At 38.1% G+C, this 72,089-nt stretch overlaps 3 protein-coding genes and 1 non-coding gene across 4 annotated transcripts; 2 read left to right on the top strand and 2 right to left on the bottom strand.

The window, feature by feature from the left end:
• The first annotated feature begins 42,974 nt into the window (after positions 1-42,974).
• Positions 42,975-43,081, top strand: LOC127116576 (small nucleolar RNA R71). The gene has a single exon (XR_007801397.1). It is a non-coding gene; the product is annotated as a small nucleolar RNA R71 (small nucleolar RNA).
• A 5,427-nt stretch (positions 43,082-48,508) lies between these two features.
• On the bottom strand, positions 48,509-48,814 carry LOC127101193 (uncharacterized). Its single transcript, XM_051038540.1, has one exon. The coding sequence runs from the start codon at positions 48,812-48,814 to the stop codon at positions 48,509-48,511; it is 306 nt and encodes a 101-aa protein (XP_050894497.1).
• A 4,497-nt stretch (positions 48,815-53,311) lies between these two features.
• On the bottom strand, positions 53,312-67,341 carry LOC127128824 (uncharacterized). The gene is made up of 8 exons (XM_051058190.1): positions 66,863-67,341; positions 65,363-65,457; positions 63,078-63,157; positions 62,895-62,936; positions 62,032-62,159; positions 60,838-61,018; positions 56,396-56,574; positions 53,312-54,041 (listed from the first exon to the last, which is right to left on the bottom strand). Exons 1-8 carry the CDS (start codon positions 67,243-67,245, stop codon positions 53,603-53,605), a joined length of 1,527 nt encoding a protein of 508 aa, XP_050914147.1. The 5' UTR covers positions 67,246-67,341; the 3' UTR covers positions 53,312-53,602.
• On the top strand, positions 57,799-59,210 carry LOC127128833 (chromo domain-containing protein LHP1). Its single transcript, XM_051058200.1, has 4 exons — positions 57,799-58,200; positions 58,340-58,365; positions 58,467-58,550; positions 58,788-59,210. Exons 1-4 carry the CDS (start codon positions 57,880-57,882, stop codon positions 59,023-59,025), a joined length of 669 nt encoding a protein of 222 aa, XP_050914157.1. The 5' UTR covers positions 57,799-57,879; the 3' UTR covers positions 59,026-59,210.
• Positions 67,342-72,089: the final 4,748 nt, after the last annotated feature.

Genomic DNA, 72,089 nt, shown 5'->3' with positions numbered 1-72,089 from the left:
AAAATGGATTTCTGTTGGAATGAGAGGATGCTAGGGCTTCAATCAGAAAGAAAATGATCTTATATACTTCTGTTTATGATTGGTTAAGTGTGTTTAGCAAGGTGGTAATCCAAATTTGTAAAATGACCTCTTTTGCTAATTTTGCCAATTTCACTTAAGTGGTGAGGTGTATGATGGCTGCAGCTCGAATTGGGCCTTCCAACATGTTTCAAATGCAATTTCTGAACTATTCCAAATGGCCAAAATGATTAAAAATGGTTATTTCAAAAAGTCAAATTTCACCCTCACTTGAAATTAATTCATGTAAGTTCAAAAATGCCATTTTGATTTGTGATGTTTTGGTGAATGATGGTTACATATTTGGAAAGAGGGGATCAAATGTGACTTGTTGCAAAAAACCCCACCCAATTTGGCCAAATGGTTTGAGAGATATGGCCTTTTGAAGTTCAAAAATTTCTGAGAATGATTTGATCATAACTTGCCAACCATACATGAGAATTGAGTGTTCTTGGACTTTTTTGGAAATGGGAGAACAAGATCTTCAACTTTCATGTTGGGCAAAAATTCATTTGAAGCTTGTATCATGATGTAAGTTTAGGATCAAGAAGTTTCCATTTTTGGCAAGTTTCAATTACAGGTCAAGTTTCTATTTTTGGAAATTTCTTGTCTGGCTTCAAATTCTTCCATGATGATGTTTGACATGTTATATGAGGCCTATATGGACATGAATGATCCCTCCCAAACCAAATTCCACCTTGAAATCCATAAAATCAAGCCCAGTTGACCAACAATTGACTTTTTAGGGTTTCTGGTGAACTGAGCCATGACTGATGACTTCTGAGCAATCAAACCTTGACCAAAACACTTCAAAAGGACCCCTAGGTCATGTGAACATGTTGGACCAACCCCAGGGCCTTGGCTCAATGGAAATTGTACTTGCTTACTTGATTGACTGATCTCCTGACCAGTTTGACCTAATCTGACTGATGATCTTGCACTTGGGCAAAGGACAATGCAATGTTATGCAGTGGACTATGTTATGTTAATGAACTAATGATGAAAATGTATGTACAAAATGTAGGTGCAAATTTGAGGTGCTACACATGTGTGTGCAGTTTGTTTGAGCAGTGTTTAGCAACCTTATCCTTTCTTTTGTGCGTGGATCCCGTCGAGTACGACGGATGTGTAGGGGTGCTAATACCTTCCCTTCGCATAATTGACTCCCGATCCCATCTCTCTCTGGTCGCGAGACCATGTCTTTTCCAGGTTTACTTCGAGCGTTTCCTTTCCCTCTTTTGGGATAAATAACGCACGGTGGCGGCTCTGTTGTTTTGTTTTCCCACCGGTTTTTCGCGTAATGCGACACCGCCTCATCAGGAATGTTAGGAGGAAGAGGACCCAAAACAGGTGGAGCATCTAAAGCGTAGGTCCAATTCCTTTCATCTCGTCCATCTGTACGTCTAGTGCACGGTAAAATAACAGATGGGATGGCTACACCATGAACCATAAGCATATAGCCTCCTTCTCTTCTCGAACGGCACAGTTTCATGTCTCTCAGAAATTTTAAGTTAATTGTACGAGGAGGTAAGGGGTCTAGGGTAGCCATCTCATTGTTCAGGTTAAGCGCCTGAGCAATAGATGTAATCAATCCACCAAAAGAAATCGGTCCCGCTTTATTCAAAGTTAAAGTCATATGAGCAAGCATGAACGGGACCGAATTAATACGTCTATTTGTGAGGCTTCCTTGTAAAAATAGAAGCTCTCTAGCATTAACCTTATTTGGATTCTCCCGGCCAAAAATAGTACATGCCAACAGGTATCTAAAAACTCTGATGGTCGGGTTGTGGATAGTTTAGGCAAGAACTCCTTCAAAAGAGTTTATGGAAGTGTTTGATAATCTCTCCCAGAAGGAAAATACCTCAACTGACCACTCTGAATCCAAAGGGGCCTGACAAATAGCATCGTCCCCATGAGGGATCCCTAACAAGCTGGCGAGTTCGTCGGTACTGAATTCATATTCAACAGCAAACATTCTAAATCTGACAGTACCAACTGTGCTAGCAGTGTTAGGGTTGACAATATAAATCAAGGAACTCAAAAATTCAATTGTCAACCACTCATAGGTAGGTTCTTTGTTGGAAAATAAATTATGCAAACCTAAATTATCTAATAAATGAAATATGCTATGATAGATACCTAAAGTGTAGAGACAGTTTTCGTCAACATACCTTGTCGGGAGGATTTCCCGATTCTGTAACCGTTCGATGATTTTTCTTTGTCTATCCCCCGGTTTTCCTCCTCGAATAATGAATCCGTTAAACTCCATTTGAAAGCTCTTGAAAAGTGATGAAGAAGATGAAGTGGTTTGTGAAAAGGTTGGATTTTTACGAAATCCGACGGATGAAAATGAAAATGGAAATCAGAAAAATGATTTGTACGGTGTGGTGGTTAGAAAAGTATGAGCTTTTTGTGGGTTCAAAGATGTTTTTCCAAGGTGAAAAAATGGGTTTGGAAGGTTGTAAGGTGTGAAAATGGTGAAGAAAGGGGTTCTGCCCCGACCTTTTACAGACGCTGTGGCGGGCGCCACAGGGTCTATGGCGGGCGCCACAAGGCAAAATCTGGCTGGGCCGGATTTTGGTCCTTTGGCTTGGGCTTCTCTTGTCTTTTGGCTTTGAGGGGTCCGGATAGCATTTGTTTTGTGATTTTCCTAGCATCATTGGCTTGCATAATTTTATAAAAGTAAAAATAAAAATAAAAATGAAACAAAAATTAAATATTAGACTAATAAATAAATAAACAACTAAAATAAAAAATGCAAATAAAACAAACATAAGACATATATAGATAAAAGTAGAAATATCGATGTATAGGTGTAGTTTATATAATATTCCAAATGCGATAATATAAGATGGGTTATGTAAATACGAGAAAAATAAAATAAAAGAAAGATAAAATAAGATGGAATGGTGAGATCATATAGTAGGGATGTCATCTTCCTGAGTGGATCCATGGAGCGTGGCTACTTCCTGCCTGAGCTCTACGATCTCCTGATATAGACAGTCGGCTTCAATAGCATGGGTGAGATCAGACACTCCCATCTGTAAAGTGAGGTCAGCCACCTCCTGTCTAAGCTCTGCGATCTCTCTACGACACTCAGCAATCTGAGTGCGGATGTCGGGGGTCTGCAATGAAAGATTATTAGAGAAAACAGTGATTCTGGGAGATGGTGGTGTAGGCGTGTATTCAGCAATGGGTGGTGATCTCGGCTCCTCGACGGTCTCTCCCTGGCCCTCCAGAGCATAACTCCAATTCGCTGGATCATGCACACTGGTCATCATAGGATCTGGCAGTGTGAAATAGTGGATAGCCTCGCTGTCGACTAGCAATCGGAACTGACATGGGTGGAAAGAGGCTCTCCTCATCAACCCTCTGGTCAAACAGAAGTCGACGTCCATGGTAGTGTACCCACAGTAGGTCCGAAGATGTAACAGCTTGCGAGACAGACCTAAAGCGACAGCAATCTGCGTGATGATTCCGCCAACATGGATGACTCCTTCGGTAGATCTGGAGATACCGCTGAGACTGTATAATAAAATGTTCCCACATGCTACTTGGCGAGACTGGGATGCACAAAATAATAGGAAGATCTCGTCTTCACTCAGTAGTGTCTCTGCATCCGGTCTTCCCGGGAAGGAATGTGCTAATATCATCTGAAAGTATTTGAAGGCGGGGTTATGTATAACATGAGACAGCTGCATAGATGGATCTTGGCTTCCGCCACCCGATATATCACTCCAAAACTTTTCCACCTCCTTACCCAGAAAATATCCCATATGTGTCTCTGGGATAGCATCAGGAGTGGTATGGAAACCCAATAGGTCGCCGAACTCTTTCTGGCTGAAGGAGTACTCAACTCCAAAGAGCCTGAAAGCAGCATACCCATCTGGTCCAGAGTATGGGTCATAGTCGAATGAACTCAGGAACTCCAGTGTCAGGTTCCTGTAGGTGTTACTCAAGTCATCAGCAAACTCGTCCCAGTGAAGCTGGTGGCTCAGGAATCGGATACTCGGCTCGATACCCAGTGCCTCCATACAGTGCTGATCAGGATAATGTGTGGGTGCCATAGGGCGCTGATACAGAGCGATGTAGCGCTCTCTCTGAGCATTATCTCTATAGGCCACGTGCATGTCATCGAAATCCTGCATCCTGTAAAAGTTAAGAAACTGATCCTGAAAATACAAACCATTCAAATTTTAGTCTCAATGCAAAATATGATAAAATAAAATAAAAAAATAAAAAAATAAAAAAATAAATGCGAAAAAAGTAAAATGGAAGTAAAACCATGGGTTGCCTCCCATGCAGCTCTTGTTTAACGTCATTAGCTTGACGATTAGAATTTATACACCTGTAGTAGTAGAAATTGGCGGATCAATCAGGGTGTGGCTTGAGTAGTATGTTGGAATGTCTCCTCCTTCGTAGAGCTTCAGTCTTTGTCCATTTACAACGAATGGACTACAGGTTTCGTTCTTGATTTCCACGGCTCCGGATCTCAGAATCTTGGATACTTCGAAAGGACCAGTCCATCTTGAACGTAGCTTTCCAGGGAAGAGTCGTAACCTAGAGTTGAAAAAGAGAACAGGATCGCCTATATTGAAGTTTTTCTTTATTATTCTTTTGTCGTGATAGGCTTTTGTCCTCTCTTTATATATTTTTGCATTCTCGTAGGCCGATTGCCTAAGTTCTTCTAATTTATGAATGTCTAGGGTACGCTTTTCTCCAGCGGCTAGGTAGTCTAAATTCAAAGTCTTAATGGCCCAATAGGCCTTATGCTCTAATTCGAACGGTAAGTGACAGGATTTTCCATAAACTAGTTGATAAGGAGTAGTTCCTATAGGGGTTTTGAAAGCGGTTCTGTAGGCCCATAATGCTTCTTGAAGCTTTTGAGACCAGTCTCTCCTAGAAATAGAAACAGTTTTCTCTAGGATTTGTTTTATCTCCCTATTAGATACTTCTACTTGGCCACTAGTTTGTGGATGGTATGGTGTTGCTACTCTGTGCCTAACTCCATATTTTCTTAAAAGTTTGTCAAATATTCTAGACATAAAGTGTTATCCTCCGTCGCTTATGACTAAACGTGGTGTTCCAAATCTAGGGAATATATAGTTTTTAAATAGTTTGATTACTACCCTAGTTTCGTTTGTGGGTGCAGCTATAGCTTCAATCCACTTAGACACATAGTCTACAGCTACTAAGATATACCTGTTTCCTAAGGATGGTGGGAAAGGTCCCATGAAATCTATACCCCATTGTAGCGGTGTATTCGTCGCTATATGATTTATTGATTAAATCATAAGCAAGGTATACAATGAAATTTCGAGTCGCCACCGCACTTTTATTTATCCAAAGGACTGGCTAAAAAGCGAACAAAAGCCTAAGAAGTTTTACACGTAGAAAACTAATAAAAAGATCAGAGAGTCTGGGTAAGGGGTAAATTACGCAATGGGAAGGTGTTAGGCACCCACTACGTCCTAGGTACTCCTAGGGAGCCCTTTTCACACTTGTTGTATAAAATTGTTATTTGTTATGACATAAATATTGTGCAAACATGATTGGGATGATGAGAAAAGAATATACAATTTTTATTGGGTTTGAACGGATGAACCCGCTGCCTACGTACCTTCCATCAAAGGTAAGGATCAAAACGCCGTAGTTCGGCTAAAAGATTTCCAAAAGTTGGTGGATTCAATTTTAAACAATAGCACTGAGGCTTTTCATTATCAATGGGAGAAAACTCGACCAAGACCAACATCCACCATGCGAGGATAGCTTCGACGTACTAGAGGGGTTAGCCCTGTTTTCAGTACGGAAGTCTTACTGTCGACTCACTAAAGATAAGGTGAGGTTTACATCAACCACAATGATAATTGAAACCTATGGCTAATGCATGAAAAGATTAACAATGGACAAAGCCAAAACAAGTGAATGGGTGAAGTTAATTGATTGTGATTATGAAAATGGAGTCAAAGTATGATTAAGATTGATTCGAAAGAAGTATTATGAAATGGAGTTTGAAAAAGGTCAAGGACTTGGGGTCCAGGTTTTTAGTTTGAAAACATGAAGATGTTTGCACAACACTTATCTCAAATTTGAAAAGTAAAGTGTGAAAAGGTTTAGGACATCATGAATGATGAATGGATGAAGATGGATTGTAAAACTTCTTAGAGGATTCACCTCTTGAGATCATATAAGAGATGATTCAAGTGTGTCCTTTGGAATGAGCAATGGATAATAACAAACAAACAAGAAAATCAAAAGGGCGGATACCGGATGCCAATCACTGGGCTTATACCAATCTCCTAAAACAGAACTGGATATCAGATGCCACTCAATGGTCTTACAATAATCTCCTCAAAAGAAAACAAAGATGAAATATGGAAGTCAACTGCCAATCTATCTGGACTTAGGTTAACCCCACAGATGCTCATAGGAAAACCAATGCCACATTACAGGGACTTACAATGGATCCTCACATACAAGAACAGAAGCAACACATGATCATAGGAAAGCAAATGCCAACTTACAGGGACTTACAATTGTATCCTCACATAAACAAAGAAAAACAAAACATGGATGTCAGATGCCAATCTGTCTGGGCTTACTCTAACCTCCACAGTATGGTCCTAGGAATACAAATGCCAACTTGCAGGGACTTACAGTTGTATCCTCACATACAAACAAACAAAGCAACATGTGATCATAGGAAAGCAAATGCCAACTTACAGGGACTTACAATTGCATCCTCACATACAATCAACAAATGCATCAAGCAAAGATAAGATGAGTGGCCAAGGTGATGGTCTTATACTCACTTCCATATCATAGGAGCAATGGCCAATGGATGGTCTTACAATTGTCCTCAATGGGTAAACAGCAATGACAATATCACAAAGACAAATGAGATGATTGTGCATTAATGAGCAATTAATGATGATGATAAATGCATGAAGCATACAATCAGACATGTGCATATGAAGCAATCAATCAATCAATGAATATCAAACAGCACACTCTATAGCCAAACAAGGAGGCTCACACAAGAGGGTCAGGCATTGAAGCCAACTGGAATAGGGTCAAAGAGTTGCTCTTAACCTTGCCATTGAGGGGCTAAGGTGAAGCAGATGAAAGGATATGAGGGGTGTGCCTCATTGCTCTTATCCCTGGTCAGGGAGAGCATTTGAATATCAGAAGGTGTGGGAGTTCAGAAAGTAGGAACTCTCTCCACATATTATTGACTCGATTGATCTTGGGCTTGGATCTCAATGCTACAACCATGTAATGGGAGCAAGGAGAAGACTCACAGAATAGTAGGGGATAGGTTGCTTATCCCTTTGATCTACCAATTGCCTTATTTGAAGGACTTTTCCTGCTTGGGACAAATATAAACACACACAAGCATTGCCTCTTAAGGAGGACTTCAGACAGTTGCCTGGCCAAGTAACAGGCCAGGTCTTCCAGACTACATGAAGAATAAGGAATTATACCTCAAAGCAAATTGCTAAATAGCAAAGCAAAGCAAGTTCAAAGAACTTAAGCAACTAATGGTACCTGAAATAGTCAAACAAATCAGTACACAGTTCAACAGTTTAAATCAGAAGGAGGTAGAAACCAACAATCAAAACAGACAGGCAAATGTGCAAAGCACAAGACTCAAATCATATGAGTCAAACCACCTACAAAACAAAGGTTAGCTCATGATAAACAGATAAACCCAATCAACTTGCAAAAGTTTCTTTGAAGCACTTGTGGCTTAACCTGAAACATGAACTCAATCATAAGCCAAAAGGACCACTAGGACTAGCCTAGGGTCAAAAATAAATGAGAAAGTCAAAACAGCAAATGAAAGTCAACCAAAATCAAATTTAAACATTTAAGAAGCAAACTCAATTGTTCCCACGTTCATATCATTCATCAGCATGATTTCATAAGCAAAAGAAGTCAAAGCATGGCAAATGAAAGCTTATAGAAGTCAACAGCAAGACTTAGCTCAAAACCAATCATAATCAATTCCAAAAATCACCAAATAATTCTTGCTCAATCACAATCCACATAATGGCATGCATATAAAATTTCAGCTCATTTGGATCATGGGAAGATGGTCAATGAAAATCAGAAAGTCAAAGCAAGTTCAAGCATGCTCAAAGAAGTCAACCAAACATGTATCAATTTCAAAAATTCATAAGTCAGTGATAACAAATGAGAAATGAATGGGATCAACACCAATGCAAAGCTTAAGATGTCTAGTATGCACATGTAAAATTTCATGATCATCCAATAAGGTATGAGAATTTCACAAATGAAATGGCAAGATGTGTCACACAAAGTCAACATTTGACTAGACAGGGGAGAAAAATCTCAAACAATTAGGAAATGGCATAATTAATTCCAAGAAAATTCACACATAAACTAGACATATACAAGTAGGTTCATGCAAAATTTCACATCAATTGGAGGTCAGGAAGCATGTCAACAAAAATCATGAAATTGCATATCATTGGTGTGACACACATTGTCACACCCTAGTTCAAAAATTCATATCTTAACAACCACATATGATAAATTCAATAAGTCTACATCAAAACAAACATGAATGAGTGTAGATTAACCACAAAAAATTTCAGATCAAATGGATGCATCATCATCATTTCACAAAAGAATTGGCAAAAGGTACAAAATGTGCATACATGTTAAGAACTCTAATGCCATTAAAAATCCAGCCATCCAAAAAATCAGAAAAAATCATGATAAAAAAGTAGACATTCATGTGAATATGATGGAAAAAATTTCATGAATTTTGGATTTGAAATGCACGAGTTATGAATTTTGTAAGTTGAGTAATGAATTTGGAACAAATGAACAAGATGAACATGTTTCAATGGTCAAAGTGTTGACCGAGTGGCATTTTTGTGAATACCACCCTCATTAAACAAAACGCGGCGTACAGGGCATGGGAAATGAAATGTTCTCATTGGTTGTCACCAATGGAACAGTAATAGCAAGCAGCAAATACACGTGAAAATCAAATTTTCTGGAAATAGCTAGGGTTTGCTACAGCAACAGCATTTCATCTTCATGCTCATCAACATCAAACGAATTTCAAACAACATTACACAAACAGCATGGCAGTGGAACAAAGATATTCATGCAACATTAAACATCAGCAAACAAACACAGTTTCATGCAAATTTCTGGGCAAATCCTAGGGTTTATTTACTGTAACTTCATCTTCAACATTTAAACATGAAAAATCAATTCACCCAGAAATCATGGATATGCATACCAATAGAGTCAGCAAACAACATACAACAAGAATGTAGCATTCATTTTCACTAAATCATTTCAAGCAAAACAAATCGAGCAAAAGTATGTTTGGTCACAAAATTTGAAATCCAGATTTATCATGCATAACACAACCATTTTAAGTGAGACAAGTTGCAATGTATTCAGCATCAAAAGACCTACCAGAAACATCTCATGATTTTGGAAAAAGAGAGGGTCGAAATCTTACTTGGATTTGAAGCAAATGGCAAAACAGTGATTATTTGGATGATGCAAGCTCAAACAGGTGAAGTTGATGGTTGGAAATGATGAATACTCGAAGAAACTTAGCTCAATGATGCTTGGAAACACTCCAATCTCGATTTGCCATGGAATGTGACTTCGTGTAGCAGCAGCAAGAAATGGTATTACAGCTAGGAAACAGGGCTTCAAATTGCTTCCAAATGTTGGCCAAGTGATGAAACAAACAAGAGTTGCTCGAGTGCTTTGAGAGTTTTAGCAGAAATTGCAATTGGTGAAAAATGCAAATTGAGAGAGAATGAGAGTTTCTGATCTTTGGGAGGCTGCAGCTAGGGTTCAAAATGCAGGAAATATCCTTAAATACTTCTGTTTTAAGTTTGGTTAATGAAGTGCTAAGCTTGTTTTTCCCAAATGAACCAAATTTGCATTTTGCTAATTTTGAACATGTGCACATGGAGGTGTAAGTTCTGGCCGAGTTTGGGCCTCAAACAAGTTTTAAACAACATTATAAACAAGTCCCAAATGGCCAAATGTGCTGAAAATGTCTAAATCAAAAAATCACTTTTTGCACATACTTGAAATTAATGAAGTCAAGTCCAAAAACGCCATTTTGCATGGTGAGGTTTTGGTGAAAGATGAATGCATTTTTGGAAAGAGGGGAACAAATAGAGCTTGTAGGAAAAAACCCCACCAAATTTGGCCAAAGGGTTCATGAGATATGGCCTTTTGAAGTTCAAGAAATTGTGAAAATGAATTGATCATATCTTGCCAACCATACATGGGATTTGGGTGTTCTTGGACTTTTTGGAAATGGGAGAACAAGATCTTCAACTTTCATGTTGGGCAAAAATTCATTTGAAGCTTGTATCATGATGTAAGTTTAAGATCAAGAAGTTTCCATTTTTGGCAAATTTGAATTACAGGTCAACTTTCTATTTCTGGAAATTTCTTGTCTGACTTTATTTTCTTCACTGTGGATGCTTGACATGGTATATGAAGCTTATATAGGCATGAATGAGACCTCTCAGACCAAATCCCATCCTCAAATCCCTGATTAAATGGACAGTTGACCAAGTTTGACTTTCTAGGGTTTTGCTTGACTGAAGCACCTTCTGATGAATTCCAAACCCTAATTCCTTGAGATCTTGATTCCAAATGATGTCCCAAGTCATATGAACTCTTGATTATTGATCATGGTGCCCAAATTCTGCAAGAATGGCCACCATCCACTGCAATGCCTGACTTTGACTGATTTTGACCTAATTGGCTGATGATTGCTTCAACTGCAAGTAACAAGGTTAGATGACAATATTTTTGTACTTTTTGGTTAGTAAACATATGAAAAGCAATGATATACAAATGCAAAGACATGCTTGGTGATCAAGAACCATCTCACAAGGTATCCCACCCACTAGGAGGGAAGCTAGGGCATGCAATGATCCTTGAGGCCATGATATGATATGATATGGGCCATGAGGGATCTTAGGGCCAAAATTGGGGTCTTACAGATGCCCCTATTTAAGGTCATTCTAGCCGGAGAAGTGAAGTTTAGAAATCTTCATCTCGACGCGGTAGAATGGGCTTAAATAACAGTAATGAGACAAATTTTGATCCCTAAGAGACCTCATGATGCAAATGTATGTATGCAAAAGACATAAATTTTGTGGGGAATATGGTTCACACAGAAGAAAAGACGATCCATCGGAGTAATACACTCACCAGGAACAGAGACTCTGACAAGACTCTAGTTGGGGATAAACAAAACTGACACAGCGTGAACAATACACGATTCTGATTAGGGGAAAAGAAAACAGACTGAAAACCTCACTGGGGAGTGAAGGACTCATACTGGGAAAAAGAATTCCAAAGGAAAATAAATCCATTGGAGAGACACAAGCTGACTCCTGGGGAGAAGTAAAAAGAAGTTCCACTAGGGAATCACAAGAACGAGGTGTTACCGGTATAAGGGTAACAAACTCAGGAAGAATGAATATCTAAGACCGGTATGAGGGTGAGAGATATCAATCAACCAAACATCTGAGAAAGACCTGGAAAAGGTACATAACTCAGGAAAAATCTGACTCCACAGGGGACCGAGGTCATAATAGGGAGCAGAAAGGAGGGAACACCAAGGATACCGGTTACTGGGTATATAATAGGTGACCGACCAAAGCGTGAATTGGATTTCACTTCCAAAACACTCATCATCCTGAAGAGAGCTAGAAAAGCAGACTTGTTTATAGGATGGATATTCGATTCTACAAAGAATACGAATCTTACTCCGAGGGGAAAGCAACAAAGGATTGACCCAAGAGTGAACGAGATATAATATCCATTACCGTCAGAACGTGGATAGAATACTCTCATGAGACATATTATCTATTACCGTCAGAACGTAGATAATAAACTCGCATGGTAAGAAACACCAGAGATACCGGTTACTGGGTATATAATAGGTGATCTACCGAAAACGTGAATTGGATTTCACTTCCAAAACACTCATCATCCGAAAGGAGGGCTTGAAAAAGCAAATCGACTTACAGAATGGGCATTCGAATCCACAACGGGAAAACGAATCTTACTCAACTGGGGACACAAACCCAAAGAGTGCATGAGATACAATATCCATTACCGGCAGACCGTGGATAAGAATACTCGCATGAGATATATTATCTATTACCGTCAGAACGTAGATAATAAACTCGCATGGTAAGAAACACTAGAGATACCGGTTACTGGGTATATAATAGGTGATCTACCGAAACGTGAATTGGATTTCACTTCCAAAACACTCATCATCCTGAAGAGAGCGAAAGCAAACTTGTTTATAGGATGGACATTCGAATCCACAACGGGAAAACGAATCTTACTCAACTGGGGACACAAACCCAAAGAGTGCATGAGATATAATATCCATTACCGGCAGACCGTGGATAAGATACTCGCATGAGATATATTATCTATTACCGTCAGAACGTAGATAATAAACTCGCATGGTAAGAAACACCAGAGATACCGGTTACTGGGTATATAATAGGTGATCTACCGAAACGTGAATTGGATTTCACTTCCAAAACACTCATCATCCAAAACACAAACTAGTTAAAGGATGGATATTCGATTCTACAAAGAATACGAATCTTGCTCAGCTGGGAAAATCAACAAAGGAATTTTGGGGGTGCTCATAAAGGTTTAGGTTATTATCTTCAATGGTTTCTACTCTAGCTATCAGTCTATCATAGGCGAAATCATCATTTATGGGTACTAGTTCTGGTTTTAGATGTTCTAGCCTAGATAGGTGATCGGCTACTACATTTTCAGTGCCTTTTTTATCTCTTATATCTAAATCAAACTCTTGTAGTAATAGAATCCATCGGAGTAACCTGGGCTTGGCATCTTTTTTACTTAATAGGTAACGAATGGCAGCATGATCGGTGTAAACTATAATTTTTGCTCCTACTAGATAAGATCTAAATTTGTCTATAGCGAAAACTACAGCGAGTAATTCTTTTTAAGTTGTTGCGTAGTTAAGTTGGGCAGCATCTAGGGTTCTACTGGCATAATAAATGGCATGTAATTTTTTATCTTTCCTTTGTCCTAGAACGGCTCCAACTGCATAATCACTAGCATCGCACATTATCTCAAAAGGTTCTGACCAATCAGGTGGTTTCATAATGGGTGCAGATACTAACGCTTGCTTTAAAAGATTAAATGCGTCATTACATTTTTCATCAAAAATGAATTCAGCATCTTTCATTAAAAGTCCAGTTAAAGGTTTGGTTATTTTGGAGAAGTTCTTAATAAAATGCCGGTAGAATCCAGCGTGTCCAAGAAAGCTTCGGACTTCTCTGATGGTTTTTGGGGGTTTTAGGTTTTCTATAACTTCTATTTTAGCTTTATCTACCTCTATACCTTTTTCGGAAACTATATGTCCTAAAACTATTCCTTCGGTCACCATGAAATGACACTTCTCCCAGTTTAGTACGAGGTTCACCTCCACGCATCTCTCCAGGATTTTCTCAAGGTTAGCAAGACAATTGTGGAAGTTAAATCTGCAAACCGAGAAATCATCCATAAACACTTCCATGATACCATCTAGGTAATCTGCAAAGATTGACATCATGCAGCGTTGGAAAGTAGCTGGGGCATTACAGAGGTCGAATGGCATTCGTCTGTAGGCAAAAGTTCCATAAGGGCATATAAAGGTAGTTTTTTCTTGATCTTCGGGGTGGATAGGTATTTGGAAGAATCCAGAGTATCCATCTAGATAACAGAAGTAATAGTGTCTGGCTAGACGCTCCAACATTTGGTCTATAAATGGTAAAGGGAAATGATCCTTCCTAGTTGCTTTATTTAATTTTCTATAATCTATACACATCCGTCATCCTCCTTCTAAACGTTTTGCTACATGTTCGCCTTTATCGTTTTGCACGACTGTGATGCCTCCCTTTTTAGGTACTACATGCACAGGGCTCACCCACTTACTATCCGAGATCTGATAGATGATACCTGCCTCAAGTAACTTAAGAACTCCCTTTTTAACGACATCACTCATTATAGGGTTTATTCTTCTCTGATGTTCTCTGGAGGTTTTTGAATCTTCTTCGAGCGAAATCCGATGCATGCATACGGATGGGCTTATACCTTTCAGGTCAAAGATATTATATCCTAAGGCTGAGGGATATCTTCGTAAAACGTCTAAAAGTTGGTTCGTTTCCTCTTGGCTCAAGGTAGCACTAACTATAACTGGATGGTTCATCTTTTCATCGAGGAACTCATATCTCAGGTTCTTAGGCAGTTCCTTAAGTTCTTAGGTTGGTTTCTTAGGGCATGGCATAGGATCTGGAGTAAGGGATAAACATTCTTAAAGGTTATCATCAATGTAGGGTTTCTTAAAGTCATCATCTTCCCTTATGAGAGTTGATGGTAACTTAATTGTTTTTATAATTTCTTTTTGTTCTAATTCTCTAACACATTCATCAATGATATCTAAGGCATAACACGAGTCTCCCATCACAGGTGCCATAACAAATTTCGAAAGTATAAATTCTATTTTCTCGTCACCCACCTCAAATGTCAACTTTCCTTTCTTGACATCTATTATGGCTCCTGCAGTCGATAAGAATGATCTACCTAGAAGGATTGGTATATCGTTGTCCTATTTGATGTCCATGACAACAAAATCAATAGGTGTAAGACCCCAATTTTGTCCCTAAGATCCCTCGTAGCATCATAACATTGCATTTGCATTGCCTCAAGGATCATAAGCATCTTGGTTCCCCTTACCTTTGGGTGGGATCCCTTGTGAGTGGTTTGAGATCACCAAGCATGCTTGAATTGTATATCATTTGCTTTTCTCATTTTGTCTATTAACCAAAAGCACAAAAATATGTCACTAACATCTTTTGTTTGTAGCTTGAGCAATCACAAGGTCAAAAGCTTCAAGGAGATCCTTTGTGCAGAGATATGGCCAAGAGAAGATGATAGCAAGAATGGTAATGGTTCCCAAAACTCTCATCCATCAAATATTCCTCCCTAGCATCTCAATTCATCATTTTGATCAAAGCAAGTCAAAAGGTTTGAGGTTTGTTCCCCAAAGAAACCCTAATTCATTTGTGCACCACAATGCCTTACTCTTGAAGCAACCTCAGCCCATAGTCAAATACAATCAAGGGAAGTTCTTTAATTCATCATTTCATGCATTTTTGAACTTATTTGAGTGTCCTCAATCATCCATTCATCAAGATATGAGTTGTGGACTTGAGAAGTTGATCAGTCAATTCATCTGACTATTTTGAAATGCACTGAGACCTAACCTTTTATGTGTTGGTCAAATGGAGATGATCCCAAAATAAAAAAAATTCTTAAGGAAAATATGAACAACTTTCATGTTCATCAAAAATTTATTTGAAGCTTGGAAGGTCATCTCCCATTCCAATACATTATAGGTCATTTTGACTGAAACCCTAATTCTGGGTCAACTTCCCAAGGACATAAATCATTCATTTTTTATGATTTTGAGGTTGGATCAAATGCATTGGAAAGCTTAAGATGTCTAATTCAAATTTTATGTTTAACAAAAGTTCAAAATATCAAAGGAAATACATGTGATAATGCAAGACATTATAGTTCCTTTTGGACAAAATGCATTAAAAGGCAAAAAAGTCCAACTTCAAGTGCCCATAACTCTTTCATCAAAAATCCAAATGATGCAAAATTTAAGTCCACTTTGATTGTATTGAAGAGATCTACAACGTTTATGTTGGAGGTGTTTTCATTTGAGGCTTGCATCATCAGAACCGAAGGGCTTGAACATTGGCCAAATTTAGAAACTTTGCCTTTACATGTTTTGCACCTTGCACTTTAAACTCCAATTTCACCAATTTCCACACTTCAAATGGATTTTTTCCCAACATAACAATTGTTCCTTACTTTTTTGCATTGCTTAGGACTCTAGCCCTTCTTCTTCTTCTCTCCACTCTAACCCAAGCCAAAACTTTTGTGCAAACATCTAACACTTGTTTTCAACATTAGAAACCTAAGCCTTATGCTTTTGATTTTTCAAACCTTCTTTTCATAATACTTATTCTGAATTGAACGTTTAAGTCAACTATGACCACTTTGTATATACTTCTAATTGGTGAATATAACCCATTCAAATGTGTTCTTGTGGTTTCAATGGCCACTCTTTCTAATCAAAACTTTTTCATAACCTTTAGCTATTAGGTTTGATTTATCTTTGTGGTAGATGTAATACTCACCTATATCCTTAGTGATGGACAATGAGTCTTCCATGCTTATTATAGGGTTAACCCCTCACTAGCATGTTGAAGTTATCCTCACATGGTGGATTTGTGGTTTTAGGTTGAGTTTTCTCCCTTGGATAACAAAAGACCTTAAGGCTTTTGGACCAATCAATTCACCCACTTGTTTTGAGATTTTTACCCCGAACTACGAGGTTTTGATCCTAATCTTTTTTAAGATGGTACGTAGGCAATGGGTTCATCCATCCAAACACAAAAATGTAAATAACTCGTATATTCTCTTCTCATCTCTTCAATCATGTTTGCACAAACAAATTTTCACAAAATACCAACCTTACAACAAATATGAAAAGGGCTCCCTAGAAGTACCTAGGATGTTTTGGGTGCCTAACACCTTCCCATTGCATAACCAACCCCCTTACCTAGATCTCTGACTCTCTTTTACTAGTTTTTGATTCGATAAAACTTTTAGGTTTTTGTTCGCTTTCTAACCATTCCTTTGGATAAATAGAAGTGCGGTGGCGACTCGACTTGTATGATTTACCTTGGATTTAGTCAATATCTCTAATGGTAACGAATACCCCGCTACAGAAAAGTGGCGACTCTGCTGGGGAATCTATTTTGCCCATTGGGTTTTGCCTACTTTTCATACTTGTTGTGTTGTATTGTTTTGTGACATATTTTTGTGCAATTTGGGATTACTGTATTGTATGTAATGATTGAATTGTTTGAATATTAATTCCTTGTATGTTTGGTGATCTTTGGGAGATGAGTTCTATACCCGGACTCGAGTGCACTTAAGATAGGAGAATGGCATAGTCTTGTTGACTTGTGTGGAATTATTCCTTAGCAAGTTGACTTGCAAGTCCATTCACTTGGTGGAGGTCATGTTGGGATCAATAATGTCACACAAGTAGTGGTGGTTAGACATTACTCTTTCCAATATGGACCTTAGAAGCCAAGGACCTTAGTTTACCAAGCCCATCTTGGCCTATTCTTAGGATGTAGTGCGAAGGTCGTTCAAATGTAAGATTTGATACGATTGTTACGCGATACTACACTCATAAGAGTCTCTCTTGAGAATATTTTTGGAATACGAGTAGTCGTTTATCCGATAATATCCGAAAGATGGGATGATGACTATGGGAACCTCTTGTAGAACATGTTTGGCAGGTTTAAACCCTAGTACACTCCCTTTGGGTGGTTCTTAACTGAGACTCCATGCTCGTGGCTTGCAACAAACCCTTGATTCATGGTTGATCTGTTCATGTATCCTTAATATTAATGGAACTTGGGTGTTGATAAGGTGTAAACCGTAATCCACCAAAATGGATGATTGATATTAAGGATAATATGATCTATCCCATGACCTTTGTTTGGTGTGCTTTGCTTGATTCTTGAGTGTGATTGTTGCATTCATGCATTCATGCATCCATTTGCATCCATATCATCAATAATGAAGAAAATTTTCAAGGAACTTAAGGGGTTTATTTGCAAATTTTAAGACATGGAAAGACAAAGAAGGAATACAAACAAGTACAGTTTCAAACAACCAGATTTGAAAGAGTTAAGGAATTTGACATCCTATGTATTAGATCCTTTGGGTTTCAAGGCTCGTTTTGGGAAGCTTCTTCCTCTTCTGACTACTCAGGTGGATGAAGGATTGATGAGTGTATTGGTGCAGTTTTATGATCCCTTGTACCGTTGCTTCACGTTTCCGGACTTCCAGCTTTTGCCTACACTTGAGGAGTATGCCTACCTTGTGGGTATACCTATTCTAGACCAGTTGCCGTTCAGTGGCTGGGAGAGTATTCCTACTTCTCAAGAGATAGCAGACATGTTGCATATAGATGAATATCTGGTTGGTGCTCATATGACTACCAAAGGTGGAATTCAAGATCTCCCCTCTGAGTTCCTCATTGCTCAAGCTACTGTATATGGGAAGGCCATGAGTGAGGACGCCTTTGAAGCCATATTTGTACTTCTCATCTATGGGTTAGTCTTGTTCCCCAACATCGACAAGTTTGTGGATGTGAACGCTATTAGGATTTTCTCTACTCTTAATCCCGTTCCGACTCTGTTGGGTGACACTTATTTTTCTTTGCATATGAGGAATGCAAAGGGTGGTGGTGCTATTGTGTGTTGTTTGCCTCTGTTGTATAAGTGGTTTATTTCTCACTTACCACAGACGGTCGCCTTCAAGGAGAACAAGGGATGTCTACGGTGGTCCACGAGACTCATGTCTCTCACTAATGATGATATCTCTTGGTACAACCGTGTGTATGATGGTGTGCAGATTATCGACTCTTGTGGCGAATTCTCCAATGTACCTCTTCTTGGTACATGTGGTGGGATTAACTACAACCCTGTTTTGGCACGTCGTCAGCTTGGGTTCCCCCTAAAGGATAAACCTAATAACATTCTGTTAGAGGGTGTGTTCTTTCAGGAGGGTAAAGATCCACAAAGCTTGAAGGGCAGAATGGTCCGCGCTTGGCGCAAGATTCATAGGAAAGGAAGGAAAGAGTTGGGTCCTAAGAATTGTGTTGCTATGGAGCCTTACACTGCTTGGGTTAGGAAGAGAGCATCTAAGTATCTCATGCCTTACGAGTATCCAAGACCTACACATTTAGTTATGGCTGGGCCTTCAACCATCCCTGACCAAGGAGTAGAGGAGTTGAGAGACGAAGATCGATCACGTGCTTGGATCCGTGAAAGAGAGGAGTTGCTTCAGCAGATTAAGGAGAAGGATGCTTTGATAGAGTTCCTCGAACATCAGGTTATCGATGATCCTGACGATGCATGGACTTCTCTACTTCCTCAGTCTTCCAGGTTTTGGAAAAGGAAGTACGATCGACTCGCCAAGGAGAAGGCAGATATGGAGGCAGCTTACGAAAGGGAGGTGAAGAGACTTCGTGCATCCTATCTTCCTGTGTCCCGAGCTTTAGATGATTGTTTCTAGGGATCCATAGGATGATTATTTTCCTTTTCTCTTGTATATGGTTAGTAATGTTGTGCTTCTTTGGTGTAAAATATTTCCCAGATATTATGTTTCCATATAAAAGTGTTTAATATTTCCAAAATTTGCAAATAGAACCCTAAAACTCCTTTGAAATAAAAAAAACAAATCATGTGCACAAGCATGGCATGCATCATGTGCATAAGCAGGTTTTGTTCCCGGCTTCTTGTCCTATGGTCTAACTCTGTGTTCTTCATTTATTTTGAAGACAAGTTGACTCACCGGTACTACACCAGAGCCAACATTTCAAGACTGATGGAACAAGAGAACCGCGAGCTGAAAGAGGAAGTGGCCAGATTAAGTGCCTTGATGGAGTCATTCATGGCTTCCCAGAGTCAGTCTTCTCCGACACCTTCAACTCCTCCCTAGAGGACAGTCATCTCTGAGATTGTCTCCTCGACTGTGCCTGCAACCAGTGCACACTTTGCTCCAACGGCCATGCCAGCCGGATTCCCGTGGGGGATGCCTCCCAATTTCATGCCCGAGGGTCCTGCTCCGACCTTTGCTTCTATGTCGGCATCTAGCCCGGTCCTTGCTGTTCCTCCTCCTGTCGTGCATACTCTGCCCGGAGTAGACGACACCATCTATCATTCTGAGCCGTCTGAGGGCCCAGATGTCTATGAGAAGATGGATGCTATGAACGATCAATTTCTTGAGCTTCGCAAGGAATTGAAAACTCTCAGAGGAAAGGATCTTTTCGGCAAGTCTGTTGCCGAACTCTGCTTGGTTCCTAATGTGAAGATCCCTGTGAAACTCAAGGTCCCTAACTTTGAAAAATACAAGGGAAATACTTGCCCTCTCTGCCACCTGGTCATGTATGCTAGGAAAATGTCGACTCAGACCGACAATGACCAATTGCTCATCCACTACTTTCAGGACAGTCTGTCCGGTGCTGCTCTGCGTTGGTACATGGGTTTAAATAGTGCGAACATCCGATCCTTCAACGATCTTGGCGAGGCCTTCGTAAGCAATACAAGTACAATATGGATATGGCTCCCGATAGGGATCAATTGAGGGTTATGTCCCAGAAGGACAAGAAAACATTCAAAGAATACGCCCAGAGGTGGCGAGAAGCAGCAGCACAGATCGTGCCCCCGCTGGAAGAGAAAGAGATGACTAAGATCTTTTTGAAGACCTTGAGTTCTTTTTATTATGAGCGGATGATTGTTAGCGCTCCTTCTGACTTCACCGAGATGGTGAATATGGGGATGCGTCTAGAAGAAGGGGTTAGGGAAGGGCGTCTAACAAGAGAGGAAGGCCCTTCTGCCAAACGTTATGGGGCGTTTGCAAAAAAGAAGGATGGAGAGGCACATGTTGTGACCTCCCATGTGAAACCAAGAAGACCCTCTGTGAGGAGGAAGACCGTGCGTCCCGCCGGTAACCAGCACCAGGTGGTTCACATAGACCTGTCTTCATATATAATCAGCAGTATCAGCAACATAACAACAATCAGCAACCACATCCGCAATATCAACAACAACAACACTGTCCGCAACAGCAGGCCTACCAGCCTCAAAACAGTAATCAAACCAGCACAAGTTACGAGAGGAAAAGGGTCACCTTCGATCCTATTCTGATGACGTATGTAGAGTTATATCCCTCTTTGATAGAGAGGAAGTTGATAACTCCGCGAGACCCATCGGCTATACCTACTAACCCCTAGTGGTGGTATAAGCCCGAATTACACTGTGTTTACCATTCTGGTGCTTTCGGACATGACGTGGAGAATTGCTACCCTTTGAATACCAAAGTTCAAGACCTTGTGAGGTGTGGCATTCTGTGTTTCGAGGACGTAAGTCCTAACGTGAAGAAGAACCCATTGCCCGAGCATGGGAAGTCTGTCAACATGGTCCAGGGCTGCCCTGGCAAGTACAAAGTCAAATACGTCAGTCATATTCGACAATCTCTGGTCGAGATGCATCGTTTTCTATGTGATTATAGTCATTATGAGCATGACCACGATAGATGTCGAGTATGTTCTGTTAATCAAAGAGGTTGTCGCCAGGTGCGCAAAGATGTTCAAGAAATGTTAGATGAAGGAGTTATTGAGATCCTTCAAAACAGAAATGTTGACGAAGACGCTGATGAGGTCAACGTAATTTCTCCAGTATTCCGGATCCCCGAGCCTGTTATTATCAAGTATGATGGTAGCAAGCAGAAGGTTTCTCCCGCATTAACCATCAAGTCAACCGGACCGGTACCGTACTCTTCTGAAAAGACGGTCCCCTATCGCTACAATGCTGTCGCGGTAGAAGATGGGAAAGAGGTGTCCTTGCCATCCTCATCTATAGTTAACATTGCCGATGTTAGTGGTTTGACCCGCAGCGGTCGTGTATTTTCAGCACCTTCAAAGCCTCAAGCTAATACTGATTCTGATGAACGTCCGATTGGGAATGCTGTGAGCACTCCGAATCCGGCACTTGTTGCTAAGTCCTCCTCCACATTGAGAACTCCTGCTTCTGTTGGCCCAAGCGGCAATATGAAAGAAGACTGCGATGAGATGTTGAAGCTCATCAAAGGGAGCGAATACAATGTTGTAGACCAACTTCTACAAACGCCATCCAAGATATCTGTGTTATCATTGCTTTTGAATTCAAAACCACACCGAGAGGCTCTACAGAAGGTGTTGGATGTGGCATACGTGGATCACGATGTCACGATAGAACAATTTGATAACATTGTTGCAAACATTACTGCTTGTAACAACTTGAGCTTTTGTGACTCTGATCTCCCCGAGGAGGGAAGAGACCACAACTTGGCATTACATATATCTATGGGTTGCAAAGATGACGCCATGTCCAATGTGTTGGTGGACACTGGGTCATCATTGAATGTATTTCCAAAATCCACTCTCTCGAAGCTGTCATATCAAGGGCCTCCCATGAGGCAGAGTGGAGTAGTTGTGAAGGCTTTCGATGGGTCTCGCAAAACTGTGATTGGGGAAGTTGATCTCCCAGTCAAGATCGGACCAAGTGATTTCCAGATTACCTTCCAGGTTATGGACATTCACCCATCGTATAGCTGTCTTTTGGGCAGAACATGGATTCACGAGGCAGGCGCCGTGACATCCACCCTACACCAGAAACTGAAATTTGTAAAGAATAAGAAGTTGGTGGTGGTAGGGGGAGAAAAGGCTCTCCTGGTTAGCCATTTGTCTTCCTTCTCATATATAGATGCTGAGGATGAAGTTGGAACTCCCTTCCAAGCTTTATTTATTGTTGAACCTATTGAGAAGAGAACTTCTTCATTTGCTTCCTATAAAGATGCAAACTTGGCCATTGAGCGTGGTGCAACTGCTGGATTAGGGAAAATGATTGAGCTAGAAGACAACAAGTCCCGGGCTGGCATAGGTTATTCATCTGGGATTTCTAATACGCAAGGGTTGTTCAAGAGTGGAGGTTTCATCCACACTGGTCAAGACGAAGAGGCTGTTGCCGTTCTGGAAGAGGACGAAGAGGATTCTGGCAACTTCGTCATCCCTGGGGGGATCTGCAATAATTGGGTCGCTGTGGATATTCCAACAGTTATCCATAAGTCAAAGTAATGTTCATTGTGTTTAAAAACCCTCCTCCCATGCCAAAAGGAAGAGTGATGACATTGTTGGCGCATAAATACAATGATATTTTCATTCAATAGATTCATGTTAAATATTTGTTTTTCCCATTATTTTCCCCTTTTCGCTTTTTTGCATGAAATTGGTGATCACATAAAACCTAAAAATAGAATAAAATCAATCTTTTCATCTGCATAATAATTTGCCTTGTTTGAATTCTAAAGCTTTTCATATCCAAAATCATTATGCAGGTTGATCAAACCCATTGAACATAATGACCCAACACCATCTCCCAACTTTGAATTCCCTGTATTTGAGGCGGAAAAAGATGATGTTGAAGAGATTCCTGACGAGATTACCCGTCTACTTGAACATGAAGAGAAGATCATTCAGCCACATCTCGAGAATCTAGAAACAGACAACTTGGGGTCTGAGGATTGTGTGCGAGAAGTGAAGATTGGGGCACTCCTGGAAGGATCTGTTAAGAAGGGGTTGATTGAATTGCTACGAGAATACGTCGATGTCTTTGCCTGGTCATATGAAGACATGCCTGGTCTAGATAAAGATATTGTGCAACATTTCCTACCTTTGAAACCTGAGTGCGTGCCTGTGAAGCAGAAGCTCAGAAGAACTCATCCTGATATGGCAGTAAGGATCAAAGAGGAAGTTCAGAAGCAAATTGATGCGGGGTTTCTGGTGACTTCTACATATCCTCAATGGGTGGCCAATATTGTGCCCGTGCCTAAGAAATATGGAAAAGTTCGGATGTGTGTAGACTATAGAGACTTGAATAAAGCAAGTCCGAAAGATGATTTTCCTCTACCACATATTGATATGCTGGTAGACAATACAACTAAATTCAATGTCTTCTCATTTATGGATGGATTTTCCGGATATAATCAGATCAAGATGGCACCCGAGGATATGGAGAAGACAACATTCATCACGCCTTGGGGAACATTCTGTTATCGAGTGATGCCCTTCGGTTTGAAGAACGCCGGAGCCACGTATCAACGAGCTATGACCACCTTGTTTCATGATATGATGGACAAGGAGATCGAGGTATATGTTGACGATATGATTGCAAAGTCAAGAACGGAAGATAAACATGTAGAGCACTTGTTGAAGCTTTTTCAATGTTTGAGGAAGTATAAGCTCTGTATGAATCCCAACAAGTGTACATTTGGAGTCTGTTCCGGCAAGTTATTGGGCTTTATTGTTAGTGAAAGAGGTATTGAGGTTGATCCTGCAAAGGTCAAAGCAATACAAGAGATGCCTGCGCCCAAAACTGAGAAGTAAGTCCGAGGTTTCCTTGGCCGCTTGAATTATATTTCCAGATTCATATCCCACATGACTGCCACATGTGCGCCGATATTCAAGCTCCTCCGGAAAGATCAGTCCCATGATTGGACCGAGGATTGCCAGAAAGCTTTCGACAGTATTAAAGAGTATCTGTCTGAACCTCCGATTTTGTCTCCTCCCGTGGAAGGAAGACCATTGATTATGTATCTGACTATTCTTGAAGACTCAATGGGTTGTGTCCTTGGTCAGCAAGACGAATCAGGAAAGAAAGAATATGCTATTTACTACTTGAGCAAGAAGTTCACCGATTGTGAGTCTCGATATTTAATGCTTGAGAAAACATGTTGTGCTTTGGCTTGGGCTGCTAAGCGCCTACGCCAGTATATGTTGAATCATACGACGTGGTTGATATCCAGAATGGATCCAATCAAGTATATATTCGAGATGCCTGCTTTAACAGGGAGGATTGCCCGTTGGCAGATGTTGTTATCTGAGTATGATATTGAGTATCGAGCTCAGAAGGCTATTAAAGGTAGTATCTTGGCTGACGATTTGGCACATCAGCCGATTGAGGATTATCAGTCAGTTCAGTATGACTTCCCAGATGAGGAGATCCTGTATTTGAAAATGAAAGATTGCGATGAGCCTACACTTGATGAAGGGCCAGAGCCTGGTTCCAGATGGAGTATGGTGTTTGATGGCGCTGTAAATCAGTATGGAAATGGTATTGGGGCAATGATTATTACTCCTCAGGGCACACATATTCCTTTTACAGCAAGACTAACTTTCAAATGCACTAATAATATGGCTGAGTATGAGGCCTGTATCATGGGATTGGAAGAGTGCATTGATCTAAGGATCAAGCATCTTGATGTTTATGGTGATTCGGCCCTCGTTGTTAATCAGATTAAGGGTGAATGGGAGACGAATCAGCCCGGCCTCATCCCATATAGGGATTATGCGAGGAGGATTTCAACATTCTTTACTGAGGTTGACTTCCATCATATTCCTCGAGATGAGAATCGGATGGCAGATGCTCTTGCTACACTTGCTTCGATGATTGTGGTTAAACTTTGGAATGAAGTCCCAATATCACTGTGATGCGCTTGGACAGACCAGCTCATGTATTTGCAATAGAAGAGGTGAAAGATGATAAGCCGTGGTATTATGATATCAAATGTTTCCTTCAGAACCAGTCTTACCCGCCTGGGGCATCTGTGAAAGACAGGAAGACTCTGAGGAGATTATCAGGAAGTTTCTACCTCAATGGTGATGTGCTTTATAAGAGAAATTTTGACATGGTTCTGCTCAGATGCGTGGATAGACACGAAGCAGACCTGTTGATGACTGAGGTCCATGAAGGTTCATTTGGTACTCATTCCAATGGACATGCCATGGCTAGAAAGATATTGAGAGCAGGTTACTATTGGCTGACAATGGAGTCTGATTGCTGCAAATATGTGAAGAAATGCCATAAGTGTCAGATTTATGCAGATAAGGTTCATATTCCCCCGACACTTCTGAACGTGATTTCATCACCATGGCCTTTCTCCATGTGGGGAATTGACATGATTGGCATGATAAAGCCAAAAGCGTCTAATGGACACAGATTTATTCTCGTAGCAATTGATTACTTCACCAAGTGGGTCGAGGCGGCATCATATGCAAATGTGACCAGGCAGGTGGTCGTGAAGTTTATCAAGAATCAACTCATATGCCGATATGGTGTGCCAGATAAGATCATTACTGATAATGGGTCTAACCTGAACAACAAGATGATGAAAGAGCTGTCTAGTGAGTTCAAGATTGCACATCATAATTCTTCTCCCTATAGACCCAAGATGAATGGGGTTGTTGAAGTTGCTAATAAGAATATCAAGAAAATTATCCAAAAGATGGTTGTCACGTACAAAGATTGGCATGAGATGCTTCCATTGGCTTTGCATGGTTATCGTACATCTGTCCGCACTTCAACAGGGGCAACCCCTTTCTCTCTTGTGTATGGCATGGAGGCTGTGCTCCCCGTAGAGGTTGAGATCCCATCAATGAGAGTCTTGATGGAAGCCAAGTTGATTGAGGCTGAATGGGTTCAAAGTCGTTATGACCAGCTGAATTTGATAGAAGAAAAGAGATTGACTGCCATGTGCCATGGTCAATTATATCAGCAAAGAATGAAGAAAGCTTTTGACAAGAAGGTCAAGCCTCGTGTTTTCCGAGAGGGTGACCTTGTGCTCAAGAAAGTTTGTCTTTCGCGCCCGATTCCAGGGGCAAGTGGACTCCAAACTATGAAGGTCCATATGTTGTTAAGAGAGCCTTTTCAGGCGGTGCATTGATACTCACAACTATGGATGGGGAGGATTTCACTCGTCCTGTGAATTCAGATGCAGTCAAGAAATACTTCGCCTAAAAATAAAAACAGAATAGTTCGCTAAGTTGAAAACCCGAAAGGGCGACTTAGGCAAAAATGAGCGTCTCGGTGGATTGAAAACCCAAAAGGGCGATCCAGGCAAAAGTTAGAGACATATAAAAATGAATATATGTATCCCGCTAGATTGAGTACCTCATCCTGGGGCAATCTAGGCAAAAATTAGGGATTTGGCAAGTAACTGCATCCCGACAAGGCTTTGCTCTACAAATGTCAATCTGTCAGAGATTCTTGCTCATTCGTCATCAACCAAAGCTACAAATACATCGGATTCAGAATTGGTGGAGAAATGGTCATTATGTTCAACGTAGCCTTTTCCAATATATATCACCAATTTCAAATTTGTAAAGATCTAGGGAGTCTTGCCATTTGCAGACTACCATTCCATCAAATAAATTTGAGCCTTTTATCCAATTATTTGCACTCTTATTTGTTTCTATTCAACAAAGGTTTTGCATATTTGCATTGAAAAAAATATCATTGTTTTAAATAATCAAATTGTTCATAATTTGTTTTTAAACAAAGCAAACATTCACAATGATGAAGGGATACTTAGGAGATCTTCACTGCTCTCCCAAGGATGGTATGATCCCCAACAGGGTAAGACATTTGTTCATATTCCTGGCATGTTTGTATCCTCTTCCTGCCGGAGCCTTTTGTGGTTTTTTCTACTAAGCGGAGTGTTTGGTAAGATATTCACCACTCTTCCCTTCAGTAGAGTAGCGACCTTTCCTTCTCAGCGGTGTGATCTTTGGTAGTACGGTATTTGGTAATGACCTTGGAAGCTTCCTGTTTAGTGGTTGATCACCACAGATCCCCCATCTTCTCGGATAGATTCCCCAGTAGAGTTGCTCATGTGGCGGATTTTATCTGTGCAATAACTCCTGCCCCTAGCTAGAATGACTGATGTTTGTTCCCCTGTAGAGATATTTGCTTCCTGGTATCTCTTGCCCTCATCAGATTGGATACTCTCCGGTGAACCTGGATTTCTCTCTTGAGATGTAGTACCGGATGTTTGTGTACTTAGCCTTGGAACTGTTTGTATTAGAAATGTCTGTTTGACAGCATTCATCATACATAAACCATGCATGTGTGCACATAGTTTTCAAACATTCAGATATTCATGATTGCATTCTTTGCCATGTATCTTTGTTTGTTGTCCCAGCTAGTGGGTAATATGCTTCCCAAGCAGATGACGGTGTCTGATCCCTCAATATAGAGTTAGCCTTTTAAGCAGAAAGTGTTTATCTTTCCTTCCATATTCCCCACCGAGTTATATCCTCGTGATGATGGTTGTTTATGTTTCCTCCCAATACATATATTGGGATGGGTTTCCCTATTGAGCTATATCCTCATTAGGACGAGTTTTGATCCAGCTTGCCTCTTTAGTTTGATCCTAGATTGGCTTCTTGCGACTGTTTCCTGTGCTTCACTATGGTATAAATGAATAATTGCTCAGTAATTAGTAATCATTCATCTTATCCCCGGCGGAGTCTGTGGTTTTCTACCCTTATACCGGTAGTTGTAAACCTTATTTCATCCCCTTGCAGAGTTAATCTTTTACGGTTACTCTTCTGTGGTTTTCTACCCGATATCCGGTAGATGTAATCCCCTCATTGACGGTTATCATTATCCAATATTCGGTGTTGATATTCCCTCATTCTTTTGGATAATTGCTCTGATTAAGCAGTTTATCCCCAGCAAGTCATCTTTCATATACCGTTTGCCGGTAATGTTATTGCTCCCCTTGAATGGTCATCATTATTTACCTAGTTTCGGTATCCAGATGCCTTTTTCTCTTGGTCGATTTATCCTTTATTAACCCAGTAACCGGTTGTGGATAATCTTCCATGCGAGTATATTATTTATGTTATGACGGTAATAGATAATATATCTCATGCACTCTTTGGTCGAAGTCTTTTGTTCTTCCCCAGTTGAGTAAGATTTGTATCCCTTTTTGGAATCGAATGTCCATCCCATAATCGAGTTTGCTTTTAGCCCTCTTTTGGATGATGAGTGTTCTGGGAATATTCCCCAATTCACGTTTTGGTTGGTCACCTATTATATGCCCAGTAACCGGCATCCCTGGTGTTCCCTCCTTCTGCTCCCTATTATGACTTTTTATCCCCTGTGGAGTCAGATTTTCCTGAGTTGAAATATACCTTCTAGGTCTTCCTCAGATGATTTGGTTGATTGATATCTCTCACCCTTATATCGGTCTTAGATATTCATTCTCCCGGAGCATGTTTTTCCCTCACCCTTATACCGATGGGATCACATGATCTCTTTTGAGCTTATTACCCAGTAGCTGGTAATACCTCATTTGTTTTTTCCTCAGCTGAGTCCTTAGTGGACATCTCCACCTGAGTCTGGATTTTTATCTGAAGTATCCGTTGCGGATAATTTTGCTGTATTGGCATATTCCCCAATACGTGCATCTTCGAGTCAGCTCGAGTCCTTCCATGGATTCTCTCCGTGTCTCTCAGCAAGTTTTAAGTCGTGACCGGCTCACGCGTTTTCATCCCTTTACTCCTCGGTAGAGTCTCTGCCCCATAGAATGAATTATTCATAGGGATTGTCGATTTCCTCCTGATCTTTGCCTTTGTGGACCTATCCCCACAGAGTATTACCGTTTGCATACATACATTCACATCATGAGGTCTCTTAGGGACCAAAATCCGTCTCTTTGTTATTATTTAAGCCCATTCTACCGCGTCGAGACGAAGATTTTAACCTTCACTTCTCCGGCTAGAATGACCTTAAATAGGGGCATCTGTAAGACCCCAATTTTGTCCCTAAGATCCCTCATAGCATCATAACATTGTATTTGCATTGCCTCAAGGATCATAAGCATCTTGGTTCCCCTTACCTTTGGGTGGGATCCCTTGTGAGTGGTTTGAGATCACCAAGCATGCTTGAATTGTATATCATTTGCTTTTCTCATTTTGTCTATTAACCAAAAACACAAAAATATGTCACTAACATCTTTTGTCTGTAGCTTGAGCAATCACAAGGTCAAAAGCTTCAAGGAGATCCTTTGTGCAGAGATATGGCCAAGAGAAGATGATAGAAAGCATGGTAATGGTTCCCAAAGCTCTCATCCATCAAATATGCCTCCCTAGCATCTCAATTCATCATTTTGATCAAAGCAAGTCAAAAGGTTTGAGGTTTGTTCCCAAAAGAAACCCTAATTCATCTGTGCACCACAATGCCTTACTCTTGAAGCAACCTCAGCCCATGGTCAAATACAATCAAGGGAAGTTATTTAATTCATCATTTCATGCATTTTTGAACTTATTTAAGTGTCCTCAATCGTCCATTCATCAAGATATGAGTTGTGGACTTGAGAAGTTGATCAGTCAATTCATCTGACTATTTTGAAATGCACTGAGACCTAACCTTTTATGTGTTGGTCAAATGGAGATGATCCCAAAAGCAACACTGTTCTTAAGGACAATATGAACAACTTTCATGTTCATCAAAAATTGATTTGAAGCTTGGAAGGTCATCTCCCATTCCAATACATTATAGGTCATTTTGACTGAAACCCTAATTCTAGGTCAACTTCCCAAGGACATAACTCATTCATGTTTTATAATTTTGAGGTGGGATCAAATGCATTGGAAAGCTTAAGATGTCTACTTCAAATGTTATGTTGAACAAAAGTTAAAAATATCAAAGGAAATACATGTGATAATGCAAGACATTATAGGTCCTTTTGGACCAAATGCATTAAAAGGCAAAAAAAGTCCAACTTCAAGTGCCCATAACTCTTTCATAAAAAATCCAAATGATTCAAATTTTAAGTCCATTTTGATTGTCTTGAAGAGATATACAACTTTTATGTTGGAGGTTTTTTCATTTGAGGCTTGCATCATTAAAACAGAAGGGCTTGAACATTGGCCAAATTTAGAAACTTTGCCTTTACATGTTTTGCACCTTGCACTTTAAACTCCAATTTCACCAATTTCCACACTTCAAATGGATTTTTTCCCAACATAACAATTGTTCCTTACATCAAAACCTTTCCAACCATTACTCACATGCTCATGTTTGGATTTGGCAAATGGCATTTTCGAAGAGGGGAAGTTTTTGGTTCAATTATGCATAACACATCAAAACTCCATGCACAAGCCAATTCACGCGTCCAAATCATCTCACATTCATTTCAGATTGCATTTGGCATTGAATTTGGGCCTTTTGCATGATCATGCAAGCCCATGCAATGAATATCCAATTCCATGCACACAGATTGAATCACACTTACCTTGTCATTCCATCTATAAATAAGAGCTCCATTCCATTCAAATTTCATCCATGAATCAACCTGAAATGTTGTTGAACTGAAAACCTAACCTCTCACCAAAGGAGCAATTTCACTTTTCTTCATTTTTTTTCAGATCTAAAATTCAACTACATCTGGTTGAATCTTTGGATCTAAAGCTCCTAGACCTTCATCCTTTAGTCCATTGATCTTTTGTTTGGCCAAAGGAAGCAAGGAAGCAAGTTCAAATCTTCAGAATCCAAGGTTGCTCTTCAACTGGTTTTTTCTTCAAAACTCACCAATTATTGATCTATTTGCTTGGATTTTGTGTTGGTTGAAGTCCTCTTCATAGAGGCAATTGTTTTGTATGCTCAATTATTGAAATCTATGAAGTTCACTTGAACATCACAGAATTTCCATCTCTGATTTCTCTCAATATAGAGATCTAGAGTGGAATTGAGTGATACAGGGATGATGTACATCATCCCAGCTTTCCAATGATGTATAGATCGTGTATTTTGATTAAGTTTTGGTTGTCTGCAATTTTGGCCGGAAAACACAAGCTCACCGGAGAAGACGGTGGCGCTGGCCACCGTCTCCTTTCTAGTTTGAATCTGGACCGTTGGATTGAGTTTCCCAGATCTAATCCTGGCCTTCGCTTGTTATGACTTATTTTAAGTCCTTGTGTTACGCGTGGACTTTGGCCTATGGTTGAAGCGCGCTTCTGGAGCGTACGATCTGCAAACTCAATTAATGAGCTCAGGTCTAACGCTCCTTGTTTTTTTGAATTTCTTATTTTCTGATTTTTATTTCTTTTATTTCTATTATTTTCAGAAATTCATATCTTTTTCATTTTAAATCCAAAAATTATGGGGCCAATTGCATTCTTCTCCAAATAAATTCTAGTTTCTAATTTTGATTTTTAATATTTTTATTTGTCATTTGGTATTTTTTGTGAATTTTCTCTTTTCTGGTTATTTTTAATTCATTTTAAATAGTTTTTGATATTCAAAAAATACAAAAATATTTTCCTAACCTATTTGAATAATGATGAATCCATGAAAAATATTCTCATCAATTTTTAATTGATTTGAGATTTATTTGAGATTTTAGTTCAATTAGGTTATTTTTATTCATTTTTAATTGATTAAAAATAGTTTCTGACTTTTAAAAATGCTGAAATTTTTTGTCAAACTTTGTTTGACCTTGTTGAACTTGGGATAAATCACTTGGACCTTTCAAAGTTGATTTGAAGTGATTTTGAAGTTTGACCTTTCTTTTATTTTTAATTCAAGTTTATTTAATATTAAAAATGCCAAAAATATTTTGCTTATTGTTTGATCTCCAATCTTCATCTCATTTCTGATTTCTCATTGTTTTACTTTGACTTTAAATGTCATTTGGTCAACACATATGGATTGGTACATTTGATTTCACCTTATTGTAGCACCTCAAATTTGCACCTCCCATTTGTATATACATTTTCATGTTTAGGTCATTAACATTGCATTGTTCATTGCATTAGTCCATCAAGTCATCAGGCAAGACTGGTTAGAAGATTCAACTATGCAAGGCAACAAGAGCAATCTCCATGAGATCAAGGCCCTAGGGTTGGTACAATGAGTTCATGTGACCCAAAGGTCATTTTGAAGTGGTTTGGCCAAGTGTTGAAAGCTCAGACTCATCAGTCCATGTGCAAATCATCTGAAACCCTAAAAAGTCAACAAAAGTCAACTGTCAGTTCAACTATGGAATAGGAGGTGGGAGATGGTTAGAGATGCCTCATTCATGTGGGAATAAGTCTCATTTGACATTTCAAACATCAACATTGGAGAATTTGAAGTCAGATCAAGACTTTCCAAAAATAGCAAGTGACCTGTAATTTGAACTTTCCAAAAATGGCAAGGTTTTTGACCAACTTCAACTCAAGATTACATCAACAAGAAAGCTTCAAATGAAATTTTGTCCAACATGAAAGTTGAACATCTTTCTCTCCCATTTCCAAAAAGTCCAAGATCATGGATTTCTCATGTATGGTTAAGGAGATGTGAAGGTTTTCCCTTAGCCGATCTCCCTAGCAGAGGGATTGTGTTGATGATTTTCCCCAACAGGTTCCCCGAGTGGATCAGGTTCGGTGAAAATTATCTCCAGCAGAGTTTATCCTACCTGTGAATGGGATGGGTCGTCCCCAGTAAAGTCGCATTGGTTGCTTCCCTAGCAGAGTCCCTGAGTGGATTGGGATCCTTTCCCCAGCAGCAGTGCGTCTCCCCACAGAGTTGGAGAATCTAATCAGATTTGTGCACTCAGCAGAGCAATTCGTTGCTCCCCAGCAGGAGTTTTCATCATTTTGCATCTTGCATGTAGTAATCATTGCATCCTCAAAACGCATAGCATTTTCATTCAATATGGAGCATTACGCCATAGAAAAATTCAAACATATGCATTCATGTGTTAAACCCGATTAGACCATATCCCCGGCAGAGGTGAATCATTGTTCAACATCTGTACGGCACATTTGCTATAGTTGCTCTTGACAGATAGCATTCAAGAGTGGTAATTCCCCAGAGGTTTATTTCCTCACCCGCAGGTGAGAGGAAAGCTTGATTCTCCCCAGTGAGATCCTCAGCAAGTGTCTGGCCTTGCCTTGACAAACGTAGATTTCATCCTTGTGATACCCGTGAGTTTCGTGGTTATTCTCGTGTGGGTTTTGTTTTGGTGTCCGTAGACATCATCTTTCGATGTGCGTAACATCCTCTATCCCTTTATTCCATTCATCCGCTAATGTCTGGTCACCTCTCTGTTGGTGTCGATAAACGCCGAGCTTCTCCCGTTCGTCCGTTGACGTCTGGTCGAGTCTTCCCAGTCATTCGTTAATGTCTGGTCACCTCTCCGTTGGTGTCGATAAACGTCGAGCTTCTCCCGTTCGTCCGTTGACGTATGGTTGTATCTCTTTCCCAGTCATCCGTTGATGTCTGGTCACCTCTCCGTTGGTGTCGATAAACGTCGAGCTTCTCCCGTTCGTCCGTTGACGTCTGGTTGAGTCTTCCCATTCATCCGTTGATGTCTGGTCACCTCTCTGTTGGTGTCGATAAACGTTGAGTTTTTCCTATTCGTCCGTTGACGTCTAGTTGTATTCACTTTTCCCATTCATCCGTTGATGTCTGGTCACCTCTCCGTTGGTTTCGATAAATGTTGAGTTTTTTCCATTCGTCCATTGACGTATGGTTGTATCCCTTTCTCCAGTTCATCCGTTGATGTCTGGTCACCTCTCCGTTGGTGTCGATAAACGTCGAGCTTCTCCCGTTCGTCCGTTGACGTCTGGTCGAGTCTTCCCAGTCATTCGTTAATGTCTGGTCACCTCTCCGTTGGTGTCGATAAACGTCGAGCTTCTCCCGTTCGTCTGTTGATGTCTGGTCGAGTCTTCCCAGTCATTCGTTAATGTTTGGTCACCTCTCCATTGGTGTCGATAAACGTCGAGCTTCTCCCGTTCGTCCGTTGACGTCTAGTCGAGTCTTTCCCAGTCATCCGTTGATGTCTGGTCACCTCTCCGTTGGTGTCAATAAACATTGAGTTTTTTCCCATTCGTCCGTTGACGTCTGGTTGTACCTTTCCTTTGATAAAGATCAAAATCCCCAGTAGAGTCGTCGGTAAACGTCTTGTCTGGTTGCTGTTGCAGATATCCTGTATCATATCCCGCAGAGTGCAAATTTCTACGGTTCTTCGGTATTCAATCCCTGTTTACCCTAAAGGTCTGACAGTCGTTGCTCTCATCCGTTCGGGTTCCCAGCTGATTGAATAGGGGCAGCTGTAGCACCTCAAATTTGCACCTCCCATTTGTATATACATTTTCATGTTTAGGTCATTAACATTGCATTGTTCATTGCATTAGTCCATCAAGTCATCAGGCAAGACTGGTTAGAAGATTCAACTATGCAAGACAACAAGAGCAATCTCCATGAGATCAAGGCCCTAGGGTTGGTACAATGAGTTCATGTGACCCAAGGGTCATTTTGAAGTGGTTTGGCCAAGTGTTGAAAGCTCAGACTCATCAGTCCATGTGCAAATCATCTGAAACCCTAAAAAGTCAACAAAAGTCAATTGTCAGTTCAACTATGGAATTGGAGGTGGGAGATGGTTAGAGATGCCTCATTCATGTGGGAATAAGTCTCATTTGACATTTCAAACATCAACATTGGAGAATTTGAAGTCAGATCAAGACTTTCCAAAAATAGCAAGTGACCTGTAATTTGAACTTTCCAAAAATGGCAAGGTTTTTGACCAACTTCAACTCAAGATTACATCAAGAAGAAAGCTTCAAATGAAATTTTGTCCAACATGAGAGTTGAAGATCTTTCTCTCCCATTTCCAAAAAGTCCAAGATCATGGATTTCTCATGTATGGTTAAGGAGATGTGATCAAAACTTGGCAAAGTGTAGTTTAAACTTCAAATGAGCATAGCTTTCAAACCAAAAGTCCAATTTGAGTGGTTCTTTTTGCATATTTCTCCTTATAACATGTATTTTCCAAGCATACCATCATTTGGCATGAAATCTTATTTGCATGGCATTGGTTCATTCATGAAGATTTTTGGGAAAATTTCATAAATTCATTTTGGTTGAACATATGCATACCAAGCCAATTCTAACATGTGCATGGAATATTTTTAAGTCATTTTAAGCCTTGAACATGCACTGTTCACGTGCATGGGGTGTATGGAGCATGAAAACTCATTTTTTTCACTCACACCACAAAGTCCCTAATCTCATTTGCATTGTGCCTAATCCTTCCCTAAACATGATTAGCATGGACTATAAAGCCTTAACCCTAACTGTTTCATCACAATTACCAATTCTAGATCTAGATTTTCACAAATTCTCAAAATTCTCTCTCACTTTTTTCTCCAAAATTCTGCAAACACAAGCACTTTCTCTTGCTTAATTCATCATCATGAGGTGTTGTTGAACACATTTGGATCAAAATCCAGAAGAAATCGTGGTTGTTTTGTTCATGAGCAAAGATTGAAGCATTCATGGCAAGTGAAGTTTGAGCTAGATTCGTGTGCATTCAAGCTTCCATTTCATCATCATTTACTTCCATAAGCATATTGGAGAGGAACTGGAGCATCAAGAACCTTGGAAACACATGATTTCATTTGCTGCTCATCAAGAGGTATGATTTTCGACCTCTTTAATTTTGCAATTCATTAGGCCTATCGTGTAGAGCATGGAATGGTTATGAAACTGAGCTTTGAATGGAGTGATTTCATGCTGATTTGAGTTAGATTCGTGCATTTAAAGTTTGGATGATAATTTTTGTTTCCTTCGATCCATGCGCTTGATGTTGTTTTTTTGATGAATGATTCATGGATTCTTGTTATATGATGCATGATAAGTTGAATGATATGTTTGATTTGCATTTCTGGAACGTTTTGAGAAATTCTGGAAAATAGGATGAAGATCTTCATCGTGTTCTTCATGTTCATGCATTTTCCAGTTTTGCTGGGGATTTACTTATGGAATTACCTGCGAAACGCATAGCGTTTACCTGCGGAACGCATAGCATTTCCTGCGGATTTTTTAAATCATACATGCGTGTGCTTAGGGTTTGTGTGCTGATACGACGCCGTTTTGGCTTTGGCGCATTTGTGAGTTTAAATGTGCACTTGGTTCGATCCTTGGCCAGAACAATTGCCTTACCTTGCATTTTCTCATTTCTTCATCATTATTTGCCTTGTCTTCACATTTCCATTTTAATTTTCTTTCAACTTCCAAAATTCACAACAAATTGAAAATTGATCTAAAAATTATGAGATTTTTTGCATTGTGATCCTGATTTTGTCTATTATTTTTTGATCATTTTTCCATAAATTGTGCATGGCTAAATATTTTTTGGTGCTAGGATACTTGAACATGTATGCATTCTTGACCTTGCTTTTCCATATCATTTGTGAAATACTGGTCTTTGATCCAATGCTCATGAAATTTTGCATGCTATAACTAGACTCATTGCTTGACATTTTGGTGTTGATTTGGTATTTTTATCATTTACCATTGCTGTTTTATGATCATGCTAAGATAGGTGTGACAATTTGTGTCACACCTTGTAATGTTCAACTTGATTGATGAGTTTTCCATGCCAAATGATATCCAATTGCCTTGATTTTTTGTATGATGCATGCTATGGATGTTGTGATTGCTCATGATTTTTGTTGGAATTTGTGAGATCATTTCTGATTTAATTGAGATTTTTCATTCTGGTTGGTCACATTTGAGCTTCCAAATTGCCTTGAACTTTATTTGATTGTGAAATGCTTGTTCCTTATCCAATGCTTGTGAAATTTTGCACACTATTTCTAGACATGTTGAGTGTTGTTTTGGCTTTGGTTTGAGGTTTTTACCATAATCCATCTCTGTTTTATACCTATGCTAATTTGGTGTGACAATTGGTGTCACACATGTGCTTGTCTTGTGCTTGTCTTGACTTATGCTATGTAATTGCCATGCCTAATGATGTCTAATGCTTCTAATTTTTTGTGTGATGATCATGTTGTATGTCCTGTTTACTCATGAATTTTGCCAAGATTATTTGAACCATTTTTGATTTAATGTGCATTTATTCCTTCTGATGTCACAATGTGGTCACAATTTGCATACCTTGCCATGTTTGGTTCATGAAATGCTTTTGGTTAATGATATTGATGTGAGACATTTTAGAATGTGTTCTTGATTGAATGAAGTTGATTCATGTTAAATTTCATGTTCTGTTTTGAATGTTTGACCCTCTTTTGACCCTAGGCTTTGACCTAGTGGTTTGGACTCACTGTTTGGATTGTGGATTTCAGGTTAAGAAGCACATTGCCATGATTGGAGTTGCTCACTCATTTGAGTTGATTAGTTGATTGATGTTGGCTAACCTTATGTTGTTTTGTAGGTTGATGCCAAGTTATTTGTGTTATGCCTATTGGCTTGTGGCTTGCACATTGTTGCCTAATGCCTTATCTGTCTGATTATGTGATTGACTGTTGTCTGTCTGATTGTTTGACTTGTAAACTGATTGGTTTAGATTTTTTTCAGGTACTTAAGTTGCTTTGAGTTCTTTGGAACTTGCTTTTGCTTTGCTTGGTTGCTTAACCACTGAGGTATAACTCTCTGACTTCATGTAGTCTGGAAGACTTGTCCTGTTATGTGGGCAGGCACCTGTCTGAAGCCCTTCTTAAGAGGCAATGCTTGTGTTTGTTTATCTTTGTGCCAAGCAGGAAAAGTCCTCTTATGAGGCAATTGGCAGATAAAAGAGATGTGTAATCCATCTCCTGCTATTCAGTGTGTCATCCACTTTGCTCACACCATGTGTTGATGCATTGTGGATATTAACCCAAGATCTTTGTTGTGTCAGTCATATGTGGAGAAGAGTTCCTACTTTCTGAACTCCCACACCTTCTATTTTGAGTCAAGCTCTCCCAGGCCAGGGATAAGAGTTGTGAGGTCTTAACCTCACTTCCCATTTCATCTGCTTCACCCTAACTCTCAATGTTAGGGTTAAGAGCTAACTACACCCAATTCCAGTTGGCTTGTGTTTCACAGCCTAACCTTGTATGAGCCCAATTGTGTGCATATAGTGTGTATGCTTGCTTTGTGTGCTTGTATGTATTCGCTTGTGCTGTTTAGGATAGCTTGCTCCCTGTGCAAGTTAGATAGAAACCTTAACTTAGGACCATGGTGGATTTGCATGATAACTATTAGGCTCGAGTCAGTCTCCCTTCTAGTTTGTCATTTCCCAGTCTCTGGTTAGGTTAGAAGTTCTTTCCCTGTTAAGGGGAACTACGTCGCCCTGATCCTCATACCAGATGAGGTACGTAGGCAGGAGATGAGCTGATCTCTCCGGGCGCCCTTTTTCTTTTTCACCCTTTGTGTGTGTTTGGAGTCTGACGTAAGTCCAGCGATTGGCAGTTGGTTTCTTGTGTCTTGTTTGCTTGTTGGAGTCTGACGTAAGTCCAGCGGTTGGCAGTCGGTTTCCTGTGTGTGTTTGTTGGTTCGGAGTCTGATGTAAGTCCAGCGATTGGCATTCGGTTTCCATGTTTGCCTGTTTGTGTGGAGTCTGACTTAAGTCCAGCGATTGGCAGTCCGTTTCCTGTGTGAGTTTTGTTTGGCGTGCGTTAGCCGAGCTACGAGTGCTCTGATTCTTCTCCGGTCAGAGAAGATACGTATGCATAGGATGCGACGTCCTAGCGAGCACGTTTCCCCCTGTCTCGAACTACGTCGACTCTGATGTCTGTGCCTGACAGACTACGTAGGCCCAGGATGCGATATCCTACCGAGTTAGTTTCTTTTGTCTTTCTGTGTCTCCTTTCAGCCTGTGTGTGCAGTTTGTTTGAGCAGTGTTTAGCAACCTTATCCTTTCTTTTGTGCGTGGATCCCGTCGAGTACGACGGATGTGTAGGGGTGCTAATACCTTTCCTTCGCATAACCGACTCCCGATCCCATCTCTCTCTGGTCGCGAGACCATGTCTTTTCCAGGTTTACTTCGAGCGTTTCCTTTCCCTCTTTTGGGATAAATAACGCACGGTGGCGGCTCTGTTGTTTTGTTTTCCCACCGGTTTTTCGCGTAATGCGACACTTATGCACTTTATTCTTTCCATTTCCTTTTCCATTATTCATCTCTTTCTTCTTCTTCTTCTTTTTCTTTTTTTGATCAATGAGTTGAAGGTTGATAAGTTAGCATTAATTAGGGAGGCTTAATCTTCCTTGATTCAAATCTAATTCATCTTGATCAATTGATCAAATGAATGACTTTGCATTAAGGATAGGTTGTTTCCTAAATTATGCAAAGGACTTAAACCAATACAAGATCAATTCTCTTCTTCTTTTTGGCATGGCAAGTTGTTGGAACTTGGTTCACTAATCAAGACTTCTAACTTGTGTTGTTGCCTACATTATTATTGACCGGCCTCAGATAGTTATGACTTCTACATAAGTCCAATTACGATTGCTTAACATAGCGCTAAATTTGCCTTATGGCACACTAACTACTAACACTAACCATTAACAATTAACATTTACTTTTTGCACTTTACTTTTATGCAATTTACTATTCTTGTACATATTATTCATTTGCTTTTTCCTTTGCTCACTTGAGCACATGTTTATGTTAATGCCATTTGCCTTTTGCACACTTGAGCACATAATTGTGTATATACTATTGTGCTTGTGTCTTGTTTTGATTGTTGTGAACCAAATGCAAAGAATTGGACAAAATGGACTTAGACTTTAGGATCTTCCCTATGCAAATTTGGAGTCAAAGAGCAACTAGGAATTGGGCCTTTAGAGTGCTATAAAAAGTCAAAGAGCAACTAGGCATTGAGCCTTTAGAATGCTTAAGCTTGAAGATGAACATTGAAAGGACCATATTCTAAACTCCCTCTTGTCCATTCTTTGATTGTGTTATAGAACTTTTTGATGTGTGTTTTCTTTGTGCTAGGAGTTCCAACTTGAGCTTAATTGAGGAACCATTACCATGAGCTTCTAAGAGATAGAGATCCAAGATACATTGAGGAGTCTTTCCAAGAGTTCATTTGATTGTTGATTGCTTGAGTTTATGCTTACTTGCTTGCTTATTCCAAAGGATGGGAGCTACTTGGATCATCACTATGATCTCAAGAGAGGAACTCCATTGTGGTTTTGTTTCTTTTCCCTCACCTTTTTGCATTGCTTAAGACTCTAGCCCTTCTTCTTCTTCTCTCCACTCTAACCCAAGCCAAAACTTTTGTGCAAACATCTAACACTTGTTTTCAACATTAGAAACCTAAGCCTTATGCTTTTGATTTTCAAACCTTCTTTTCATAATACTTATTCTGAATTGAACCTTTAAGTCAACTATGACCACTTTGTATATACTTCTAATTGGTGAATATAACCCATTCAAATGTGTTCTTGTGGTTTCAATGGCCACTCTTTCTAATCAAAACTTTTTCATAACCTTTAGCTATTAGGTTTTAGTTATCTTTGTGGTAGATATAATACTCACATATATCCTTAGTGATGGACAATGAGTCTTCCATGCTTATTATAGGGTTAACCCCTCACTAGCATGTTGAAGCTATCCTCACATGGTGGATTTGTGGTTTTAGGTTGAGTTTTCTCCCTTGGATAACAAAAGACCTTAAGGCTTTTGGACCAATCAATTCATCCACTTGTTTTGAGAATTTTACCCCGAACTACGAGGTTTTGATCCTAATCTTTTTTAAGATGGTACGTAGGCAATGGATTCATCCATCCAAACACAAAAATGTAAATAACTCGTATATTCTCTTCTCATCTCTTCAATCATGTTTGCACAAACAAATTTTCACAAAATACCAACCTTACAACAAATATGAAAAGGGCTCCCTAGAAGTACCTAGGATGTTTTGGGTGCCTAACACCTTCCCATTGCATAACCAACCCCCTTACCCAAATCTCTGACTCTCTTTTACTAGTTTTTGATTCGATAAAACTTTTAGGTTTTTGTTCGCTTTCTAACCATTCCTTTGGATAAATAGAAGTGCGGTGGCGACTCGACTTGTATGATTTACCTTGGATTTAGTCAATATCTCTAATGGTAACGAATACCCCGCTACAGTAGGGATAAATAACTGACCTATCCTAACAGGAACATCTTCTAAAATTCCTATCGGATATTTAATAGATCTATCGGCTAACTAAAGTGACATCTTAGTGGGTTGTAATTCTCCTAAGTTTAACCTCTCACAAACTGCTAAAGGCATTAGGCTCACACTAGCTCCTAAGTCTAGAAAAGCTTTTTTGATGACATGATTACCCAAAAGGCAAGGAATGGAGAAATTTCCAGGATCTTTATCTTTCTTTGCTAATTTGTCCTCGGAAATAGCATTACATTCCAAAGGCTTCGGATCGTCAAGTCTATGTTTGTTGGTAAGGATGTCTTTGAGAAACTTTGCATAAGAAGGTATTTGGGTGATGGCTTCTGTGAAAGGGATTTCTACATGAAGTTTTTCTATAACTTTAATAAATTTTTGATACTGTTTATTGATCTGGGTTTGTTTGAGTCTTTGCAGATATGGTATAGGTGGTTTATATGGCGGGGGTGGCACGTAAGTTTTATCTTTAGGTTCTTCTCCTTTTTCTCGACCTTCCTGGTTTTCAGATTCCTCTGGTTCCTTTACTTCGTCCGGGGGCTTGGTACATTCCTTAGAAGTTTCGGGTTCACTCAATCTAGGGTTTGGTGGCTCATCATAAGCGTTCCCACTTTGTAGGGTAATGGCATTGGCTTTTCCTCTCGGATTTTATTGAGGTTGTCCAGGGAATTGTCCTCCAGGTGTAGTCTGAGGGGCTTGGTTTAAAGCTACCTGGGAGATCTGGGTTTCAAGCATCTTGGTATGAGTAACTATTTGGTCAACCTTGGTTCCTAACTGAGTAATCAATTCGTTACCATGAATGTTTTGATTCATGAACTCCTTGTTTTGTTGGGTTTGAGCGGTGATAAAATTTTCCATAATTTTCTCAAGGCTCGGCTTTGGTGGCACAGGTTGCATAGGTTGATTTGATCTAGAGCCCTGATAACTAGGTCTCGGAGGTGCATTATTTTGGATAGGGTTATTGTTTTTATAGGAGAAGTTCGGGTGATTCCTCCGTCCAGGGTTATAGGTATTCGAGTATGGGTTCCCTTGGGAGTAGTTCACTTGCTCAGAGTGGGTTTCATTTAATAGACTGCATTCTGCAGATTGGTGTCCTTTGGTCCCATATATCTCACAATCCGACGAAACTGCGGCTATAGTATTCGGGTTTATGCACATATGCTCGACCTTAAGGGATAATGCGTCCATTTTAGCTTGCATCATGTCTATAGAGCTTAGTTCATGCACTCCTGCTTGGGCTTCCTTTTTCTCAACTGTCGCTCGTTCGACTCCCCATGATTGATGGTTTTGAGCCATATCTTCAATGAGGGCACTAGCTTCAGGATAAGGTTTGTTCATCAGAGCACCGCCTGCGGCAGCGTCGATGGTCATCTTTGTGTTGTAATGAAGTCCATTATAGAAGGTTTGAATGATTAACCAATTTTCTAAACCATGATGTGGGCATGCTCATAACAACTCTTTATATCTCTCCCAAGCTTCGAACAGTGATTCTCCTTGGTTTTAGGTAAATCTAGTTATATGGTTTCGAAGAACGGCGGTCTTACTTGGGGGAAAATATCTAGCAAGAAAAACTCTTCTAAGGTTATCCCAAGTCGTAATGGAATTGGGTGGAAGGGAATCTAACCATGATAGGGCTTTATCTCTGAGGGAAAAAGGGAATAATCTTAAACGTATTGCCTCAGGAGAAGCTCCATTGGTTTTAAAAGTGTCTGCTAATTGAAGAAATATTTTTAAATGTTGGTTTGGGTTCTCAGTAGCGAGACCTGCGAATTGTCTCTGTTGCACTAGTTGCAACAGGGATGGTTTAAGTTCAAAATTATTAGTTGGGATGGTTGGGTTTACTATACTAGAACTAGGTTCTTCATTTGATGGTTGAGCGAAATCTTTAAGAGGTCTTTGGTTTTGATCTTCGGCCGTAGCTCTCTTAATCCTATGAAAGAATAAACGTGCGCGAGCGTAACGTTCAGGTTCCGCCAGAGGGTATACTAAGCTTAAACTTCCGGTGCTGCGAGTTCTTCGCATTGACCGGCGGGAAATAGCCTAAGTCTAAACGATATAACAATAGGAAAATGAAATTTGACAAAATTGGTCCCCGGCAACGGCGCCAAAAACTTGATGCAGTGTTTCGCAAGTATACGAACGCGTCAGAGTAATATAAAAGATTGTCGAATCCACAGAGACCAAGTGTCAATCTATCGTTATCTATTGTTATGGTGTTTATCAAAGGCAACAAAAATAGGTGTTTTTAGAGTGTGCGATGAAAAGTAAAGTATTGAAATAAATTTAATTAATAAAGACAGGGTCGAATGTAATTCACGTAATCAATTAATAATCCAAGTACTTGCTAATAGAATTTCTTATGGGCAATGTTTCCTACTTTGAAAAGAACTAATTTAACACGAACTGTCGCTTTCGCGTATTCAGAACCGAGTTGTACTCCCTAATCAAACCCTCTTATTGTCACTTATAAAAAGGCGCGCATTGCGTTAGAGTAGTAAACCTATTTTTAAGAAATATAGTGTCTTGACTAAGTTGAAAAGTATTATAACCTGGATTTCTTAACCAAAAGAGGTTCTCACGAACCAGACTCTAAACTTATAAACGCGTTTGAAAATAGTTTTAAAATCTCTTTTCTTCTTAAGTTAAAAACTCCTAATGAACTAAACAAAGCGCTTTCGCTGTTTTTGAAATAGTTAAAAACAATTAAGTTTAAAAAGACGTTGGACGGCTTTCGATCTTACCCAACGGAATTGAAGTGCGGGAAAACTTAAGTTGAAAGTTAAAATAGCCCTTAAGTGTTTCTACGAACAATTGTACGGATTATCGGTTCAATTACGATCCTTACATTCTAACCTTATAGATTTAGTTAGACATGGTAAAGTAAAAGTGCATTAAAGTAAATAAAAGTAGTGCGAGTGCGGAAAGTAAATAAAAGTAGTGTGAGTGCGGAAAGTAAATAATTTAAAGCGAGTGCGAGGAAATAAATAATTTAAAGCGAGTGCGAGGAAATAAATAATTTAAAGCGAGTGCGAGAAATAAATAAAGTAAAGCGAGTGCGAGGAAATAAATAAAGTAAAGCGAGTGCAGGAAATAAATAAAGTAAAGCGAGTGCGGGAAATAAATAAGATAAAGACAAGTAATAAAAACCTGCTCCAATCGGAGGGTTGAGTAAATTGCAAAGCGGAAATGAAAATGGTGGCAGGATTAACTTCCTTCCAAAGTGCTCCAAACTCGATTACAGACTCTATCACAGACTCGATTACACAATTGTGGTAACACTCCAATACGAAGCGATTACCACTTTAAAATACTGAATATATGCCTAAGTGAAACAAAGTTGCTCTGAGTTTGCATCTGCTCTAAGTTTGGATGATTGTAAAAGTGATTTCGATTTTCTATTTATAAGCAAGTAAAAAGATGGAAATGACCAGGATGCCCTTCAACTTGAAAATGGGAGGGAAAACTTTTCCTCTTGTGGCGCCCGCCACAAGGCCAATCTGAGGCGCCTTAGTGGAAGTAGTGGGGAACGTAGAAGTTGAGGGAAGTTGATCTTGGACACGTCATGGCAGGGTCTATGGCGCCAGCCATGGGGTAGGCCACAAGTACAAAATGCTGAATTTTAGGGGTTTTGGCTCTTTTTCGCTCCTTTTCTCGATCGGGGCTCCGATTAAAGTAAAAACCTGAAAACAAAGGAAAACATAGCAATAACACAACAAAATAACAATAAAACAACTAGAATGCATGTGAAATCAGAGTCGAAAATACGGTAAATTTCAGTGTTATCACCTAGAAAAACACAATAACTAGATGTAGAGCGTCTGGTGTTAGGACATCCATCCCAATCAGCGTCAGTGTAGGAGATAAGCTTTGTAATAAGAGATGGGGATAAGTGTAGTCCAAAATGTAAGGTGCCATGAACATAGCGCAAAATGCGCTTAAGACCAAGCATGTGTTTCGTGCGGGGGGAATGCATGTGAAGAAAAACTTGTTGAACAGCATATGATATATCAGGTCGGGTGAAGATGAGATATTGTAGGGCCCCTGTAAGACTCTGATACAAGGAGGGATCCTCATAAGAAGTGTTGGAGGAGGTGCTGGGTTTTTTCTTGGTGTCAACAAGAGTGGCTGATGGTTTACAAGACGCCATGACAGCACGTTCAATGATCTCTGAAGATTAAGTGCTTTGACTGAGAAATATGCCATGGGATGACGAGATACTGCAATACCCAAAAAGTAACTCATAGGGCCCAAATCCTTCATTTCAAACTCAGATGCTAAGAGTGACATAATTCATTGGCGGAGGACCTGAGTGGAGGTGATGAGGATGATGTCGTCTACATACAGTAGAATGTAGTCCATGTCTAAACCTTGTCGATATATGAAGAGGAAGTGGTATGATATGCTATGACGAAAGCCAATGGTGGCGACATAATCAGCAAAATGTTGGTACCATGCCCTATGCGCTTGCTTGAGACCATACAATGACTTCTTCAACCGACATACATAATCTGGATAACGGAGGTCGCAGAAACCCAATGGCTGATGCATGTAAACAGTCTCATGAAGATCACCATGTAAAAAGGCATTCTGGACATCCAATTGATGAATGGATAGGATTTGGAGAGAGCAATGGTAAGAAATGTTTGAATGGTAGTGGATTTCACCACGGGGCTAAAAGTCTCATCACAATCCAAACCTGCAACATGTGACCTGCCATCACCTACAAGACAAGCCTTATAACGCTCAAAGGAGCCATCGGGATTTTTCTTATGCCTAAAAATCCACATACATAGAATAAGATTAGCATCACAAGGACGGGGAACTAAATCTCACGTCTTATTTCGAATAAGAGCATCAAATTCAGATTGCATTACGGATTTCTAATTCGGGTCTAATAAGGCTAGTTTGGGGGTTTTAGGTATGGGAGAGATGGTGTGATCAGAGTGAGAGATTGATAAGTTAAATATCCTACGGGGTTTGACAATGCCTTTCATGCTTCGAGTGGTGATGGTTCGTGTAGCTGGAGGTGGATGCGGTTGAATTGGTGGTGGTGATGGAGAGTTTATTGTAATGGATGTGTTGATCGAAGAGGTAGGAGATGATGATTGTTGGTTTATTAAGGGTAGTGGTTGGTCAATTGGGATTGTGGGTGTTGGTTGGTTATGTGCAACAGGTGGTGAAATTTGATTTTGCCACTGATGTATAAGGTAGGGGTGAAGGTCATCATCTAGGAACTGATAAGAGTGAGGTGAAGGGGAGTGTATCTTGGTGAAGGGAAATTGAGTTTCATCAAAGATAACATGCCTCGAAATTATTAATTTTCTATTAGAAAAATCAAAACACTTGTAACGTCTATGACTCGGCGAATAACCCAAGAAGACACACGGAGTAGAGCGGGGTTGTAACTTATGAATGGTAGATGATGGGAATAATGGATAACATAGACAACCAAAGACTCTGAGATGTATGTAGGTGGGATACGATGATACAAGAGTTGTGTTGGTGACTGATTATGAAGTGTTTTACAAGGAATAATATTTAAAAGGTAAGTTGCCATGTGGAGAGCATGATGCCAAAACGAGGGGGGAACAAAAGAATAAGCTAGCATAGTGCGTATCATATTATTAATGGTTCTTATTTTGCATTCCGCTTTCCCATTTTGTGAGGATGTGCGAGGACAAGAGAAATGAAAAACTAGACTATGATCAGTGTAATATTTTTGAAAAAGCTCATTATTATATTCACCGCCATTGTCACGTTGAAATGGTTTGACTTTTTGCAAAAATTGAGTTTGAATGAGTTGAGTAAGTGACTTGAACGTTTCAAACACATGAGATTTTCTGCTAATAGGAAAAGTCCACAAGAAGTTTGTAAAATCATCTAAGAATAAGACATGATATTTATGACCAGCAAAACTTAAAATTGAAGATGTCCATAAATCACTATGTAAAATGTTAAAAGGCATCAAAGTCGTAGTTTGAGAATCAAGAAATGGCAATTTGACTTGTTTGCCTAAAACACAATAGTCACAAACGACAGAAGAATTAAAATGTTTACAACATATGAACTTATTTTTGTGAAGGGAATTCAGAACAGACACGCCAGGATGACCAAGACGACTATGTCAAAGACTGGATGTGAGACCGGCAAAACTGGGAGGAATGGTAACTAGATAAAGATCTCCACGACTGTCACATCTGAGAAGGGCGATCCCTGTCTTAAAATCAGAGACAGTAAAACTAAAAGGTTTAAAGGAAACAGAAAAATTGTTGTCAGTGGTAAGTCATCTCACAGAAATTAAATTTTTAATAATTTTTGGGACATGCAGGACATGGTTAAGGTGAAATGGTTGGTGAGATGTGGTTATTTGTGTGTGTCTGGTGCCATGAATTGGAATTCCATGGCCACTGCCGACAATGACTTTATGATTTGAATTACTTACTGGAAAATAAGACGAGAGATTACCTTGTGATGCGGTTGTGTGAGATGTTGCGCCTGTGTCCATGTACCACTGATTGTCAAGAGTGTGGAGTGACATGATGTGCATTGCGGTCTCAATGTCTGTCGGTATCTAAGATGAGGTAGAGGTTGCATACACCTGAGGACATTGTCCTAGAATGCCTGGCTGCTTAGGAGGATCAGCAGGGCGTGTCCACTGAGAGTGGGATACAGACACGGTGGCATAGTCCATGGTGGTGGATTCCAACCCCATGGTTGCTAGGTTGGGTACTACTGTTGTTGTTGCCAAGGAGGAGCGGACAAAGGTGAGGGAGCGCTAGGAGCTCCAGACTGAGGTGAACTACGGTTACCACGTCCCCATTCGCGACCCTGGTTGTCGTGGGAGCGAGAACCATTGTCGGGGCGACGGTTGCCACGTTGAGAGGTGTCTTTAGTAGGTTTCGGCTGAGTGGTATGTAGAGCAGCATGAGAGCCTATGTTTTCCATCTTATCCATACCAGCTTATTTCAAAGTGAGCATGGAACGAGCCTGATAGAATTCCGGAAGAGGGTTGCTCTGGCGAATCAATGTAGCAACACTGCGGTAAGCTTCTGGGAGACCAGAGATTAGCTGAAGGACCAGACGATGATTGTTGACAGGGGAACCGACATTTCTCAACTGATCATAAAGCATCTTAAGACACTGACAGTAAGCAGAGACATTGGGAAAATCCTCCATACTAGTGTTAGAAAACTCTTGCTCAAGAGTGACAGGTCGAGCATTTTGGTTGTCCTGAAAAATATCTTCCAAGCGATTCCATTCTTCCATTGTAGTGGAGTTGGATTCCAGAATAGTGGTCAGCAAATCGGTAGAAACAGTGGAATAAATCCACTGAAGAACGGTGGCATCAAGAGTGGACCATTGTTCATGGTTGGCGTCGGTAACGGCTGGTGGCTCTTTTCCGATAGATGGAACGGTGTGATGCAGGACTCAATATGGAAAAGCTCGGCCCAGGTACCATATTGATCTTTTTCCATCTTAAGAATAATAAGAATGTGGTTCCTAATATTGGAGACGGCAAGAGCGGGATGAAACTCCGATTTGGAACCTCGAAACGTGGTGTTCTTGGGCTAGCCAGAATCACCAGTATCGGCGGATTTGTAGGTATCGACGTTACTATGTTCTGAATGTTCTGAATTAGACATGGTTGCAGGTGGAACAGTGAAAACACACAAACAGTAGGGATATGTGAAAACACGTACAGAACATAACCACTTGTGAAAACACGTACAAAATGAAAACACGCAAACAATAGCGGCTGATTTGCGGAGGAGAGAAGGTGCGGTTGTGGTGTGATACGGAGGTGTCGATCGTAGAACAGGGATCGAAATAGCATGGGTCCTTGTGCACGGTGGGGTGCGACGGCGGCGGCGCGAACAGAGGCGGAAGGCAAGAGAATAGGGTGGTTCTCGTGTTCGGTGACGGCGGTACAGAGGACGGTAGTCCTGTTACGGCGACAGACTTCAAGGAGGGAGAAGAAGCATGCGGAGGCGGATTGTAATGAGGGAGAAGAAGAAACGCGTTTCTGCGTTTGCTTTTTTTTTAGAGTGAGGGATCGGTTAGGATTGATACCATGTAAGATAATTGAAATTGTCTCCTTCTCATTGATCTGAATAGAATATATATACATCAATGTGTAACATAATTATAGAAAAATTAGTCTAGATAGCTCCAAGTGTAGTTATACACTTAGAATAATATATGTTCTTTTGTGTGCTTGATTAATTGCGAATAAGATGAAACTTAATAGACCCATACATATAGATGAGGTTCACGCGCATTGGAAGTGGTTATGGTTTGATGATGGTGTGATCAAGAAGGGTAAATTATATATATATATATATATATATATATATATATATATATATATATATATATATATATATATATATATATATATATATATATATATATATATATATATATATATATAAAATGACATTGGAAGGTGATTCAAGAAAGATTTTTTAAGTTAATTATAACATAAAATTGCACATCAAAGAGAAAATGCAGAAGATAGCCTATTAAGACACCATATATATGAAATCATCTATGGAATCGATAAAAGGTAAGGGTGCTCCTAAGAGGGTTAAACAAACAATGAGTGACAATTAAATCAAGCGGTCTCCATCATATTTCAAATATGTCAACACACTTTATATGGATTCTCCAATTTCACAATTAAAAAAAAATCTATTAAAGGTACTCGCATCAGGAAATCATTGCCTTCACCACCTTTACCAAAAATGATACACATTGAAGAGATGCAAGTTGTTATGTACACACATATTGACCGGATTGTAGATGTTAAAGGTGATGGTAACTGTTGTTATCGCGTTGTTTCAGCTTTGCTAGGTAAGAAAATTTGTTCGTCAACATCTTATTAAATAATTGAAGGTGCATAAGAAATCATAGACGAGTATATAAGGAGAAAAGAACAATATTATGAAATTCACAATGCGCTTATTCCTTGTCTTGACGGTGCAACACCAAAGGAAAAACGGATGTGTTTCTCTAGAATGGAGCATCTTATTTCTAGTGCATATAATAGAGTGTATCAGATATGGTTTCTTGGAAATATTTTTCTCATTTTGAAGTGGCTTGCCTCAAAATCCAATCGCACACATTATGTGTATTTGACAGCTTTCAAAATCACAACATTTTATATAAGTTTATTTGAAACCAAGATGTCATATACCATGAACATCCTCTGAGTGGACATCTCATTCCACAAATAAGACAGAAACTTGGCCAAATACTTTTTTTAATAAGATGGAAGAGTTTTCCAATTTGAGTGATATTGATAAATAATCAAATTAAGAAAAGTCAAAGGTGGAATCACTCATAGATTTTGGCGACGACGCTTTTTTGATGCATTTTAGTTTTTATCTTACAATGAATTTAGGCAGTGACACATTTTTCGAATGTAATATTAGATAGTTAATTTCGTAGATGTAATCCAGGTATATTTTGATGTGTTTTAATACATATCTAATAATACTTGTATAAATATTGGAATTAATATTTTGATGTGTGTGTATGTCATAAAACAAGCATTGTTAATTGATGTGGTGTGAAACTGGATCCGGATTTCAATTTTATAATATATCCTATATTTTATGTATATGTAATACGAAAAGGGGAGAATTCGGATTTCAATATCCGAAAAAACCTCATGTTTACTTTTCGTACATGATAAAAATAAGATAAAAATAAGGGTCAATCCATATTTCAATATTCTTACCAACCCCTGAGACAAGATTATGTTTGTATGGTCAATAATAATTTAAAACTTATATAAATATGTCTCATATGTTATCTCAAACACTCCAAAATGAATCAATATTGGTATATTGCATTTGTGTACTTCAACAACATAAGGTCTCTTTTTTAATTTAGGGTCACATAAAACATCTATTTTTTAGATCTAAAATTCAAATTAGAGAATCTCTTACACTACATTGTCAATAGAACAGTAACTAAAATCGGATATCGTTCATCAAGGGTTGATAATGATGGAAAGATTAAGATCATTAAGTTTGAACTAAAGAAAGATGCAAACATAAGTGTTATGTGGAGTATTTTTCATTGTTGCTCAACTAAGAGTCCAACCGAGGTGAATGCCAACACTTGCAAGATCAACCTTAAATATTTTAAAGATGATGAAACGTCCCCAACCATCTGTTGGTGATGAAATGTCATGTTAGATTTATATATATATATATATATATATATATATATATATATATATATATATATATATATATATATATATATATTCTATCTTAAATTATGTTAGTTTAGATTCTCTATTTGATATTGTTAGTATATTTTGTCTATGTGATAGTATGGGTGAATCCGAATTTCAACCTCTGAATAAATTTATAGATCAAATTGCTTGTGTGTTATGTGCATGTGATAACGATGATGAATCTGAATTTCAATATCCAAACAAACCCTAGAATAAATTGCTTGTGTTTTGTGCATGTAATAACATAGGTGAATCTGAGTTTCAATATCCAGACAAACTCTTATAACAAATTGTTTGTGAACAAATGGTGAATTCATACTTTAATATCCGGACATTTTTTACTTGTGTTTAATGAAGTTAGGATGCATTCGAATTCCGATTTCTAGATTCTAAATGTATTTTCAAAATTTCGTCAAAGTGGGGAATGATGAACTAGGTACAACTAAAATCCTCAACTTCTAATTCTAGGATTATTGAGGCTAAGACAAACATATCCAATAGAGCAAATAAATAAGGGGATTTCTTAATGCACTCTATGATTTACCAGGACACCTCGTGAAAACTCAAAAAAATCTTCAGAATTGGGAGATGTATCTCCAAACACAACCCATGCACACACAATTCATTCGTTTTTAAACAACACCTTAATTTTATGACTAAATTTAATCCGAAAATACATTTTCGATATATCTCCGAAAATACATTTTGAAACTAAAAAAAAACACTTAGATCCTATAATTTAAACAATAAAACACGCATACTTCATCAATTACCGAGAGATGATTACTTAATTTTTTGTTTATCATGTAAATGAACCTATGGAACTTCACATGTTAAAAAACTTAACATTTCAATTACATCAACAAAACCTTGACATTTCAATTACATCAATAAAACTTTAATTTCGCTTCGGTTCTATCTACACCTTCATCAAGTCACATACGGTTGAATCCAAATTCCATATATATCAATGAAACCAACATTGAAGATGAAAAAAAAACTATGTTATGAGCAATATTTTTAAACTTCAAGTGTTAGATATGTGTGAATAAGTTCATGATTGATAAGTTAAAAATACATCCTATGGAAATACATTTCTAGAGTGTCTCTAAAAATACATTTCTTGAATAAAATAAATCATAAAATTAAGGGATGATTTAAAATCGAATAAGATGTGTATACATGAAATGCATCCAAAGATACATTTTTAAATTCTGAAAGATATTTTCGAATTTTTATATGATATTATTCCATCAGATAGAGTGGAATAAGAAATCCCCATAAATTATTCAATTTAGGTCATTCAGCCTGCATAACAAAATGAAAAGGAAAGAAGCAAAAGTTTATTTTATTTGTCATAAACACAGCTGATAAAAATAAGCCATAAGTAAAAACTTATTAGTATGAAAGAAAATGTTTTCTTTTCACAGAACCGAGTTATATATATAATTTCTACTTTCTAGCTAGTTATTCTTTAATGCAAGATTTATTTCACATTCCAAAAGTCGGAAAAATGGGAAACATTGATAAATTACATAGATAATGATGATGTACAACATTCTGATCAGACATATAATCTCAAGCTTGATTAACCAAGCTTAGTAAACACCACAAAAAGCTTGATCAACCAACTTTAGTACAGTAACCTGATTTTTTTTTGTTTGGAGACACCAATAAATATCCAAAACTACCCCCAAATGAAACATTCTTCTTGATAGCAAAAAGGTTTTAATTGGACCCTCCTCAAATCCGGTGTGTAGTTCCCGAGTTTTCCATCAAAATGAGAAGCAGTCACCGTGCAAGTTTTAGTTTGACCCTCCTCGAATCCAACGAGGAGTTCGTGTCCTTCCAATACTAGAATAATAATCACCCACATTGGCTACAAATAGTGGATCCCTATCATCTTCTAATTTGTACTCATTACTACCACCATCAGTTATATTATCTAGTTCCGTCTCCTCCAACTCTTTTGTCAAATCATCCATTGTTTTTTTCAAACTAGCTTTGCCCATCTGGCCTGCTTCTTCTGTAGAGAGACCAACCATTGTAATTTTTGGAAGAAAGGTATTTTGTTTCAAATATTCTTCATTTACACCTTTTCTTGATAACCCTACTTTTTCAGTGCTGTCATCCAAACTATATTCAGAAGAGTCTGTACACCCAGTTTGTTTAGCATCATCTTCCAATTTAGAGTTATCGGGACAGCTGCTTGACTCTGTAATTCTCAGAAAAGAGGCTTCACTTCTGCAAGATAACAAAAAGTGTTACAAAGATAAAACAGATATTATATCATGTAGTCTTCCTTTTAATTTTCAGTTTAGAAAATAGAAACAAAAACATTTCTTTAAATCAAATTGGCTTGAAAAAATGCTTCCTGTTTTCGTTTCCTAGTAATTGCAAAAGTATCATCTTGTTTAACTACTAAATATCAAAATTTAACACTTAAATCAATCAATGTTGCTAAATTGGTGGCCATGGCGCTGATTTTTTTACAATCTGCATAGGCCATTCGTGAAGGGATGGATGTTATCGTAGCTCCATAGACCACAATGGCGTGTTTATATAGCAAATTTTTTACCTCCTCTCATCCGCCAATGACAACACTGATTCCAACAAATAACTTTTTGTAGAATGTGAAATTAATTATTCGAACTTTATACTTCTTACTCCCTCCGTTTTTTATTATAAGTCGTTTTTGACTTTTCACACGTATTAAGAAATGTAATAATTATGGTATGAAAAAGATAAATTACGAAGGATTTTACAAAATTATCCTTCATTAATAGTACTGAAAAGACAAATTGACATAATTGAAAGGAGAGAGAATAATAAATATTTAAGGGTACAATAGGAAAAATAACATTAATGACTCATTGGTATTATAAAACGACTTATATTGTGGTACAAAATATTTTTCCAAAGTGACATATAATAAAATACGGAGGTAGTATAAAGTAGATTAAGTTCATAAAACTTTATCCAAACGAAAAACTAATTGAGACTTTTCTTATGCTACTTTATTTTGACGACTACTCCCTCCGTTCCTTTTTAAGTGTCACTTTCTTGATAAATTTGTGTTTCTTTTTAATTGTCACTTGTAGAATTCAAGGTAGTATTAAATGTACTTTTGTCAAAATTACCCCTATGTAATTATTACAGAGAGAGAAAAAGTAAAATGAATATAGAATATAATTAAGGGTATTATAGGTAAAATGAGAATTATTGTTTAAAAAGTAACAATAATAATTAGCTTTCTTGGTATGTGTAAAAAGTCAAAATGTGACACTTAAAAAGGAACAGAGGGAGTAATAAGTTATTGAAAATATAAGTAAATGACCATTACTAGATAATATCTCTACAAATGCCCAAATCATCTTATCTTTGGGTTGGTGTACCTGTTGCACTCCATTCTCTTTTATTATATGTCTTTTGCTATTAAAAACCCAAATAATTAGAAATACTTGATCAAGATGATATCACAAGATTTATTGGTTGAATTGGTTAACTTTGCCTTTTACATAATATATATAGATACTCCAAAATTCAAGCCATACGTGTATGCACCAAAGTACCAACTATGTACCAACTTTTTAAAATTAAAATTTGGGTAAATTCATTTTGGTGCACGTTTCTTTGATCCAGAATCAGGTCTTTCCTACCTAGATCTTTCAACCTCAAGAACAGGTAGATTTGCTGGACAGTATGTCTTTGCATCCTTTGTTGCTAAGCCACAACTCGACAATAGAGATGATGGTTTCATTGTTACTTCATTTGATTTGTTGGTAGAGAGATGTCGTTTAACTATTGAAAAGGCATCAAACTTAGAGCCAACAGGAGTATTTGAAGGACCACTGACAACTATGAACCTTCAAGTCAGATAACAAAGGCTGGAATACAAAACCACCACAAAGCATGTGAATGACTTGCAACTGTCGACGCAGGACATGACAGGAGCAGCACCAAATCAGGCCTACGGAAAAATATAGGAAGATCAGACAGGATATCTGCCAGATTGAAAGATTGCTGAATGGCCTAATACACAACGAAAGTGATGTGGGGCACACAGATAAGGGCTCATGAAAGCACCTTTGGGGCTGAGTCTCAGATGTATGAGGTGATTCTAGCTATGGAGCCACCTACCAAAAAGGTCGCCAGTGATAGGTATAGATTATAGAAAAGCCAGTACCTAAGAACAAGGTTGGCTGGGAAAAAACACACTCATGAGCACATCAGGTAGGCACGGTTTGGGTTGCCACTTTAAACTCTAGATACTGTGCAACTAATAGAAAAGAGAAGCATAACCAGAAAACCATTGACATGTGTTAATGCACAATCAGAACAAAATATATGATTCTCAAAGAGAATACACGGGTCCTAGTTTCTCCAATCAACATGACTAAAACGAACCTGGACCTTGATGCTAGATTAAGCTAACTTAATTAAATATGGATTGGTATAACAATTTGTTACTCTTGGGAACCAATTGCCACTATTTGTTCTTTTATACTTGGATATAATAAACATGACCAAAAGAAACCACTGGATTAAGAATAGCAAGAGTGAAAAATACACAAAATCAAAAACTACAGAAAATTTACCTTCTTTCAAATGAGTCAACCATATATGGAAAGTTCGGTTGTATGCCTGTTGCTTTCCGCAACCACCTATTTCCCAAGAGCACTTTGTCAACAGTATAATGGAACTGGAGTTCTGCAGCTTTAGAAATAACACTTAGTGGTATACTAGGATGGCCCATTTCATCAAGCACTTCTTGAACCTGTCAGTATAAATGAACAAGAAACTAAACAATTTTCCTAGAAAAATAAATATGGGCCTTGATGATACATATATCTCGAACTAATCCTTTTAAAAAATGCAACACAGCTTATTTCTCTTCAAGAACAAGTTATGGTAGGTATCCCAGGAATACTTTATCAATTGTTATCAAGATTGAGATCTAAAATGTAAGATCACATGATCTCACAAACTTGCCTCCTCTACTTGAGTCGAATCACATGTGAAACAACTAGTTGGTAGATCGAAGTGAGATCACGAGCAAGATCATAAAGATTGTGAGATCTCTTGCGATCCCAGAACGCACATTTCTGAGTTGGGGATCCCATAAACCCACCCTTAAATTCCCGAAAACAACACCAATCTCCTTCAACTCGAGTCTCTTGACCCTCTTGACCCATCTCACCGGCTTTACGCATCTTACTCCATCTCTCTCGAGCTTCAATCCTCTCTGCTCATCTTATTTCTTCACATCTACCCTCCCCACTTTTCTGAGCTGTCATAGCTTGGCCTGCATTCAAATTCATTGGAAATGGCTTCTGTGCAAGGTGGTATTATGGTTGGACAGCATAGGCTGGATGTTATGGTGATGGTTATTGTTTTAGTTAGATATGGTCTTCTGTATGCATCTGACTAATTATGACCTGTTCCAGATGTTATGGTTTCGATACTTCACTCTAAATAAGTGGAACAGATAAAGAAATATTCTCTGCGTCTCACAATGAGTGACTCATTTGGAATAAAAAAGTATCCCATAATGAATGACCAATTTCAATTTTTAATGCACGTTTTCCAATTCTACCCTCTAATTAATATTACTTTTATCATTCTCAAATACTTGATAAGAATTACTTTAATAAAAATATCATTCTCTCTCTTTCATTTATTTATTTTTCTTAATCTGTGTGAAATGGTCACCTAAGTCACTCATTGTGGGACGGAGGACGTACTTACTAAAATTGAAAATACATTTACCTATTTACTCCATATAATGTTTTTTTAAAACAAAATAGTATTAATAATAATACAAGTATTGTGTTTGGCTGTGTGGATAAACAAAGAAATAAAAACAAACCTTTTTTAAGCGGACAAAAATAAATAAATAAACCACACATAAATTCTGGAAACAAACGGATGGGTGTGAATAAAATCCTTAAAAACTAAAATAATAAGAAAAAAAATCTTTTTTTTGGTGAAAAAATAATAAAAATGGAAAACATTAAAATCCAATAAAAGGAGGACACGGAAAGAGAAACTGGCAAAAGGGGTAAGAGTGTTAAATAAAACAATGCAGGGCTATGTATTTTCCATAGATTCATTTACAACTCAGATTCACACTCAGTCCATAAACAGACTCAATTTTCGTGTTTTTGTTTCTCACTCGAATTCCGACAATGATGACGCTGTTATAACATTGCTGCTGTGTCTCTGCATTTTTTTCCCTTTGTTTTTTCAATCTTGCAGTTTTTTGGCCCTGGTCATTAAGGGTGAACAAGGGATGAGTAGAAAAACCTCGGAAACTCCAAAAGATGTTCCTGCCGTCAAATTTCCATCTCTCAGTGATGGCTATTTTGAAATCGCAGCAATTTGTAATAAGAGGGTCCACAAGGTCAAATTTCATCTTTATCTTTTTTTCATTCTTGAGGTTCTCTTTTTTTTTCTGTTATCTTAGAGTATGATGATCATTTTCTTGTCCAATTTCTTCTTTCGCTTGACTGAGTTTTTTTTTTGTTGGTGGCAATTATCAGGGTAAGGTGGAGTATTTGGTCAAATGGTGAATGCCTCTTTTGTTTTTGTTCTTGTTGTTTAGCTAGATTCCGATAAAATAAGATATTTTTAATAATATTTTATTTATTTGTTTATTTATCACTCAAGGTCCGGATGGGATGAGACAGCAAACACTTGGGAGCCTCAAGAAAATTTAGTCTGTGTTGCTAATGTGGAAGCTTTTGAGAGGAGGTAATCCCTTATTCCTCAGAACAATATTTACGTTTTTCTTTAGATTGTGTAATTATGAGTGGGGATGAATGGCATATTTCAATTTATGTTTTTGTAATTGTGTTGTGTTTGCTATGAATATGACCGAGTTGTGATAAGCATTGGTTGATGACTGTAGTTGTCAGAAACTGGATGGACTTAATGACCGGACTCTATGACTTGTTTTCTTACAATACTTGTTTCTTCATTGTTTTGAAGCTTGAGATCAACAAAGTATAGGAAGCGCAGACGCAGGCATGGTGATGGCAGCAGTCTTGGAAGAGGCAAACATGCTAATGATGATAGGTCTGCAAATGTTTCAGAAGACAACAGGTCTGTGAATGTTTCAAAGGAGGATTCTGATGATGAATTGTATGCGAATGATTCAGAAGAGGAATCTGAAGAGGAAAGTGATGAAGAGAGGTCTGCAAATGTTTCAGAAGAGGATACACTATAAGGTGATAGGAGGGCTGGAGGTGGGCAGGGCTGGTAGCAGTGAACCTGCGGAATGTTATGGTGATGGCTATTACTTAAGTTCGATTTGGGTCTTAAGTGACTAATTATGACTTGTATTGGATGTCATGGTTCTGAAACTTCAGATTTAAGTTTGTTTAATAATGTTAATATTTATTAGTTATTTTTCATGGGGGCGTATCTAGTCAGAAGCCATTGTTAACCATTAATAAATGGCTGAGATCAGGGTACCAAAATCAAAATATCACATGCCTTTTCCTCTATGCTGTTCATCTCCAAAATTTCTCAAACCTGAACATGACTTTTTCTGCTGTCGTCGCTGTGGAAGTCTTTCACACACTGTTTCACTACGTTCCTACATGCGATAACAAAACCAGAGTCCCCTTTCTTTGGATTTAAGCACTACTAAAAATTCTGTATAGATCTTATGAAATAGATTCAGATTGGTGAAATACTAATCCATTATTAATTTATGCAATATCGGTTTTGCTGATTCTGATTTTTAAGTCTTTTCCTGGGTTTTGTTGGTTTTGATTCACCTCCAACGACGTTCATTTTAATCTAGTTATTACTGTAATTCTGATTTCGATCCGGCGACATTCATGTTTAATATGGGTTTTGGATAACTTTTATAGATATCATCTACCCATTGTTCCTGGTTTGATACAGAAGTGTTTATTTTTATCCAGCAACGTCAATGGTGGCGACAGCAGGTCGAACCGTCCATGATGGTGGATGGGGCTGTGCTTGTTACCAATGAAAAAGTGGTTTGGAAACTTTCAGTAGGAATAGATTGGAGGGTAGAGTGGTGAGACCGTTTAGCTGAAGCATTCAGTTTCAGCTGTGGGTTTCAAGGCCGGGAGCAAGAAGAGTTCCTCCCACACTGACATAAGTATCACTTTTCATTTTGGTAGGATCTTATGATCCTTGTTACATTCTTCTGTTTTAAGTGTCACAAAGATCTTGTATTTGGCTAGAGCGTTGAACTCTTAGAGAAAGATCTTAAATTGTGGGATCTTGTGATCCCATGATCCATTTTTTGTTTTGACCCGCTTCACACATGTTTCGACCCAATCATTAAACAATTGGATTTGGCCCATAAATTAACCCGGTAATTAAGCCTAATGGATGTGCACAGATATTTTAGGGTTTTGGGACTGACAATGTTTTAAATGAGCTGTTAAAAATTGCAAAATAAGGATTGTGAAAGTTGCGCGACAAACAAAAGTCATTGGAACTCTGAGAATTTTGTATCAATTAATCAAACAATGAACAAATTTCTTCCCTTCATCTATCCTTTCTATATATTCAAATCATCCTTCTATTCTTCTCATCTTTTCTATTCCTGCACTTCAATACTCTTCCTTCCTTACAATTATGTTTTAGTTGCCATTGAGAATATTATGTCTGAGGAAATTATATTTTTTTGGATCGAGTATTTGCTATTGATGATTAAGTTAATGAGAATTTTATGTTAAGGTTATTTTTTCTAATTATTTCTATATATTTGTCTATTTGTTGGGATCTTACGATCCATATTACGATCCTACAATTTACGCTTATTCTATACCCTAACGATCTTTATCGAGATCCCGATTTTGACAACCATGATCATCACTTACTTTAACTTCAAACAAATACTAAATTAGTCAATCAGTGTGAAAGGTTCGGATTGAAAACTCTATTCGATATCAAATTCTTATTCACTATAACGAAAACTTTCTTCCTCATCCTTGTACTTCAATAAACAATAAAATATTCATAAAACAATACAATATTATAATACTAGTCATACCTCTGGAGGCTCCCCTAAACTATCTCCAATTTCCTCAATCACTTCTGCTGCCAAGTTGTCATCAACCACATCTCGTCGCCGCTGAATGTGCCGAGTTTGGATTAATGTATGGAAATGTTGATCAACAGCTTCTTCAAGAATGTTATCAAGCATGTTTTTATCAAAGAAGTAGGGGGTATACCTATTCAAACAATGCAATAAGGTCGGCATAAATATTATGTTGCTTTGTCAGAAAATAATTCATTTACTCATTGCTCTAAGGAGTCTGATATTCAATGAAATGTGTTGTAATACATAAATAAAATAACTCTGTTTTAGGATATAATACGTCATTCTTTCTTTCCTTTTCTTACTACATATCACCATGGTCCATGACAGCCAGTAACTATTGGGACAAGATTTTATTTCTATTTTTCATTATCAATTATTAAGACTAGTCTATACATAATAGTATTTGAAATAATATGCGTCAATCACCATTTTGCTCCACGAAATTGTAGGGTCCAGCAATTTGATAGTTCAAATTTAGGAAAAGGGAAATCAGTCCCTCAAATTGAAACACCTCAAACAAATTTATTCCCTTTGTCATCTAAAAGGGTCAGAAATGCTGAATTAAGACATCATTTAGGGTGTGTTCAAATGGAGCATATTTTCATAAATTGGTTTAAAGCTTCAACTGATCTCTATTTTGTGATCCAGATTCATCAAAAATGATAAAATTGATTGACACAATGACGAATTTGATTGATGATCTTCAATTTCATGGACTACTTAGCTATTTCAAAAATTTGAGAAAACAAATTGTCCGACCTGGAAATAATAATATTCAGTTTTTTCTCTTTCAACTTTCAAGTAAACATAATATAATATAATCAAAATAAGTCTAATTCCTAACAGAAAAATATCACAATCAATATTTATACAAACACTTTCAAGAAAGCTAAGAAAACCAAAGAAGAAACAATGGCAAAAAAAAGAGACTAGGCTATGGCAATTATATTCAATCACAAAGGAAAAATAGAATTTGTGTAAAAAATATGAGAAGAGATATCCCTGTTGAGTTACTGATAAAAGAGATTTCAAAATGCACAATAATCATTTTACTGATATTAAATTTCAAATAAACAACATATAAGCAAGTTCTATGACAATAACACCTATTTACATAAAACAAGGAAGATAAGTAATATATACCATTTAATTCCATCGGTAGTTGCTATTGCAATATCCAAGTTCTGAGCACTAAACACAGGCACCCCATCGACCTTTTTCCCAGCGATATTGTGTGGGATGGTCTTCAGAAGTTTATTAGCTGCCTTGACCTGAAGGGAAAATATTTATAATTGTTGATATTTATAAATATATAGTGTTGAGAATATTTGTATATAGAATAATCCCACATCGACTATATCATGTAATTAGTTGTAATCTCTCTATATATACTCAAGTCTCCGTAGTGCTTTTCAAAACACACAGTTTAACCTAAATCTGAGCATGAAGGGGGAGTGTTAAGAGTCCCACATCGGATAATATATGCCTGAGCACTAAACACAGGCACCCCATCGACCTTTTTCCCAGCGATATTGTGTGGGATGGTCTTCAGAAGTTTATTAGCTGCCTTGACTTGAAGGGAAAATATTTATAATTGTTGATATTTATAAATATATAGTGTTGAGAATATTTGTATATAGAATAGTCCCACATCGACTATATCATGTAATTAGTTGTAATCTCTCTATATATACTCAAGTCTCCGTAGTGCTTTTCAAAACACACAGTTTAACCTAAATCTGAGCATGAAGGGGGAGTGTTAAGAGTCCCACATCGGATAATATATGGCTTAAACATGTGTTTATAAGTGGGGGCAGTCCTCACTCTATCAATCGGTTTTGTAGGATTGAGCTAGGCCCAACCACATTTCTTAACATGGTCTGCCCCCACTTATAAACACATGTTCAAGCCATATATTATCCCATGTGGGACTCTTAACAATAATATTTAAAGATTGTAGTCAAATAAATTTGAAATATGTACAACAATGAAAGACAAAATAATACCTGCTTCTCGTTTGGAACAAATTGGAATAAGTGAGGCTTTTCCTGCATGGTACATAGCAAGCAACATATCAAACAAAAAACATAAAGCAACCAAATCAATAGTGGATCATATATAACCGTAAATGCACTAACTCAAACTAGCAAAACTATATCTCAAATGGCAATTGAAAAAGTCATCAGTACCTTGAAATGCTTATATGCCAAATCAAGACGGCAGGCACCCACCACGCCACTTGGAATATCGAGTTTTTTGACATATGAAACTAGAGTGATTAAATTTAAAAAGGTCAGTATTTGGTGTTAATTGCTAATCGGAGATCAACATTAATCAAAATATGCGATGATAAGAGAATAATTCAAGGAAAAGAGGAATGTAAACATATAGTGATAAAAGTACAGAATATTAGGGACAAACAAAATATTTGGTTCTAAGTGCAAACCACAAATATATCCATAAGCGGTTTATAAAAAAACAAATATTTACAATGGTTCATTTATCCAGATACTTACGAACCGTTATGGTTACCTTTATTTTTATCTGGTTTTGTGAAATGGATGACTGTAACCCCTTGGTGAAACAATTCTTTTCTCTGCTCAAACTTTCAAACTCAGTGATTAGTTGATTATGGAATATTTTGTGACTTTTCTCCACTCTAGGGTGGTTTTAGAATTATGATTTTTGTTAACAAGATTTCATATTTTCTCGATTACATCTCAGTCCCTTTTCTATTCTTAGATCTTAATTCTCAAGCCATTGCACACTGTTTGCCGCCTGAAGAGCCGTTATCGCCGACATCAGATGTAGCTAATGACTGTGTGTTCTCCGTCATCATGACGTGGTGTTTTTGTGTTCTGCAATTCTACTTTCCCTGTTTCTGTGTTCTTTGGTTTGATAAAAGCAATGGTTTTAGCATATTGCATGCTCACTTCTCAGATCTTGTGTTCTGCAGTCTGTGTCACCGCTTCCGCATTGCGTGCTCATCCGCCTCTTTTGCTTTCGCTCTGTTGCCACCGTACGTGCTGCATTATGAACTCCATCTCTTCTTTTGCTTCTTCCGTCTGCGGTGGAAATGGAGGTGCTGGAGCAGGTGATTCTGGCTGATATTCTGGAGATGCTAGTCTCAAATTGGTTGTTGCTTATTCAAAATTGATTTTCTTAATAATCTGGTTATACTTTTTCTATTATTTACTGAATCTTGTTTGATTTTTATTAACTAAATATTGTTGTACATTATTAAAAATTAAGTAATTGTAATCAGTAGTATGTCATTTTGAAGAATCTGGTAACACATTATCGATATTTTTTAACCAAGTTTATAGCAAATTTGGATATAACCAGTTTTAACCAGTAACAAAAAAAAGGGATGGATTGGTTTTAAAATCCAATTGAAACAAGCGGTTTTGACATGGAAGTTGTTTGGTTTTATGAATAACCTGTCCATGAGCAACCCTGCAAGATATACACCGTGTTCAAAGGAATGTTTTAGCACACAACAAATGTGCAATGCAAGGATCAGGTAGTAGGTCAGAAATGTGTAATTCAAGTGTGAGGTTCGGTCAAAGTAGGTCACTAATTTGCACTGCACAGCTACTTGAGGTTGGAAAAACTCTTAGGTTTTAAGTTTTATCCCTTCACTGTGGAACATCGGTGTATCATAAAAGCTTGGAAAAGGTAAGCAAGTTAAATTTTACGCTGAATGCATCATATGTCACATTGATGCACTTGGTTGGAGCCAGATGCACAAATCTTTAGGGGTACCTCTCTGCCACTTATCTTATGGGATAGGGTTTTGTTTTCAGATCACTACGTGGCTGTTTTAATGGAGTTGCCATTTCAGATATGCAGAGATTGGACAGTCCTGTTACATTCTAGATTCGCTTACCTAGTTTTTTAAGTCGCAGAAGACCCTTAGCTTGATCTTCCGCAGTTCACTCTAATGAATTTTTTTATTTTTTTTTAAATATTAAAGTCAACCCCCTTCCATCCCCCAGAGAAACAAATAAGAAAGAGTGATTCTATTTCATAAAATAAAACTGAATAAAGTATTTTTATTAGCTTCAAAGAAGCTAATTAGCATTCAAAAGGTGTTTGGCTAACAGCTGAATATATTGGAATTAAACATTTCTACAGACAGAAACTTAGTAAGGCCAAAAGTAAATACTTAGAGAGTGAGCTATAGAAAACAGGAAATCAGCTAGCCTAGGTCGCAGTAAAAGGACACAATGATAATTAGATAACATCTTCACAGTCATAGATTCAGCATGTTATAAAGAAAAACTTTGAAGAATATGACAACAACCATAGATTCATTAAATTATAAAGAAAAACTTTAAAGAATATGACAACAACAATAGATTCATCAAATTATAAAGAAAAAGTTTGAAGAATATGACAAGACATAAATGGATCGGAAATGTTACAAGCAAACTAAAGGAGCGTAAAGAAGGAGGACTGTCGATGAACTAACCTGCATCTCTTAGATCAATAAAAAAGCGAAATACAGGGCCATTCCTCTCACTCTTGGTGATTGCTGCAAACATTTTTTTCAGCCACTCTGGGGTTCTGCAGAAAATAGATAAAAAGCGGAAAAAATTATGCTTTTAGAAAAATAATGGATGGTAACAGCTTTATCTATACTTCAGTTGAATGAGATACTAAACAAACACTAGCCACAATTTCAGTCCCTAATTCAATGGACACAGATCTACAACTTTTGTTCCACAACTACCAAGCATCTTGGATTTCCTAAGCAAGACTCCCCGTGTTTGTTACATCAGTATTTGGAATGACATTAGCTCGTATTTGCTAAAAGAAACCAAACACTAGCTCGTATTTGCTTACAGATGCAAGGCGATTCAATTGTCCTCATAAACAGACACGGAATCCTAAAATCCCGGGCATCACACCTACATAACAAACACCTTTGTATATTCTGTCCTTTAGAGAACGGAAAAAAATTCTTTTCAGTGCCGGTTTGGATAAACTTCATAATAAACAATTATAGTAAAAAATATTAAACGAATCTTGCAATAAGAATCAATTTTTAAACAACAGTTTCTCATATAAATTGAAATCATCTTCTACCTCTCTTTTCTTCAAACTCGCTCAGTAAATATAAATATAAGATTATAAGAACTATTCTGTTGTCAATCAGTAATCACAAAAAATAGCTGTTTGTTCAAATTCTGCTAGCTATTACCATTATTTAATAAAACATAGTGATTTGTTCAAATTCTGTTGTACCATAGCACTATAGCTATAACTGCTATTCAACAACACAGCTTTTCTTTGAGTAAAAACAATATATTTATAACAACTGAGAAGCTCCCATGAACTAGAAGGTCATTCAAGCGTGTCTTTGGTTTTGCGGTGAAAAAAAATGATTTTGAATGAATTGATTATCTACAATTGATTCTAGCTAAATGTGAGTTGACGATAAAGTAATTTATTTTTGAATGAATTGATTCTCTACAATTGATTCTAGCTAAATGTGAGTCGAAGATAAAGTGATTTATGTTAGGATAAATTTATGTAAAAGTGAGTTGAATAGTTAATTTCAATGTAAAAATTGTGTTTAAACTCAAACGCTACAAATTCTAGCTTGAAGTAGAATCAATTCTACTTTAGAAGAACCAAACACAACAAAATCATTCCAAAATCAATTCTATACCTCTTAAATTGCTTTTGACTCTTCCAAAAGCTAAACCAATACATTACTACTAAATCAAAACTAGATTCCACTCCACAAAGTATTATTTATATAACCATGCAATAAACAAACCAAAGCTAATCTTATGCACCAATTTAAAAAATGATACAAAATTACAACAGAAAAAAGGTTACAACTTCAATCTTTATTTAATTTCACAAACATAACAAAGAGCTTTAAAATAAAGCACAATCTTGAATTTGATTTTGAAAGATAAATTGAAAATAAAGAGTTAGGAAAATTCAAAAAAAAAAAAACCTTGTTGTGATGAAAGGAATATCAAAGTGAGTAGAAACAGCCATGAGACCAGTTCCAGAGAGGTCACACATGCTGAAAACCTGACCAACAAAAGCGGGACCACCACCACCTTTGACATTGGAATTGAACCTCGACACTCTAACCGATTTAGCGGAAGAGCGAGTTGAGTCGGAGGTGGTTTCGAACGTCACAGCGGAGAGAGGTGGCGCGAAGAAGAGGGGGAGGGAGACTGCGGAGGGTAGTTGAGGTAGAGGTGAAGGTGGAGGATTGTGATGGTTGAAGAGAGAGAGGAAATTGGAAGCGGTGGATTGGAAGAAGGAGAAGATGTGGTTGTGATTGTGGTTGTTGTGACGGCGGCGATGAGGTTCGGACGGTGGAGCCATGCAGTTCGCATGGACGGAGGAGGGGATTTGAATTTGGGTAAGGGATTTGTTGGGTGAAAAATTTTAAGTGATTATTATTATTCAATTATTATTACAATGGGAGTGGGAGTAATAAAAAAATTGAAGAGATAATTGTTTAAGACCTTTTTTTAGTGAATAATATCGGTTTGTTATTGATTTTTTTTAATGAGAATCTGAAAAATTGAAAAACAGTTTTAAATGAAAATTTAATAAAAGACTTTTTAAAATCATTTTTTATACAGGTTTTTTAAATCCTCATGACCGGTTTGATTCAACTTTGTTTTAAAAATATTTTAATTAATTTGAATAATTGTTTGTTTAAATGAACATAAAAAAATTATATACATGGCAAGTTTATTTGAAGAATGAATTTAAAATTCTCAAAAGAAAAATATTTGATATATGAAATTGTGAGTGTGTTTGTTTGGTAAAGAATTGAGAGATTGACAAACATTAATAGATGTTTTCTATTTGATTTTTATGCTTAAATGTTTTTTTTATTTTTCTATGTTTTTTAAATATTAAAACTTTTTTTATAATCAATACCAAACAAGCTATTAGTCTTTGAGATTAATAAATTTAGAATGTTTTAAATCAAACCTTGTAGTTAAATCAGATTTTTAAAAAAATTAATAAGTATTTATCAAACTTCATAAATATGTAATATAAATTAAAATATTTGTAAAATAATAAAGAAATAAAACATATATATATATATATATATATATATATATATATATATATATATATATATATATATATATATATATAATTAAAAGAATATATAATAAACAACAAAATTTTAACTCAATTCAAATTAAAGAGAAAAAATTCAATACATTTTAATTTTGCTCACAAATAAATTACGGATAGTGTTATCTTGTGGTTTTTTTACAAAAATAATCAACTTTTTCAAGGAAATTCCCAAAATACCCCTGGTTTCAAAAAAAAATCTCAAAATACCCAACTTTTAGGAGGAGTCGTCAATTGAATTGGAGACTCCTCTTAAAACTTGAATGGAGGCACCAATTGGATTGGCTATCCAATCCAATTGGCGCCCTTGTGTAGGTTTTAAGAGGAGTCGCCAATTCAATTGAAGACTCCCCCTAAAATGCATTTTTTTGTGTTTTATGGTATAAGTGATAGATAAATTTGATATAAGACCACTTGATATTAATAAAATTTGCCGTTTACACAAAGAAACCTAATGGTGATGACCGGGATCACCTAACCGACCTCCGGTCCCACATCCTCTAGCTACTCTAACCCGTGGCCCTAACCCACGTTGACGATTCGGTACCGGTGTTTGATCATCTGAGGGGCTAGGAGCGTCACTACCAACTACAGGAGAAGGTCTGTTGAGGTAGTCAGATAATTCGGCATAATCTTCAGTATGCCTCGATGGTGTATCGTCGTAGCTGAGCTCATGACCCATGCCAGAGAAGTTGGGATGTGGTTGACTCATTGATGGACGACCAGGACGGTTGAAGGGAGACATGGGTGTGAGCGATGCGTCGAGGAAAGGTTGGAAAGGTTGTTGGGGTGTTTGGTAGAGATAGGGTTGTTGGATGTTTTGGTTTTGTGAGGTTTGGGCTTCTTGGCTACGGTAGGAGGAGGGGCGGTTAGTGTTGAATGATCGTTGGGTGTTCTGGCTTAGGCGACTTTGGTAGGGTGATGGGGTGGGTGCGAAGCGATGTTGAGTCTCAGGTTGATGGTCAATTTGTTGCTGGTGGTATGGGGTATGCTCTTGGTATTGGGGTTAGGTGTATGAAATGTTTTGGTTGTATGTTTGTGTGTTGGTTGAACGGAACATTTGACGGACAGGGGGTTGTGTGTATCCGGTCTGACACTGTTGTTAGGGGTTTGATGTTGAGGTGTCAGGTGTGTAAGTCATCTGGCGTGGGTCGTACAAGTACATATCCTCGGCGATGAACTGAAAACCAGCCGATCTGTACCAAGCCATATAAGTACGACTTGGTTTTTCTTCAGTTGGCATAACTGCGTCAGTTAACACATGGTCATGATGGTGCTTCCATTTGCGACACTCTGATCTTGCGAAGATTTGCCATGGATTGAAGTTCAATGGTTAACGACCAATGGAACCTCAACGGAAAAAAACTCATTTCAACATCCATGAAGTTTCGAGTCCGTGATCAATTCAAACTCCAGGCGTAATAAAAATCAAAATCGAGTTAAACACAATTGTCCTTGCGCGCGAATAAGGAAAAAACGAAGGGACGAAGAACCTACCGGATTCAACGTAGGCTCCATGTGATCCATTTTGATCTTCTTCGTCGCGCTTCTACTCGTTGTGCATTCGCTCGATTCATGGTTGTTGATCATTCTTCAGCTCGTTGCCTCGTTGTTGTGGATTCGTGTCGCCTTCGCGTATTTGAGATGAAGAGTGAACATGTTGAAATGTTGTTCTAATGAGATTCGCGGTGCCTCTGTTTGTTGTGATCAACTTCGAAAATCCCCTGGTATGTTGTTATTCGAAGCTTCACTCTTAAGCTCTTTGTGAATTCCATGATATATGCTTCCGTCCATTCTTCTTCAATTTCTGTTATACCTTGTTCAGAGCTCTTCTATTGTGCGCGTGTTGTGCTTCTCTTGGTGCAGAGAGTGGTCGAAGGATGGATAGAGAGTTGGTTCTTGGGAGAGGGAGGTTTAGTTAGAGGGTGATTCCCGATTGGAGATTATTTTGGAAGTTGTTATGAAGTTGTTAGTTAGTGATTGGAGAAGTTAGAGTGAATGAGATTGGATTGAAGGTTAATTGGTTCACATCTCTTGTAGGTTGTTGAAGTGGTTTTTTTAACTGATTTATGTGAGTGTTCTGTGAGGGTCCGAAAGGTGATTAGGGAGAGATAAGTTATATGTTCTTGAAGAGGTTGGTTCAAAATTGTTGAAGAATCGGTTAGGGAGAGTTGAGAGTTGGTGCGGAATTCTCTTTGCAGGTTCTTTGATGTTTGTTGGAGTAGTTTAGAATGGTTCTTGGTTCAGTTTTGAAGGTTCCATTTTTTTTGTTAACAGGGTGGTTGGGAGGATTTTGAAGAGATGTTACGGTTGGTTATGAGGGTGATTCGAGGAGTTTTTTTGGAAGAAGGTTAGAGAGGGTTCTGTTAGTGGGTTTTTGAAGGGAATTGTGAATCGATTTTTGTTAACTCTGTATTCTTTCTGTTTTTGTAAAAATGCAGGTTCACAGGGTTTGGTATTGGATTTCATGAGCTTGGCTTGGGTTGCTTGGAATATGTTGGGATTCAAATTTGGTCTCTTTCATGGAGCTTAGTTTTTATCATGTTGAAGTTTGAAATCAAATTATATTGAACTAGGTGAATTTGGATGGTGTAATTTTTTTGTAATGTAGGGTTTATGTTGTGAACTTGAAATGATGTATGGTTATGGCTCTCTGTTATGGAATTGCTTGGAAATTATTTATGGGATTTTTGAATGGTGTAATGAAATAGTAGGAATTGTATGTGTGTATGGTTTTGGAATTGAAAGATTTGCATAGAATTTGTGTGAAATGATGGAATTTGAAATTGGAATTGTAGTGTATAAAATAGTTTCTAATAGTTTTGGAAATTTGGCTCATGAATGGTTTTAATTTGGTTTATGTATTGGAAATGGAATGATATTTGGAATTGGCTTATGAAGTGGTTTTAAATGGTGAATGTAAAGTCACTTGGTCACGGATGGTTTAAAATGAACATGGTTATGGTTTGTATGAACATGGATTAAAATGGGCATGGTTAGGAAATGACTTTGGTTTCAAAATTAATCGGTGTATATTGACCTATGGTTTAGATAAAAAGTTCTTTATGGTTGCATTTGGAAATGGACATGTATTATGGTTTGAAAGTGTTTGGACAATGACTTGGAAATAAGGCTTGAAAGTGGTTATGAATTTTGTAGTTTTTGGATCTTATGTGGATGATGGATAGCAAAGAACAAGGTTATATGGATTGACGGATGATGACATGATAAGTTGACTTTGGTCAACTATTTGACCAAAAAGTCAACTTATGCAAAAGATGATGTAATCTTGTAATTTTCCTCAATGCAATGTGAGGACCATACCATGAATGAAATAAACTTCTCTGGTAACACCATGTTCTAATGACACCAATTGGAACCAATATGACTTGGATGAATGAATGATAGTGATAATATGCAATGAAATGTGAATGTTAGCATGCCTCTAAACCCCTCACAAGGCACCAAGAACTGGGGTTTAGCCAGATCAAATCTCAAGTCAAACAATAACCGAAACCTCAAACTAAGTGAGTAACAAATCAACAATGTCATGAGCCAAACTAGGAAATTCAACAATCTTAAAGTAAACCAACAAGATTCACCAACCCTGAGATCAAGAAATAGGATTTGGATGCTCATATGAATGATAGCCACAATTATAGGTAAATGGGAAGTTATGAAAGGTTAGACATGCATGACGTATGCAATATGCTAATGCAGTATGATTGATCTCATTTTTTTCATCTCTACTAACAAGTTTTTAGCAGGTATCGAGAAAAAGTTTTTCGTTGGGGGATATGTCGTGTAAGAGGTTTGAAAAAAGGATTGTCAGATGGGAACTGGACTTTAGGGTGATAGTTGGGGAAGAAAAAATTAGTCAGTCATGAACTAGGATTTCAGAGGATATTTTTATCAGAGTTATCATGTTTTGATGGGTGTAAAGAAGGGGGAGGCCAAACAAAGTTTGGGCTTTGGGGAGAGAAAGGCTAACCATAAAGCTTAGGCTTTATAGATAGAGCATGGGCTAAATTCACCACTTAGGCTTAATGGAGAAGAAGGGCCAAATTCAA

Source organism: Lathyrus oleraceus, chromosome 1 (assembly GCF_024323335.1).
Source record: "Lathyrus oleraceus cultivar Zhongwan6 chromosome 1, CAAS_Psat_ZW6_1.0, whole genome shotgun sequence".
In the NCBI taxonomy this organism is placed as follows: domain Eukaryota; kingdom Viridiplantae; phylum Streptophyta; class Magnoliopsida; order Fabales; family Fabaceae; genus Lathyrus; species Lathyrus oleraceus.
Note: the sequence above shows the minus strand (reverse complement) of the source record. Positions and strands in the feature narration are given on the sequence as shown.

Bases quoted from the DNA above. Each gene is read 5' to 3' on its own strand.
- LOC127128833 (XM_051058200.1), top strand. From the start codon at position 57,880: ATGCAGGGCTATGTATTTTCCATAGATTCATTTACAACTCAGATTCAC. The intron at 58,201-58,339 runs GTCAAATTTCAT...GGCAATTATCAG, and splicing joins GTAATAAGAGGGTCCACAAG to GGTAAGGTGGAGTATTTGGT. The intron at 58,551-58,787 runs GTAATCCCTTAT...ATTGTTTTGAAG, and splicing joins GTGGAAGCTTTTGAGAGGAG to CTTGAGATCAACAAAGTATA.
- LOC127128824 (XM_051058190.1), bottom strand. From the start codon at position 67,245: ATGGCTCCACCGTCCGAACCTCATCGCCGCCGTCACAACAACCACAAT. The intron at 61,019-62,031 runs GTATATATTACT...TTGTTTGAATAG, and splicing joins ACTACCGATGGAATTAAATG to GTATACCCCCTACTTCTTTG. The intron at 56,575-60,837 runs GTATGACTAGTA...TTATACTGACAG, and splicing joins GTTTAGGGGAGCCTCCAGAG to GTTCAAGAAGTGCTTGATGA.
- LOC127101193 (XM_051038540.1), bottom strand. From the start codon at position 48,814: ATGGAAGAATGGAATCGCTTGGAAGATATTTTTCAGGACAACCAAAAT.